This window comes from Sus scrofa, chromosome 4 (genome assembly GCF_000003025.6).
Source record: "Sus scrofa isolate TJ Tabasco breed Duroc chromosome 4, Sscrofa11.1, whole genome shotgun sequence".
Lineage (NCBI taxonomy): Eukaryota > Metazoa > Chordata > Mammalia > Artiodactyla > Suidae > Sus > Sus scrofa.
The window spans coordinates 61,092,154-61,164,242 of NC_010446.5; the positions used below are offsets into that span (position 1 = coordinate 61,092,154).

The 72,089-nt window shown below is 36.3% G+C and overlaps 1 protein-coding gene across 1 annotated transcript; it reads right to left on the minus strand.

The window, feature by feature from the left end:
* On the minus strand, nt 22,337-50,716 carry PI15 (peptidase inhibitor 15). Its single transcript, XM_001926809.5, has 6 exons — nt 50,516-50,716; nt 49,630-49,942; nt 34,078-34,196; nt 32,968-33,100; nt 32,731-32,846; nt 22,337-28,118 (listed from the first exon to the last, which is right to left on the minus strand). Exons 2-6 carry the CDS (start codon nt 49,900-49,902, stop codon nt 27,983-27,985), a joined length of 777 nt encoding a protein of 258 aa, XP_001926844.1. The 5' UTR covers nt 49,903-49,942; nt 50,516-50,716; the 3' UTR covers nt 22,337-27,982.

Sequence of the window (72,089 nt, forward strand, 5' to 3'; positions counted from 1 at the left end):
CCAATGTCTCTATATTAAATAACTGCAATAAGTGGTAGTTAATATTTTTTCACTGTTCCTTCTTTGCTTTTGCATAATAGTGGAATTACCATAGTATATTTGGTATGCCTTTTAGTTATCTTTTTAGAGTATTAAACATCTGCTATACTCTCTCCTTGCAAAGGGCGAGGACAGACTGCGTCTGATTCACCTGTATCCTTGACAGCTAAGTGTGTTATGTCTGCTACTAGGCACTTAATAAGTACCAGCTGGATTTAGTTCATTTGAAATTTATGAAGAGTTAGGAGATATTCCATGACTCTTAGGGATCATCATCTTTGTAGAATATAAGCTATCAGATCACTTCCCCTAGGTTTTTTCCTTTTGTTACAAGCAGGTAACTGACCCAAGTACAAGAGTATTAAGAAGGTGATATATTTGAACACTTAGGGAAGAACTTGCATCAGTTGTAGTCTGGCTCCATCAATCCCGAATTTTCCTGGGTCAGGAATGGAAGTTAATTTGTTGGTGGATCATATTTTACATACTGACTGAGGTCCACTGCAATATGACATTGAGTTTCAATTAAAGCTCAAGTATAACAGAGTTAGAGTTTGAATTTCAAAAAGATCAACAAGACTGTCAAATATTGAATCAGTGTTGGGCTATTTGAGAAAAAGCGGGTAAACATTGTTCTGAGGTCTTTCTGAATATCTGCATTTCTCCAATTTCTTATGGCCTTGGAAGATTTTAACAACCATTCAATATTTATTAATATCCATCTCTAAAAATTAGTCTCCATTCTTTTTTTTTTTTTTGTCTTTTTTTTAGCTATTTCTTGGGCCGCTCCCACGGCATATGGAGGTTCCCAGGCTAGGGGTCCAATCGGAGCTGTAGCCACCAGCCTACGCCAGAGCCACAGCAACGTGGGATCCGAGCCGCGTCTGCAACCTACACCACAGTTCACAGCAACGCCGGGTCCTTAACCCACTGAGCAAGGGCAGGGACCGAACCCGCAACCTCATGGTTCCTAGTTGGATTCGTTAACCACTGCGCCACGATGGGAACTCCTCCATTCTGATTAATTTTGCCATCTGGTGGAGGAAATAGACAAGAAAGTTAACTAGTAAATTACCAAGATAGTAATAAATAGTGCAATGAGAAAAAAAAAATGATGAAGTGTGGAAAATAGGCAGAGACATGCTTTAGAAAGCATGGCTAGGGAGGGTCTAGTTGAAGAAGTACTATTTAAAATGGAGTTCTGAGGGATGGCAGGTAATTTATGCAAAAATGTAGTGAAAAGATTTCCAGGCTGATGATGAGAGCAGGTCCAGACCTGAGGAAGAAAAGTCCTATAACAACCTTCTGGACTATTGTTAGCTTAGAGTATGCTATGAAATGGGCAGATCTATCCAAGAAATTGCTATCGTTTCTTTGAGAACAAAGACCACATGGAACTGACAATACTTCTTGAGGGGAGATTTCTATGGGTCAGACACTGTTTGAAATCCTTTATACATAACTGTCTTAATCATCCCAGCAGTCCTATGTCATTGCTATGACCTCCATTTTATAGATGAGGAAATGGAGACACAATGAGGATAGATAATTTTCTGAAGCTTCAAGTCTCGTTTCAAACAAGGTTTTAATCTTCAGAGTCCATATCACTTTGCTATTTTGCATCCTCTATGTTTTGGAGCCTTCAGAAAGCTAGTATGAAAATATCATAATCAAGCTGGCTTGGAGAATAATGGGATGAGCCAGAAGAGGATATGATGGGATGAACTGAAAAGTCCACAGAGGCCTCTCTCCCACATACTCCCCTCCCTTACGTATCCCTCCTAGGACTGAGGGTAAAAGTAATTGGAGCATCAGAATTAGTCCATTAGTCCAGTAGATATAAAGCTGAAGGGAGACATAAAGCTAGGATACCAATTAAACGAAGAAAATACATGTGTATACAGAAATGGTTAATAAGGCATTTCACATTCTGGTGCCCAGAAGTTCATCTATCTAGCAGTGATGGCTGATGCCAAAACAGTAGACAATAAACCTTAGGGTTCAATTTGAATTGTATATGTGTGATTTCACATAATTTTTCCAATTTATAATAGCTGCATAGTCATAGGATGGCTGGAATTCAGAGATGGAACCTTTCTCAGCGGGAGAATTGCAAGAACAAATTAGGAACCTAGTCAGTGGAGAACTAAGAGCAAAAGGGAAATCCATGAGAAAAGATGAGCTTGAGGAATTTCCATTGTGGCACAGCAGAAATGAATCCAACTAGTATCCATGAGGATGCAGGTTTGATCCCTGGCCTTGCTAGTGGGTTAAGGATGAGGCATTGCCATGAGCTGTGGTGTAGGTTGCAGAAGCAGCTCAGATCCTGTATTGCTCTGGCTATGGTATAGGCCAGCAGCTGTAGCTTTGATTTGACCACTAGCCCAGGAACTTCCATATGCTGCAAGTGTGGCCATAAAAAGAAAAAAAAAAAAGAAGGAAAAGAAAAGATGAGCTTGAATGCTAGAGAACCGGAATATTAAGGTCCTACACTGATCACTAGTATTATGGAAGTTAAGCTATTACTGGCCTAGGTTTCTTCATTGTCTTCTTTCTTAGGTAGAAGGCCCCCAGACCCTGAGTATTAATCTATGTGTTATCTGACCCAGTTTGAGAGTCATGACACTTAAAGACTAAAGAACAGTTGATATGATAGGGTACCAAAGCAGAGGTTACCCAATCCATAAACATGTCTTGACACCCATCATGTGCCAAGGTAATAGGATGCTTCCTTTGCATCTGTCTCCTCAGATAAGCCAGTGGAAAGACAGAATACCCTTAGACTCTTTCTTGACTGTTCCTCTCCAGGCTAGGTCCTTATAATTAGGAAGAAATGTAGGCACAGTAAATGCTTTAATTAAAAATAAACTGCAGTAATCATTGTACATAACATGTGCTTTCTGCCTGTTAGATATTCCTGAGTGGGTCTAAGCCAAAAATTTGAGAGTATATAACAATAAAAGGACCAAGATGTGTGAGAGCATTAGAGATTGCCAGGCCAAGAGGACATCACGGTCTCATAAAGTTTTTTTCTTAATTCATCCCAACTCACATTCCAGAAATCTCCAGTTTATTCTTCCATCACCTTGTCCTGCCATAGGCATTAAATCTATATGGAGAATGGCAAAGCCTTCAAGAAGATAGCTTTTCCTGTCTATTCTCATGAAGAAAATAAGTGTGACTGACCCCAGTGGAGAGACTTCTCTGATTCTCTCCTTTATTCTCAACACCCAAAGAGGCTATTTTTTGGTGCTGCTGTAAACTGAGAACACAGAAAATGCCACAAAATGTGTAGTTGAAATAGTTGTATGTGCAAAAAGACAGAATACGAGGACAGGGTATTATCTGTAATCTCATGTATGTATTCCTTAAAAACAGTGTGCCACACTGATAATTATACCAAATGAGAAATGGAGATTAGGATGATCAAAGCAGTATTCCACTCAGGGGCAGAGTGAAGGTCTCAGCATCCTGTTTAAACTTAGAAACAGAGCAAATCATTTAGGCACCGAAACACTTTTCCAATCACTGTTTCAGTAAAGTAAATGGCTCCTTAAAGAACATGAGGAGCTAATGGAACTTCAGAGAGTAGAAGCGATCCAGTTTTCCATTCTATGTGGTGGAGAGAGTGGGTAAAGGGGGCTAATATATTAAAATCAGGTGAGCTCACAGACACAGCAGCCGTAGGAGGCTGACGGAGAGTCCCTTGCTTCTTAAGTTCTCAAAGAATTAATGAGCAAGTATCCTGAATGCAGACGTGCATTATGCTCAGGTCAAAGAGAGTATAGTCCCCTGCCCCCACTGCCAAGTTCCCTCTAAGCCAGAAGCTAGTTTTCTACCTTTTGGAAAAGTATTGAGTACAAGCAGGCACTAAGACCTCTGCTCAGGAACCAGCCAAACTGCTGGCCGTGGTTAGTGGAAATGCTTATTTGTTCTGGGAAGCAAAACTAGTGGGAGGAAAAAGGCAACTTTTGAACAGAATACTAAAAAGAAACAGATCTTAGGAATCTGGTGAAACTGAAACTTTTAATCCAAAGAAGATAATAATGACTGAATGGAAAATAATCTTCATCCTCTCGTATTTTGATTTCAAACTTTGGAAATTTTTTATGGTCTAGAATTGCTGCCATTGCAGTGTGTAATGGTGCCTCATTGGCTGTTATCGGAGTTATTTCTTCTTTTAACCTCAGGTTAACTGATCACAGCAGAAGCATTAATTTGGGAAATAACTTCAAAGAGAACTGTTGCAAATGAGAGCCAGTCAGCTAATACTGGGCTCCTTTGGCTTCCATGGAAGAATGTCCCCATTATTAAACAAGGGAGAGAACTATACATAGGTAGGGCTAGTTTCTAAACTTAGCTGTTGACTGTCAGAGGATCTCTTCTGGGTACTGATGGGATCTTACTAATGAACAGGCTGGTTTTAGGGGAAATATCAGTGTAGTTGTGTGCTCATTCATAATCCAGGTCCAAAAGTGCCATATTGCTCGCCATTTGGCAAATCCAATTGAGAAAAAAAAAATACTACAAATTAGAACCAGGAAGATAGACAAGGTGCTGCATGTATTTCTAGTTTAATAGGCTCCTCTTCCCTACAGTGGGTACAGTCTCTAAGTTATATGTTTTAAAGCAGGAATTTAAATTTTTATCTAAAGTTCTCTCAATTCTCCATGGAAACATCTTGGACATCTTTTTTCTTTTCTGTTAAAGTGAAAACCGTAAATGAAAATGTAATGAAAATTATATCCAGTTTTTTTTAGTGAGTTTTCGAAACTCACTAACTTGCTGTCACCTCAAGTTATGTTTTATTACTTGAGGTGATAGCAAAAATGGTAACTTTTGTTCTTTCATTGTTTTTCAAACTATTTGTTTTATCAAAGCTTTTATTTGTTCATCAGTTTTAAGTGTAGTGTCTCAGGCAAGCCTCAAATTCAGCTCTTTCTTTAGGTACCTGTGAGCCTGAGACAACCTGTAGAAAAATTCTATTTCATGATGAAACAGCAAAAAAGTATTCTGGAGGAAACGTTAAACTATTTGGTGGAGTAGTAGTTAGCATTAGCTTTTCTATTATAAAAATGTTACCTTATACATGTTTTGACTTCTGTTTAATGTTTCCCAATTCCCAGGCTGCTCTTTACCTAACATCAGACATCCAGTTAGTCTTCTGAAGTAATAAAGTATATATTATTTCAATTTCTATATTCAAATTAGAATTTGGTTAGCTTTATCATCTAGAGTGGTGGATTGGGCAACTGTTTCTACTCTCAAAATTTTAGAATCAAGGCATTCAAAACTACTACAACCAAATTTTAGCTGAGTGCTAAAGTTTTATTAACTGTACATGAATGTGAATGCACTTTCATTAGCATATTAAAATATTATTTTTTATTTGCCTTTTTAGGGCCGTACCTGTGGCATAAAGAGATTCCCAGCCCAGGGGTCAAATCAGAGCTATAGCCACAGCCTATGCCACAGTCACAGCAATGCCAGATCCGAGCCATGTCTGTGATCTACACCACAGCTCACGACCATGCTGGATCTCCAACCCACTGAGCAAGGCCAGGGATCAAACCTGTGTCCCCATGCATACTATTCAGATTTGTTTCTGCTGAGCCACGACGGGAATTCCTAAAATATTACATATTGGAACTTTTTTGTCAACTGTCTATCTGTGAAAGCTCAAATTAAGGGAACATATAGCACTCTTTTAAACTTGTGGAGAAAATCTCTTTCTGACAAGACTATTTGAAATTTGATATGATCTCTAAAATGGAAAAATTTAAATAGTGGAATTACCTACCGATATTTCAGTGGAGAATGTGGGCAAATTATGGTAGTTTCCTAAATGTTTTACAAAATTCAAATTGCGAAAATGAGAGATTTATTTTTATTTAGGAGGAGGAAAGTCAAAATGTAGAAAATATTTTACTTTACAAATAATAAGAGTCATAAGAAGTTATATTACACCCAACAAAATGCCTAACTTCAGGGAAAGATCAAAAACATATTAATGAATAAGTGTTTGATGATTTACCATCAGCTGATAGATCCAAAAGCAAGATCATTTGTCTTGATGCAGTTGCGGGTGAACACAGAGCATATGGAGAATCCATCTAAGACATGGTTCCTTGGCTTTCTTTACTCCAACTACTTTCACTTCTTTAATCACTTGAGTGATTACTTATGATAACAGTGGTTGTTATTGTTATTATTTATAACTGCTTATTCAGTCTTTACGAGGAGCAATGCCATTATTTAATATTTATGAAGTTTTCACTAATTCACTAGTACCCATGCCAAGAAATCTACATACAAAATGAGTAGTGGGTAAGAGTTAATTGGCCTGTGTTCAAATCCTAGCACTGCCACTTACTAGCTGAAGATCTCCTTGCTTACGTTGTAAAAGCTACTGGTTCCAACACTATTCAGTATGACAAAACAAATACTTTGAAAACCCCTCATACCTGGAATTATTAAAATTCAGTCTAGAATATTTAATTGCTTTAATTCATCCTTGAGCTGACACAAAAGGGAGAAATCCAAGAAACATTGTAATAAAAGAGGGACCAGGTGGGCAGTCTCAAGGAGACTTCACCCTAAGCTGGACCCCATCCATCAGTGTAAACCCACCACCCTGGAGGGGATAGCTGGGAAACTCGCCTGACCTGATCTTGGCACTAGATGGTAAGAAAATAAAATTGTCCTTGAGAATTTGTAACCACAAGCTAGCCCTTACATGACAGATGTTTCCAGTCCAAATCCACTCTGTCTTTGCGGTCTGCAAAATCTGAGTCAAGAAAGTTAAAATAGTTCCAGATTGGTAGTGTCCTTAGGACACTAACTAGAGCAAAAGAAGCCTCTCTTAGAGGAATGGGCTTCAACCCAGGCATCAAGTAATGTTCAGATCACCTTCCCGGTTGTGTAGGGTCAGGGAGGGGAAGGGAGCATTCTGTCAGATCACAGCAAAAGCAAACCAGCAAGAAATATTTGAGATAGCAGATATGGAGTATGAAATAATTGCATTTAATTTATTCAAGAAGTAAAAGAAGCTTAGAAATATATAAAGGGAATATGATGCTACACATAATGACTGAGCAGTTTTGAATAAAAAACAATTACCTATTTGAAAACCATAACTCAAATGTGTTGCCATTTTTTTAGAATTATGTCTGTCCTTTTCAAATTGACTTATTCAATAATTCTGGATATAAAAACTTCCAGAAGTACATTATAAACTATTTCTTCCAGTACATGCTTTGCCTTTTTTAATAATTGAAGTTGATTTACAGTATTATATTAGTTTCAGCTGTATGGCATAGTGAGTCAATATTTTACAGATTATACTCCATTTAAAGTTATTACAATATATGGCAATATTTCCCTGTGCTGTACAACACATCCTTGTAGCTTATATATTTTATACCCAGTAGTTTGTACCCCTTTATCCCCTGCCTCTATCTGGCCCCTTCCCCCTTCCCTCTCCCCACTGGTGACCACTAGTTCTCTAGATCTGAGTCTGTTTCTGTTTTGTAATATACATTTATTTGTTTTATTTTTTAAATTTCCATATATAAGTGATAATGTACAGTATTTATCTTCCTCTGTCTGACTTATTTCACTAAGCATAAAACTCTCCAGGTCCTTCCATGTTGTTGCAAGTGGCAAAATTTCATTCTTTTTTATGATGAGTATTATTTCATTTTGTGTGTGTGTGTGTGTAACGATTTCTTTTTCCATTCATCTATTGATGGACACTTAGGTTATTTCCATACCTTGGCTATTGTAAATAATGCTGTTATGAACATTGGGGTACATGTATCTTTTCAAATTAGTGTTTTTTTTTTTCTTCAGAGAAATACCTAAGAGTGGAATTGCTAGGTTATATGGTAGTTTCTATTTTTAGTTTTTGATTTGTACCTCCACACTGTTTCCTTTAGTGGCTGCACTAATTTATGTTCCCATCAATAGTGTACAAGAGTTCCCTTTTCTCCAAATCCTTGTTAATGATTATTTGTAAACTTTTTGATTATAGCCATTCTCTGAGGTGATATCAAGTGGTTTCTTTTTTTTTATATTTTTAATGATTTTTATTTTTTTCCTTTATAGTTGGTTTACAGTGCTCTGTCAATTTCTACTGTACAGCAAAGTGACCCAGAAACATATACATATATGTGTGTGTGTGTATATATATATTCTTTTCCTTACATTATTGTCCATCATTTTCCATCACAAGTGACTAGATATAATTCCCTGTGCTATACAGCAGGATGTCATTGCTTATCCACTCCAAATGCAATAGTTTGCATCTATTAACCCCAAGCTCCCAGTCCATCCCACTCCATCCCCCTTGGCAACCACAGGTCTGTTTTCCAAGTCCATGAGTTTCTTTTCTTTGGAAAGTTTCATTTTTGCCATATGTTAGATTCCAGATATGTTATATCATATGGTATTTGTCTTTCTCTTTCTGACTTTCTTCACTCAGGATGAGAGTCTCTAGTTCCATCCATGTTGCTGCAAATGGCATTATTTTGTTCTTTTTAATGGCTGAGTAGCATTCCATTGTGTATATATACTACATCTTCTTAATCCATTCATCTGTCAATAGACATTTAGGTTGTTTCTATGTCCTCCTGGCTATTGTGAACAGGGCTGCATAGAACATATGGGTGCCTGTATCTTTTTCAAGGAAAGTTTTGTCTGGATATATGCCCAAGAGTGGGATTTCTGGGTCATATGGTAATTCTGTATTTAATTTTATAAGGTACGTAATACTGTTTCTGATTTGCAGTTCTGTAATCTATAGCCTGCCATGATGAGCATATTTGCATGTGCCTGTTAGCCATATCCATATGTCTTTGGAAAAAAGTGTCTCTTCTGCCCATTTTTTAATTGGATTGTTTTTTTTTTTTTTGTTATTGACTTGTATGAATTATTTATTTATTTTGGATATTAATCCCTTTTCCATCATATCATTTGCAAATATTTTTCTCTCATTTGGTAGGTTATCTTTTCATTTGTTGAGGGTTTCTATTGCTGTGGAAAAGGTTTTTAAGTTTAGTTAGGTCCCACTTATTTATTTTTACTTTATTACTTGATTCTATCTTGATATTTTATTTAGGATTTTACTAAGATGACTTTCTAGGCCCAAGATGGAGTAACTATTGATGGGGAGGTACCAAATCAGCAAATTGAAACTTAGATAACGCTTGTTTTTTTTTTTGTTTTTTTGTTTTTCATCTTTTTAGGGCTGCACTCGTGGTATGTGGGAGTACCCAGGCTAGGGGTCTGATCAGAGCTGTAGCTGCTGGCCTATACCACAGCCACAGCAAGGCAGGATCCAAGTCACATTTGCAACCTACACCATAGTTCATGGCAACACAGGATACTTAACCAACTGAGCCATGCCAAGGATCAGACTTGTGTCCTCATGGATGCTCGTTGGATTTGTTTCCGCTGAGTCAGGAGGGGAACTCCAACACTTGTGTTTTGCATATCCCTGTGAATACTTCCCTTGACCAGAAACACAGTATAGTCAGCCAATCCCCAAGCATCAGGCCAACTCTGGGCTGTCTTACCCTAAACAAGGTTGACCAGGTGGCCCCAGCTCTCAGATATTTTTCTATTTGTGTCTTTTTTGTTATTTATTCTTTACCCTATAAAAGCTTCTTTCCCTCTGCCCCATTTTGTAGTTCCCTGAAAGAAGATGGGTCTCTTCATGAAGTGCTAAATAAATTTTATTTGTATCACCTAAACTTTTTTCTGTATTTTATAATAACATGTATTTTTTTGAGAAGTATTGGCCTATAGTTATTCCTTCTTGTAACATCTTTGACAGGGTGATATATCAAGGTTATTCTGGCCACATAAAACAAATTGTAACATATCCTTCATTTTGCTACTTTTTGGAAGAGTCTATGGAATTTTATTGTTACATCTTTTTCAAGTGCTTGGATAATTCACTTGGGAAATCATCTGGTCCTGAAGTGTTCTTTGAAGGAATGTTTTATTTTTATTTTTCTTTAATTGACGTATAGTTGATTTACAGTATTCTGTTAGACTCTGGTGTACAGCAAAGTGATTGAAATATGTTGTATATATAGTCTTTTTCCTACTCTTTTCCATTGTGGCTTATCATAGGATATTGAATATAGTTCCTTGTGCTATTTAGTAATGAAGGAATGTTTTTAATTGCCTTTTCAATTCATTTAGTAGATATGTTGTTATTAAGCTTTTTTATTTTTTCCTTTATAAAGCTTTATTAATTTTTTCAAGTATTTTGCCTATTTTTTCAGAATTTTCAAATGCATTGGCATAAATCTATTTATATTTTTTATATTTTTAGTATTTGCAAGATCATAGAGCATTCCACTTTTTCATTCTTAATATATCTCAAGGGAGTATCACTTTTACTAATTTTTTCAAATAGAACCTTTTCAGTTTGTCTGTGGTTTCTATCATTACCTGATTTATTTAATCAATGTTTGCTCTTACATTTATTCTTTTTCTCTTCTATAATCTTTGATTTTGACTTTGTATTTTCTTTGTGAGATTCTTATGATAGAAGCTTAAATCATTAATTTTAAACTTCTTTTTTACTGTATGCATTAAAGCTATAACTTTATTATTGAGCACTGCTTTAGTTGTATCATGAAATATTTTTGTTATTTTTTCATTATTATCCAGTTAAGATATTTTATAAAATCCAGGTGATTTCATCTTCAACTGATGGATAAATTGCTTAATTTCCAAACACTTGGGTTTGTTTCATTTACTTTTCCTTCTTTCTTTTTCTAGTTTAATTTTATTATGATCAAAGAACATGGTCTATGATTTCAGTCCTTTGCAGTTTACCTAAGTCTTGCATTCTGGCCCAGCATGTGGTCCACTTTGATGGTCTTATGCAGATTCAATCCTTGGTCTTGCTCAGTGGGTTAAGGATCTGGCGTTGCCGTGAGCTGTGGTGTAGGTCACAGGTGTGGCTCAGATCTGGCATTGCTGTGGCTGTGGTGTAGGCCGGCAGCTACAGCTCCAATTCGACCCCTAACCTGGGAACCTCCGTATGCCTCAGGTGCAGCCCTAAAATAAAAGACAAAACCCCCCCAAAAAACCAAACAATTTGATGGTCCATCAAATTGCCCATTATCACACACACAGAACATTATCCTGTTGTATGCACTCTTCTATATGTTTCTACGTGGCTTATTTTTTCTTTTAGTTGTCATCTCGATATTGAAGCTATGTTACTTGATACATAAAATTGATAATTCTTATATCTTTCTATGGAATCAAGACAAAATGAGTCTTTCATGTGTAGCTAATTTAGTCATATTTTAAACTAACATCCAGCTATTTATTTTCCATTTGTTCCACCTCTATTTTTTAATTCCTCCTTTCTTAACTTCTTTAAATTAATCACTTTCTTTTGATTTTCCTGACCCATTAGGCTTTTGTTTTTACATCTTTCTGTTCTAGAGAATATGATTTCTAAAATTATTACTTAAATTGACACTGCTACCACTTCCTAATCAATTCCATGTATCCCCCTTTGCATTATTGTTGTCATATTATTGTTGTCAATTTATTGTGTATAAATTGTAAGGTCCACAAAGTATCATTATTATCATCATTTTAAGCAGTCAGTATTTATTCATACTTACTCACATATTCACCTTTCTGGTGTTCTTAATTACTTCCTGTAATTTATTTTTCCAGCTAGGTAACCCTTCCTTAAACAACTCTTGATAGTACTTCTCAGAGTATGGATATTTGAGCAACAATTCTCTTAACTTTATTCTCTTTTAATCTGCAAGTATGTTTATTTCTTCTTCATTTTTGAAGGATGGTTTCTATAGGTATTGAATTCTAACATGGAGGTTTTCTCCTTTTAATACTTTAAGGACCTTAGTCCCTTGCATTCTGTCTTCCAGAATTTCTGTTGAAAAGTCATCCGTCAGTCTTATTACTGTTCCCTTCATGACAGTTGGCTCTTATTTCTAGTTTTTTAAGATCTTTCACTGTCTTTGACTTTTAGCAGTTTGACTATGATGTGCTTGAGTGTGGCTTTCTTTTTATATGTTATGATTGGGGTGGTAAAGCTTTTTAAAATCTGTTGCCAAATGTCTCATATCACTTTGGGGAAAATCTCAGTAAGTCAGAGGCATGTATAAGGTGGGTTATGACTATGGATTAAGGAAAAGGGATATAGGGAGAGGGGATTTAGTTCAGTTATCGTCTCCTTAGAAAGCCTCTTAAGTGCCCACATCCACTCACAACCCCCAGTTCCCCTTAGGGCATAGCATTACAGCATATTTCTTACTACACTGTAACTATCTTTTTCACTAGCAGAATGCAAATAATACGGACACTTTTCTTTCAGTATTTACAAATGTGTATATGTGTGAAATATATAAAAATGATTTTGTTATGTTAATCATTACTAATAAAATGATTTTAATATAGCATTATGTTTTTATTAGAACACTTCTGTTTATATATTTTTCTTGTTTAAATATTTAAAAACCTAGAAAATAGGATAGTGCTTTAAAATGCCCTAAATGGGAGTCCCTGTTGTGGCACAGTGGTTAACAAATCCGACTAGGAACCATGAGGTTGCAGGTTCGATCCCTAGCCTTGCTCAGTGGTTTAAGGATCCAGCGTTACCATGAGCTGTGGTGTGGGCTGTAGATGTGGCTCGGATCCTGTGTTGCTGTGGCTCTGGCATAGGCCGATTGGACCCCTAGCCTGGGAACCTCCATATGCTGTGGGAGTGGCTCAAGAAAAAGACAAAATAAATAAACAAATAAATAAATTAATTAATAAAATGAAATAAAATGCCCTAAATGGTATTTAAACACCAGAGCTAATTAAGAACTAATTATGTAAATCATAAAATTATATTTTGCCAAAAATCATTAAATTTATTTGAGGATCAACTCTTACATTGTAATTTATTTACAATTTATTTCTAAATTTTTACTAACTACAAATCACCTATAGTTGATTCAGTTTTAAAAATACATTAAGAAAAAATAATTAAAAAAAATACATTTAATTAGGAGTTCCCAATGAGGAGTTCCCATTTGATCCCTGGCCTCACTCAGTGGGTTAAGGATTTGGCGTTGCTATGAGCTGCAGTGTAGGTCACAGGCACGGCTCAGATTTTAAACTAACATCCAGCTGTTTACTTTCTGTCATGCTGTTTACTTTTTACTTTTCTGTCATGGCCGGCAGCTGTAGCTGCAGCTCTGATTCGACCCCTAGCCTGGGAACTTCTGTATGCAGCAGGTGCAGCCTATTAATTAAACGTAAAGTATGGCATTGAACCCTTTTTTAATATTTACAACTTTCTGTCAATTAGTCAAACTCTTACAATTTTTCTCTTCAGCTTTATTCTGAAATATCTTTAAAAAAATCACCGCTTACTTGGCTGTCCCCTCTAGAATGAATAGCACTACTTTGTCAAAGTTTGAGAAACGTAAAATCATCCACATAGTCTCTGGATAGATTTGGTAAACATGCGATGACTGTTGCTTCCATTTTTGATATAAGTAATGCAAACCAAGTATTAAATGTTCAAATGATATAATTCTTCTAAGGTCCTGTTGAGTTTTCAGCACAAGTATGCTGCTACAGATAGTTACGAGAGTGGCATCTGTTGGTCACTCTTGTACCTGCAGATAGGTGACCATAGCAGAAATAATATGGCAGCTTGACCACAGTCTTGCATAAACACATTGATTATTTCAGTGGTGAATACAAAGGTGATGCTAGCACAGACCATATAGTAGAATAAAAAAGGTCTTTGAAACTTTTATAAATATGCAATAAGGGAGAATAGGCAGTAAATGCAACAATAGAGATAAAGACCATGTGCTATGGGTGCTCAAAGGAAAGAAAACAAGGATTTAATTGGGGAAAACCGCAGACTTCCAAATGAGGTGAAATTAAATTAAATGAGGTGGGAGAAGCCTTTGTGATACAGAGGACACGCACACACATTGTCACAATGTAAACCACTTAAGATCAGACAAAGATGTTGGGTGTGTAGATTAGGGTATGAGTGATGCCATGTGGTTCTCATTGTCTGTAGAAAAGGTATGTGAAGCATAGCAGGAAAAAATATATATAAATATAAGCTCTCTCCTCATCAAAGGGGAAGTTAAGTGTAAGGAAAGGTCATTTGCATTTATTCGAAGGGGATAAGAAGTAAAGGATTTTTTTTTTTTTTTTGTCTTTTTAGGACCTTGCCTGCGGCGTATGGAGGTTCCCAGGCCACCAGCCTATGCCACATCCATAGTAATGCCAGATCCAAGCCACATCTATGGTTTACACCACCGCTCACAGCAACGCTGGATCCTTAACCCACTAAGTGAGGCCAGAGATTGAACCTGTGTCCTCATGAATGCTAGTCAGATTTGTTTCCACTGAGCCACGAAGAGAACTCCAGAAATTTTTTGAACAGGGAAGATATATGTCAAAGCTGGCCTCAGAAAGACTGATTTCATAATAAATTTAATTTTACAATTGCAGTTAAGAATGTCATCATTTCTCAACTGGACCACTCAAACTCTCAGGAATAATAGAAGCCAACCAGAGACTAGAACCCAAGAAGAGTGTGAAAAATGGGATGAATTACTGCCTTGGATGCAACAGAAGGATGGAAGAAAATAAGTGGTAGTTGTTTTTAATAACTAGATCACAGAAATCTTCCCCAGGCAGTTTCACCTGATGAAGAACAAACATCATTAAGGTATTTGTATACATTTCACCTCCTTAGTGAGGCCCTTTCTGACCACCATCATCTAAAATAATCTTCATTCTCTCTCTCCTTCCCCTGTTTATATTTCCTCATAACAATTATCTCCACCTGCCTTTTTATTATGTATTTATTGGCTTGCTTATTTTTCCCCTTGCCACCGAGAAGTAAGCTTCTGGTGGGCAGGTACTTTGATTTTAACCTTGAGTAGTACCTGACATGTAAAATGGACTCGATAAATATTTGTGGAGTAAATGAATTGAAAGATACCAAAGATTAAGTGGGTGACCAGAATCTGAAGTCAGTGAATATAGATGATGCACTCGTGGATCTGAGTCTCAAAGGACTAAAAAGCAGATGAGACAATAGCTACTTGTTGTGCTATTCTGGGCTTGGAAGAAGAGAACGAGAGTGAAAATGCAAGAAAAAGAAAGGATGATTGGCAGAGCAGGGTCTTAATGAAGGTGGCCTCCATGACTCTCTAAAGCCCATTTGAACTTAGTGGTCAGACAGATCCTTCTGAATGTGTTGGATTGTGACACTTTTCTACTCAAAACTCTCAGTAACATTCCGTTTCATTCAGAATAAAAGCCAAAGCCCTTACAATGGTCTGCTCCACACAGCCTGGAATTCTGAGACCTCTGTGACCTCATTCCAACACTGTTTATTTCTTCCTTCTGCTGCAAGTCTGTGGACACAGCAGGCTTTTGCCCTCCCTTCTTCCTCTGCCTGGAAACTGTCCCCCCAGAGGTTCACAGGGAATGTGTCTAGGGTTAGATTCCATATGGCTATCTCCTTCAAATCCTTCCTATCTTTGCTGAAATGTTACCATGCTTAGGCCTTTTCTGACCCCTTAGGTAAAACTGTGAACCCTCTGTTGCGCATTCCCCATGTCTCATTCTGCCTGATTTTTCCTCAATAGCACTTACTGACCTCTGATAACATTCCACGTCTTCATATTTGTTCATTGTTGACCTCCTCCCCTCCAGAATGAAAATACTATGAGGCATGGCTTTTGTTATGTCTTGTCCACTGCATTGCTTCAAAACCTTGAAGAGAGTCTGACACATAGTTAGAAATAAAAAAATGCCATAAAAAAAAAGAGCGACTGTGCATATTTAAAACAAAATATAAGAATGAGGAACTCACAGAGGAGTTTAATGCATTAACCAGACAATTTGGTTTGGATAGTTCATTCGTGAATGTCTATCAATGGTTCTTAATCAAGGGTATTTAGTGCACCCCTCCTTCTCCAAGAAGGCACTTAAGTATGTATACAAGTAGTTATGGTTGTCACAATTTGTGGAAACTGGAGAAGGTTCCATAGGCATTTAGTGTTCTGAGGATCTATGGATGTCCCTTTTGTGGCATGGGACATTCCCTCACAATAAAATATTTTCCTATTGAGAATGTCAGTATTATCCCTATTGAGAAACACTGCTAGAAAATCATGTTTCCTTAACTGTTGCAGTATAGTTGATTTACAATGCTGTGTTTGCATCTGCTCTACAGCAGTGGTTCTGTTATGCATATATTTTATATAAAAGAATGTATATATATTCTTTTTTTATATTCTTTTCCATTATGGTTTATCACAGGATATTGAATATAGTTCCCTGTGCTATATAGTAGGACCTTGTTTTTTACCCATTATATGTATAATCGTTTGCATCTGCTAATCCTAAATTCCCAATCCATCCCTCCCCTAGCCCCTCCTCCTGGACAACCACAATTCTCTCTATGTCTGTGAGTCTATTTCTGTTTTGTAGATAAGTTCCTTTGTGTCATATTTCAGATTCTACATGTAAGTGATATCATATGGTATTTTCTTTCTCTTTCTGACTTACTTAGTATGATAATCTCTGGGTCCATACATGTTGCTGCAAATAGCATGATTTCATTTTTTATGGCTAAGTAGTATTCACTTACACACACACACACACACCCACACACACACACACACACACACACACACACCCACCCACACACCCACACACCCCATATCATTATCCATTCATCTGTCAATAGACATTTAGGTTGTTTCCATGTCTTGGCTAATGTAAATAGTGGTACTCTGAAGATATGGGTGCATGAATCATTTTGAATTATAGCTTTGTCCACATTTATGCTCAGGCATGGGAATGCTAGATCATATGACAGCTCTATATGTAGTTTTTTTTTTTTTGAGGAATTCCGTACTGTTTTCCATAGCAGCTGCACCAACTTACAGTCCCACTAACAGTGTAGGAGGGTTCCCTTTTCTCCATACCCTCTCCACCATTTGTTGTTTGTAGACTTTTTGATGATGGGCATTCTGACTGGTGTGAGGTGGCACCTCATTGTAGTTTTTGTTTTCGTTTCTCTAATAAGTAGCAATGTTGGGCATCTTTCTATCAGCCTCTTGGCCATCTGTCTGTCTTCTTTGGAGAAATATCCTAGGTCTTCTGCCTATTTTTGTTGTTGTTGTTGTTGTTGTCATTGAGTTGTATGAGCTGTTTGTATATTTTGGAGATAAGCTCTGTTGTTCACATAATTTGAAAATATTTTCTCCTAGTCTGTAGGTTTTTTTCATTTTTGTTTATGATTTCCTTTGCTGTACAAAAGCTTGTTACTTAATTAGGTCTCATTTGTTTATTTTTGCTTTTATATCTGTTGTCTTTGGAGACTGACCTAAGAAACACTGGTATGATTTATGTCAGAAAATGTTTTGCCAATGTTCCTCCTGGGAGTTTTTTTCTTTAATTAAAAAAAAATTTATTGGGAGTTCCCGTCATGGCTCAGTGGAAACGAATCTTACTAGTTTCCATGAGGATACAGGTTCAATCCTGGGCCTCGCTCAGTGGTTTAAGGATCCACTGTTGTTGTGAGCTGTGGTGTAGGTCACAGGCATGACTCAGATCTGGCCTTGCTGTGGCTGTGGTGTAGACTGGCTGCTACAGTTCCAATTCAACCCCTAGCCTGGGAAACTCCATATGCCATGGGTGCGGCTCTAAAAAGACAAAAAAAAAAATTATTGAAGTATAGTTGACTTATAAAGTTGTATTATTTTCAGGCATACAGCAAAGTGAATCAGCTATACATATGCCTATACCCATTCTCTTTTCCCATGTAGGTTATTACAGAATATTGAGTATTTTTCTACGAAACATATCATGAGTAATTTTATAGGGATCACACTAAGTCTGTAGATTGCTTGGGATATCTTTCATTTCTTTGAATCATCTTCAATTTCCTTTATTACTGTTTTGTAGTCCTCAGCAAAGTCTTTCACCTCCTTGGTCAGGTTTATTCCTAAGTATTTTATTCTTTTGATGCAATTTTATTTTTTTTAATTTTTATTTTTTGGTCTTTTTTCCTTTTCTAGGGCCTCATCCACAGCATATGGAGGTTCCCAGGCTAGGGGTCTAATCGGAGCTGTAGTTGCCGGCCTATACCAGAGCCACAGCAACGCCAGGTCCAAGCCATGTCTGTGACCTACACCACAGCCCACTGCAATGCTGGATCCTTCACCCTGAGTGAGGCCAGGGATCGAACCTGCTGTTCATAGGTGCTAGTCAGATTCATTCCCCCTGAGCCACGACAGGAACTCTGATAGATTTCCATACAAATTTTAGAATTATTTGTCCTAGTTCTGTGAAAAATGTCATTGATAGGGGTGTTTTGATAGGTGTTCCATTGAATCTGTAGACTGCCTTGGGTAGTATGATCATTTTTACAAAATTATTCTTTGAAGCCATGAGTGTAATATATCTTTCCAACTGTGCTGTCTTCAGTTTCTTTCATTGATATTTTATAATTTTCAAATAAAGTCTTTTAGTCGCTTAGTTGGATTTATTCCACAGTATTTTATTCTTTTTGATGCAATTATAAATCTGGTTGTTCTCTTAGTTTCTCTTTTTAATAGTTTGTTATCAGTGTATAGAAATGCGACAAATTCATGTACATTAATTTTGTATCCTAAAATTTTACCAATTCACTGATGAGTTCTAGTAGTTTTTTGTTGGTGTTTTTTAGGATTTTATATATATATAGGATCATGTCATCTGCAAACAACAACAGTTTTACTTCTTCCTTTTCAATTTGAATTCCTTTTATTTTTTTCTTGTGTGATTTCTGTGGCTATGACTTCCAATAGTATGCTGAATAAAAGTGGAAAGGATGATCATGTTTGTCTTCTTCACAAACTTGGAGGAAATGCTTTTAGCTTTTCACCACTGTATATAATGTTATCTGTGGGCTTGTCATATATAGCCTTTATTATGTTGAGGTATGTCCCCTCTATACACACTTTGTTGAGAGGTTTTGTTATAAATGGATGTTGAATTTTGTCAAAAGCTTTCTCTGCGTCTATTGAGATGGTCATGTGATTTTCAATCTTAAATTTGTTAATATGGTCTATCACATTGGTTGATTTACAGGTATTGATCCATTCTTGTACCCCTGGAATATAGTCCACTTGATCATGACATCTGACCCTTTTGATATATTATTGGATTTGAGTTGTTAATATTTTATTGAGAATTTTTGCATCTATGTTCACCAGTGATAGAGGCTTGTAGTTTTCTTTTTTTGTGATATCTTTGTCTGGTTTTGGTATCAGGTGATGCTGGCTTTATCAAATGAAAGCATTCCTTCTTATGCAAATTTTGGAATTGTGTAGAATAGGTGTTAACTCTTCTCTAAATATTTGTTAAAATTCACCTGTAAAGACATCTGGTCCTGGACTTTTGTTTATTGGAAGTTTTAAAATTACTGATTCGATTTCAGGATTTATAATTGGCCTCTTCATAGTTTCTGTTTCTTTCTGGTTCAGTCTTGAGCTATTGTACATTTCTAGGAATTTGTACAAGTCTTCCAGGTTGTCCATTTTTTTAGTGTGTAATTTTTTGTAGTAATCTCTTATGATCCTTTGTATTTCTGTGTTGTCAGTGGGATATCGCTATTTTCATTTCTGATTTCATTTATTTATGCCTTCTCTTTTTTTCTTGTTGAGTCTGGCTAAAGCCTTATCAGTTTTGTTTATCATCCTGATTATTTTTTATTAACTATTATTATTCACTTGAGAAGGGATAGATCATAAATTTGACTCATATTTTTAACAGTCAACAGTATTCATATAAATAGATCTACATAAAGATTTTCACAAAGTAAAACATATCAATGAAGTAATTATATTGGCTGGCATCTTTGGAATAAATCTGGGAAAATGTCATAAATTTCTAAAACCTCATCCAAATCTAAATTTGTATAATTTTATGAGTTAACCATGGGCTACATTATTAATCTCAGCAATTGCCAATGGCCAGCCCTTGTATTACATTGTAAGATTGTATTAGTATTTATGGCTTTTGAACAAAATAAGGCAATAAAAATGAAGTGCCTGTATAGCAATAATTAGTCAATTAAAAAGAGCAGCCAGGTTTCTTATTTACATTATTCTTGCTCCTCCTTCTCCCACTTATGCTTTTATCATCAGGCTGCTGAATAAAGTTTTATATTTCTTTGAAGCCCTGTGTTTGCAATACACTCCATTAAAGATATGCCCTCAAAATACTGAATTTCAAAATCATTTGAAATATTTTTGTCCCTTCCATATGGTTTCCTTCTTATTCCTTGAAGTAACAATTTCATTGTTTTTTAAATTTACCATTCCACTTTTCTTTTTACAAATAAAAACAAATATCTTTTATTTCCTGCGTTATATATGTATTTTTCCCCTAGCCTTTCTTACAAGAGTAGCATACTAGCTACACTTGTATATACCATTCTTTTCACTTGTACTCATATCCTGGGAGACCACTGTACCAGTTTACAGAGATTTTTCTCATTCCATTTTAAATTACATACTCTTCTCTTGTGTAGACATCTCATTTAGCCAGTCCCCTTCTGATGGACTTTTGAATTGTGTCTTGGCTTTTACTAGAACAAATAATTTTATAGTGATTAATGTTGTATACATGTCATTTCACATATTGGTAGTGTATCTCTGAAATGGATTTGTGGAAGAGGATTTGATGGGTCAAAGGGTAAATGCATGTAAATTTTCCGAGAAAATGGCAGATTCTAAGGCTTATAAAATTTTTCACATACCATTTAATTTTTTAGAATTCACTTTTTATGTTAGAAAAATCATTTTTGAAATGATAATTAAGGACATTGTGCAGTTTATCATGTGGAAACTCAGAACAGACTGCTGTCTATACTCAAGTTTGGTAATCTCATATGCCCCTTGATAAGTGGGTACATTGACTTTGATCAGTAGGTTAGCAATATAGGTAACATGCCAAGACCTTACTCCTCATTCATCAGGGGAGAAAACTGAAGCCACAGAGATTCAACTTGTGTTGGTGCCATCTCTCCAATTTGTCAGGACGGAACTAGTCACTCCTGCAGAGTTGGTGCAATGGTACAAACACAGCTTAGGAATAAGTCGGTGCCCCTGGCACCACCATGCCAAGATTCTTGTCTCAGGAAGAACTGGGTCAGAATCACTGACAGTGGGAATAGGCTTTGGTCCCAAGAACGTAGTCAGCTGTTTCTGGAAAAGCTGATGTTCATCTTGTAAGGGTGTGCCTGCTTCTCATAGGATGGTTGGCCACAGCTCTTACTGTTGAGGGAGACAATGGAATCAGGCACCCACAATACCCCCTATTTCTTCACTGTGACAAGTATGTAAGACTTGAGGGACACGATTCCTTTTGCATCCATCAGGCCTAGTCTGAGGGGTCTATAACATGCAACATACACACACAAACATTTACACATATCAATGAATGGAGCCCCACTCCTGCAGAGATAGATGGAGCTTTCCAAACATTTGGATGAGAAACTGGAGGCATAAAAGAGGAGGAAGTGAAGTGAAAACGGAAGACTACTGAGAGAAAGGGAAGCTGAAAGCGAGCTACAGAGTTCTGTGAGATATTCTGAAAAGTCTGAAGTTCATGAGGCTTTCTTGTCTTGAGTAAAATATGGTAAGGAGAAGTTTAAATACATTCCTAGAGTTGAGTCCTTCTCAGCAAACTGGCCTGGAGCCATACTGTCTCACTGGAGAGAGAGGAATTACCCTCTGTAAGGCAGAGCCACCCGGTAAACCCCCAGCCTTGGTCCAACTAGTGATTGGAGGTGGTGCTTCTCCCCCAGAAATGCCTATGGTTTCTCTTCATGCCCTCAATATGAGGAAGCATGTAAATATTTATGTCCCCCTGCTATAATTTTCCTCAGTTGGAACTTCTTGATACAATGTTCTTTTCCTCTATCTCTATGTAAATGTCTTTGATATTGGTACTTCACAATGTTTTTCAGAATTAAATAGAAAAATGACGGAAGAAGGAAGGAGGCAGGAAAGGAAAGAAAGAGAAAAAAAGAAAAACAGATGTTTTGATGTATTTCAGTCAGGCACTAAAGACATAATCATTGCCACTTTGGAAAAGTAGTTCATTTCTTATCAAAACTATCATGACATCTAGTTCAGATTTTATCATAGAATTATCAAAAACAGGAAAACAATTAGATTCATGTTGTTAATTAAACTTTAAAAACAAATCAATTAATTATAACTTTTTATTGAAAGAGAAAACAATGTAGCAGAGCTCAGAAAGCTACACTTGTTATGCTTTATAAAGACAGAGGTTTACACAGGTTTTTTGTATGTACACATTCATGACATTATATCACAACATCAAAGGCACTTTTACTCCCACAGGTAATGAATAAGAATATCAAATTAATATTTTTAAAAATTAAAATGATACAGTCTGTTTTAGGATTATGTACATATTTGAAACATATTTTTAAACATTATTTTCATATGTGCATCACAATTATCTCTAATTGTCAGAATATTATGGTACCAAAATTCTGTCTGTCAAATAACAAAACACAAGATACTGTAATCTATAACCAAGCACCAAAGTCAGTATTTAATGCTCCATCAAACTAAGAGGATTCTAACACATGCAAAGTGAAATGGGTGTTTAAGATAACAACTGAAATACTTTTAGAGTTTAACTTTTTTTGTCTTTAATTAGCTGGTTATTTTAGAGAAAATGGGGAACACTAGATGATTTAGATCAGTTTTTTCTAATGATTTAATATAATCCTAGGGCTCTCAGAAGAAACTTCCAAGGCACCGAGGAAAGTTTGGGGAATAAGTAGGTCCATTTTACGGGTATCATATTTTAGAGCTTTGTATGTGATTGAAGTCATACAAAGGGTTCTGTTGTTTTAAAATAAATTTGAAAACACTAATTTGGAAAACTGCTTCAAAGTGTATACCATTTGGTCATGCAGACACAGTTTAAGAAATATCTTTGTCAAAACAGATCATCACACTTAGTCAATTGCACAACTCAAGTGAAAGTTTACTTAAAAATGTTGCCTTCATTAATTACAGAAGATGTAATTCTCAGTTTTTATGCACATTCTTAAGTTTAGAAGGACTTTTTAATGGCATAATAAAATGTTATTATTAGCTCAATAGTATGACCAAAGAGGATTATCAAATTATAGATCAAGTGGAAATAGATAATTTTTTGATACATGTAATTATTTTAATGTATAAAAATAAATTATCACTTCTGAAGGTGAGACACACTTATAATTTTCTGTTTGATAATTTTAATTCTTATTGTATTAATGATGTAAACAAAATGAAAAATATATAAATATGTAGTTCAAAAAAAGAACACTTTAATAAGCACCTTAGAACTGGAGTATCATTTTTTAACATTATTTAGGAAAGTGGATGTCAAGATACATCATCTCTTATCCCCTTATAAAATTATGTAAATATATTCAAATATTTTTAATGCTATCAGATTTAGTGAGTATCCAAGAATTCTAATATTATGCAACTAAAATTTTTATTGACTCTAAGAAATGGTTTTGTTGCAGGTCAAGTAGCCATCAAGAATTTGTTTTTATAACCACCAGAGGGCGCCAGTGCCTGCAGCATGGTTGGTGTGGGTGTTAACGCTAACCTTTAGGTGATAGTTGAATTTGACATTGCCAAGATAAAAATACCTTTAAAAAAAATCGATAACTTCTAAGAAATATGTTTGCATTTGGTAAAACCTAAATAAAGCTGGACTATTGTATAAAAAATAGAGTTTACTGGCTTATGTCAGTTAAGATTAATTTAACAAGACTTCATTAGTATTTCTAAATCAGGGATTTTTAACAAAGAATAAAAGGAGAGTTCCTAAGCTACTAAAATTAACAATTCATTTAGCACCACATATTTAGCACCAGAATAGATACTTACAGTTTACACTTAATATAAACTTTAATTGCAAAGAAACTTCAAAATTGTAGCAAGTATATGACAGTTGTAATGCATTTTTCAGCACCATGTGAATTGTTAAAGTTTCTAAATTTTTGCTTCACCTCTCATAAGTCAATGTTAGACTATGACATAAACTTTAAAAATCATTATGCATGTGTTTAAATATGTCTTCCCTCACACATGTAATGACAATACAAAAATACATATAATAACAAAGATAATATTAGACATTGATAGAAATCTAACTTTACTCTCCCTAAACACTTCTGTAGGAAAAGGCTTCTATCCAAGTCAAGATTTGTGTCCTATGCTACTGTGTAACATAGGGAATGGTGTTATACAAGGGGGAGAACACAGGTCCTAGTTTAAGCATGACTTTTCAGACATATTTGATGTATCTGTTTAGCTTATGCATTCATTTAATAAGCAGAGTATGAACACAAAACATTTAAAACTGGCCTAAATCTGTTTTAGATTTACTTATGTGGATGTTATAAGTTGACTTAACACAAGCATTTATTAATGGGAAAAATATATATATTGCTTCAATTCACATATTCTCAGTAAATTGTATTGAAGTTTCTCTACTGTTTGGTCAACTCTGTGCTAAAGCTGCATGGAGCTTTCAAATGAATATTTCCACGAAGTTTTCAAATAAACACCACAGCACTGCCCAATTTAATTTGTTAAGGAAGCCCTAATGGACCAGAAAAGTGATGCTGCTTGGACAACTGAACAGAAAAAACAAAACAAAAACAAAAAAAATATGATAATAATAAAAAACATTTCTGCCACATTTTAAAGCAAGCCTATCTATCATAACCAGGAGTGTTAAGACTGTGTCTACACAACTCAGATACACTTCTGTATCAGTTTAACAGCAAAGATTGTTATTTTTCCAGTCTTTTGATGACATGGAAGCAAAAAAAAAAAAAAAAAAATCTATACTGTGACAGAAAGTTTTTACTTTTCTACTGAATAAAGGATGATATGAAAAACTGTGCCAAAGATAAAAATCAATGTTTTAGAATATATATGCCAATTACTATTTCTTTTCAATGAAACTGTTTGAAATAGAAAACCTCAGTACTGACTATTTAAAGCTGCTCTTATGAAATAGCTTATGCCCAGACCCCTTCTGTCTCTGGGAATTACAGTGAGAAATAGCTATCCTAGCACCATTGTTGCATGCTGTGAAAAAAATATGACATGCTTTGTTGACATTAGCAAACTTTCATTTGCTTTAGCCTGGAAAATAAAACATTTCACATGGCTACTTTATATTACTGACTTTCAAAAGTACAGATAGAATAACAAATATACCCGTTATATTTTCAGCTGAGTTGTTAAGTTACAAATAAACTACAGTTCTAGCTGTGATTTGGAAAGGATTGTGGAGTAGAAATTATGAGTGTGTGGACCCTAGTCTTAATCTGATGTTTGATGAGTTATCTGGATTGTTGATGCTTTCAAAGTTTTGTACCTAAGACCTTTTAGTCTTAACAGAACATGGAAAGGTGGGATTCCTCTAAATTCTTGCAATTCTGAATTTTCTAGTTAATTCTAAAAACTTGTTCATATAAGCATTTATTACATTACAGCCACTATGTAAGAAGCTGGGATAAATACAAAGATAAGACAGAATTCTGCCAAAGAGGAGCTCATGAAAGACCTATTTTTTGTCTCAAACAAATGTTTCACAATATTAACGATAATGTTACTATTCATAAACTCCTATTACTATGGTAATTTTACTTTCCCATGAACCTCTGTGAAACATGTGGCAAATATCATTATTCTTTTTGAGTACTAAGAAACCAAGCCATGCAAGTAAACCAGCAACAGAACTGGAATTGCTAATAGCCTTTTTGGGCTTAATGGTACTTTTGCTTCTTTTATTGAACTAGTTTAGCAAAATCAAGGATGAAAATACTTTCTGGATAAATTAATTTCTCACTAATGAGCTTTCTTTCCAATTGCCTAGTTAAAGTTGGATTGGGGCCTGACTCTTACAATTATTTCCGTTCTTCACTTTAGTCTCAGAAAATACCCATTTTAAATAAAGTCTGTATGTGTTCCCACAAAAGCAAAGTAGTATGATATGAAAACACTTGATCAGATTCAGTGCATGAAAGAAATCAGACCAATTGTCATCATGTAAACCTAAACTCCAGATGGTGGATGTTTCCTCTTTGGATTTAATTATCTGTCATCTTTCATCTACCCTAAGAAACTGCAAATGTGTAGGCAATTTTAAACAAGTAGCCTCCTTCTGTTATTTGTACTCTGGAACAACCATGTCTACTTATTCCGTAATTCTATTGAAGCATTACATAGCCTGAACCCAGCCCCCCAGCACACACACTTGAAATGTAATGTGTTCGTGTCTTGACCCAAAGGTTGAATTCTCACTGCAAGTGATTCTCTGATTGGAAATAAGCTTTCCCAAAAATCACATGACTGAAATTTTCATAGTAACTTTGACATCCACCAAACTTAATGGAGAATTGAAAATTATTCTGTTTAGATAGACAAGTAAAATTTGGTAATTAGCCTTTAGAATATCATCAGAAGGCCCCTTTAACAAAATCATAACTGTCTATGATGTGCACATGGGATCTTTAACACGATGTTTAAAGACTATGATGATTGGGTTGATTTGCACCAAATAAGGACAAGCAAAACCATGGAGAGTCGGAGGTGTCCTTGGCACCTCCAATGTTTCTTTCTGGCATTCTGCACCTGCTGACAGGCCTCAAGGTATACTAGACCTTCAGGATATGTCCTTCTGAAGCTCTCCATGTGTGTGTGTGTGTGGGGGGGGGGTGTAACCCTTTTTCTGGGACTTTTTATCTCTGTAACCCGAATCTCACTTTTCTTGGGCCTCACCAATTTGCATGGGTTTAACTTTTCACCTTCCAAAATCACCTATTTACTCTCACCCACCAATTCCTGGTCAGTTGTTAATTCGTCCCTGCCTCATTTAGTTCCAAGCACTCCAGCTACATTTTCATGCTAATCAGATGCTTGACATATTACACAGCATATCACCTTTCCCACCTACCTGTAAACTGTTGCAGTAACTTTCTCAAAATCACAAGAAAAACCAATTTGTTAAAAAAATAATTTTATACCAAGATAATTAGTCTGAATTTCTGAATATTTTTTGTGAGCTTCTTGAAGGCAGGGATCATATCTTATTATCTTTGCATTATCCAAACATAATTAGCATTGTGCCTTGCCCATCATGACCATGCCACACAGGATTACTGATTCAATAAAAGAGAATAAACAAAAGGCATGATTTGAACCTTACATAAGTCAAGTATATCTTTTGGTGAGCCCAAATAATATATCTCTAGGATGAAATCTGTGATTGCTTAATTAAGATATTGTATCCAGATATCACCGAGGGTTCTTTCACAAATTATCAGTTTTTGGCATTACAGAAATGGGTGCTGAAGATGTCCCACAACCTCATGTATATTTTAGAATAGGATTTAAAAAATTTTTCCTCAAGTTAACTATAGATTCATATTATTATCTGTGTATTACATCATCTATGCGTGTATATATACACACATGTATTATAGGCCAAATATCTATTTTATTCTTTAGGGCCATATCATAATTCCTTTGGAAAACAAGTTTTGGAATGGGATGCATCAACGATGTCAATCCTACGTACAATATTTTAATTTATGCTTAGAGGTCAGAAAATAGAAACAGATATTCTGATTACCTCAAAGGATTAAACAAACACACTAGACAAACACTAATTTATACAATGATAATAAAAGGAAAACAAGATTATGATAAAATATGTATAGTATGTGCAAAACTCAATATATATACATGCCTATGATTCCCAGAAACCATTATATTTCCTGGAGGAAAAGATAAGCTTATTTAAACCAGTATAGGTAGTTTGACGTTACTCCTGGAAAACAAAGATTATCAGTACAAGAGCCCCCATAACTTGGAGGGCAGGCTGAACATGGTACCCCAACTTTATATGGTGCTTCTCCAATCCAGTTGCCCCTAGAGAGAAAGAAGAAGTTAGCATTAGTGCTACTTGCCCATTTAAAAAATCTGAGTGTCCTTTAGCACATGATCACATGTTTTGGCATGTGAGGATATTTCTAAAAGTTTGTCATTTTCAAAAAGCACTGAATGTTATATCCATGTCTTATTTCTACAGTAGTTTATCCCATATACCTTACTTAAAAATATTTTCTTTCTAAGTTAATAATATGTTAATTTACAGGTGAGAAATAAGGCGCCACAGTGGATGGTGACATTATTAGTCATCTGAGAGCAGGCTTGACGCTCTATCCACCCACCACATCCACACCTTCCTACAGTAGCCTTCTAGAGCAAGTAGGCTGTGTCCACTTAAACTTCCTTGTTAAAAAACTCATTCTAATGTTATTATAAAGATAGTAATATATATATATATATATATATTGTTTTGATGACAGTAGCTTTGCAATATAGTCTGAGGTCAGGGAGCCTGATTCCTCCAGCTTCATTTTTCTTTCTCAGCATGGCTTTAGCTATTTGGGATCTTTTGTGTTTAAAAATTAAAAAAATTTTTGTTCTAGTTCTGTGAAAATGCTATTGGTAATTTGAAAAGGATTATATTGACTCTGTAGATTGCCTTGGATAGTACAGTCCTTTTGACAATATTGATTCTTCCAATCCAAGAGATGGATTTGTGTCATCTTTGATTTCTTTCATTAGCATCTTATAGTTTTCAGAGCATGGGCCTTTAATCTCTTTAGGTAGGTTTATTCCTAGGTGTTTTATTCTTTTTGCTGTAGTGGCAAATGGGACTGTTTCCCTACTTTCTCTTTCTGATCTTTCATTGCTGGCATATAGAAATGCAATAGATTTCTATGGCATATATATATACAATGGACTATTACTCAGCCATAAAAAGAATGAAATAATGCCGTTTGCAAATACATGGATGGACCCAGATTTTCTCAAACTAAGTGAAGTTGGTCAGTGAAAGACAAGGATCATATGATGATGTCACTTATATGTGGAATCTAAAAAAGAGATACAAAAGAGCTTATTTTCAGAACAGAAATAGACACAGATTTTGAAAACAAACATTTGGTTAACAAAGGGGGAGGGTTGGGGCAAGGGATGGACTGGGGATCTGGGATTGGCATATGTACACTGTGGTATATGGAATAAGTGGCTACTGGGGACCTGCTGTATAACACAGAGAACGCTGCACAATATCTATGATAATCTATATGGGAAAAAAAATCTGAAAAAGAATGGATTGTGTACATGTATAACTGAATCACTTTGTTGTGCAGTAGAAGTCATCACAACATTGTAAATCAACTCTACATCAATAAAACTTTAAAAATGAAAAACGGTAGTAATATATATAAACAAATATTTGTGTATATATAATTCTGGAAGATTAGAAATGATGAAATGAGCAAGAAGTTGTCATAAGAACAAAAATAGGTTTTAAATATTCAAAAGATTTCATTCTAAATTTGAAAAATAGTTTAAATTCTCAGTATTCATAAAATGAGACATGGAAAACTCAATAAGAGAATAATGGCTTGTAGAAGCAGCCTTTAAAGGTGATTCCAAAACATTTTCCCATATGCAAGCTCACAGTTACGGTTTTAGTAATGCTGTTAGTTTTTAAAAAATACTGAACACCATTTGACAGAATTATTATGTGTTGCCAATATTTTTCTTCAGCTGTAATAATGATCATCATTATAATTATATACAAAATTCACCATTTAGGGTGGCTAAGAACACCCACGGTAACTTACTGTTATTAAGCTCTTCTAACTCTGAAGGAGGAGGTAATAAATGGTGGTTAGTAACTACAGTACTAGGAAATAACACTATAGCCAGCAATGTGAAGGAAATTGAATGGTTGAAAATTTGGTTGTCGATAGTAAAAGTCAGGGTTGAAGATAAGACAGAAGTAGGTGAAGTCTAAAATATAAGACAGATGGGTCTCATCTTTAAGATCAAACTAAGACCAAACAGGTGACTCATAAAGTGTATTTACAAGGCATGAAAATAGCCTCTTGTTTTGTTTGTTGAAAACTTACACTTTTATGTATAATGGAAAATTTATGTATAAAATGAAAAACATGCTGATTATTCCCATTATAAAATGAAATGAGATCCCAAGACTATACACATCTATTTAGCTTGTTCTATAGTCTGCCTTCCAGAGAAGCTTCCTCAAGCATAATTCTGATAATGTCACATGTTTGTATATAAACATTCCAGCAGAGTGCAGCTCACTCCTTTAGCCTAATCTCTCTCATTCTATATCCATAATCTCATTTCCCTCTGTATCTTTACCAAAGCCATAAAAACATAGGGACTTCATCCTGTGCTTTTTTTTTTTTTTTTTTTTTTTTTTTTTTGTCTTTTTGCCATTTTTTGGGCCGCTCCTGCGGCATATGGAGGTTCCCAGGCAAGGGGTCTAATCGGAGCTGTAGCCGCTGGCCTATGCCAGAGCCATAGCAATGCGAGATCCGAGCCGCGTCTGCAACCTACACCACAGCTCACGGCAACGCCGGATCCTTAACCCACTGAGCAAGGGCAGGGATCGAACCGCAACCTCATGGTTCCTAGTTGGATTTATTAACCACTGCACCACGATGGGAACTCCCCCTGTGCTGTTTTAATTTCATATTTTTCAACTTACTCTAATACCTTTTGGAAGTTATACCGTACATGGTTTTGGTAATATTAACTTAGAAATACAATTTTATGATATGAAAAATTTATTATATGTTATAAACTTTTACGTGAATGGAGGATGATTATATTCAGTAGGAAACCAGTCAACTGATATATTATTCATCCTTTTCATTTTTATTCTATTTCATCTAATTCAATTAACTCACATTCTTTCTTTCTCTCCCTTTCTCTCTCCCCCACCCCAAACACATCCCTTTCCTTCTCTGTTATTTTCTTCCCTGTAAAAAAATTTAGGCTTGCGATAACGTCGTATTGGGATTGGAAAAAACATATTCAACTATGGGGATTTTAAAGCTTTCTTTATTGCCTAGGTTTCAAAAGAATGGTTCTTTATTACAGCAAATATAGCATACTAACATGGCTTCTTAATCTCTTAGACTTATAAAACAAGCACACATCTCATCAATAATGTTAGAAAATTCTCATCATTGGCCAAAGCCAGAATAATTAAATGAATGTAATAAAAACCTCTCTTGCTATTTGGGAACTACTTGGCCTATTTATGTCAAAAAGAAGGATAAAGTTTTAATAGGAAAATATAAAGCATAAAATGGAAAATCAAACAAATGCACAGTTTTAATGCTTTTCATAATGTAGCCACATTCCACTTTCCAAATCTTACTATTTTGTGAAGAGGGGACCATCGGGAAAATCGCTATTTTTCTAGCTTTACAAAAACACTGCCACTGGCATACTACCATATAAATGAGTAATGCAGTTATTTGTGAAACATTTTCTCATTCCCTCCCCATACTGGCAAAGCAGGAGAAAAATCTTTGTTTGGGACTTACTTTGGACGACACCAAGAGTGTCATAAATCCTCTGCACATTTTAATATTTACTCCGAAGGGGAACAGACTCATGTATAAATACTGGAACATTTTATCTGAAGAGTTATTGTTATCAAAAAGGCATTTTATCAAATGTTAACAAATGCTTATTTATCCTCATAAAAATGTTCATAAATGGGACCATATTTTATAATCGTTGATGAATTTTCACAACACCTTTTTATGTATGGCATAGGATGAAATTACTGAATATTTTTTACACTGACATTTAAATCATGGCCAAGCTTCCATTAAAAGGAAGTCATAGCATTTAAATTTTCCCTTCTGATTTTGAATGCCTTCCTCACCATCTATGGAAAAAGTAAACTATGATTTTAATTTTACACTTAAAGAAAGAAGAAGGACTTGTTTTGCTTTCCTAGTGAAAAAGTTAAGCCAACATTCTAGTACTGATTGACGAGACTATTGCGGTGTTGATAAATTCCCTTAGTAGATCCTATCCTGATGCCTTTTATACACCTATCAAAAGCCTGGAGGTACACTGTTTATTTTACAATTACTGTGTCTAGAGAAAGATGGTCTCACCTCTAAATCTCAAATTGTTTTGCCTGCCATTTTAATCTAGAATCCTTGTGAAAAGAAACCTTTTCACTCACCACTTTTCAGGTAGATGAGAATAACGGATGATTTGAGAATTAGAGGCCCTTCATTGTCTTACTCATCTTATTTACCTGTTAAAAATACCTATTGGGGAATTCCCATTGTGGCGCAGTGGAAACATAGTAACCATGAGGATGTAGGTTCGATCCCTGGCCTCTCTCAGTGGGTCTGTAATCAGGTGTTGCTGTGAGCTGTGGTGTAGGTCACAGACACGACTTGGATACACGTTGCTGGGGCTGTGGCGTAGGCTGGCGGCTATAGCTCTGATTCAACCCCTGGCCTGGGAACTTTCATATACGTGGTTGCGGCCCTAAAAAGCAAAAAAAACAAACAAGCAAACAAACAAACAAAAAAAACCAAAAAACCCTATTGGACTACACTGGAAGATATTTAGCATGATTAAGATTCCAGGAAGGAGAGTCCAGCTGGGTACTTACTTGGGGGCATAGTTGCATACCAAATAAACTGCACGTCGCCATACAGCTCCCCAAACATTCATGTTTTGACAAGTGTGAATTGCACATCCTATTCGATTAGAGGTAGCCCAAACCATCTGCAAAAGTAAGCCGATAGACCATTATTCAAGTCAGAGCTAAGAAAATGCATGTTCACCAAAATACTAAGAGCATTGTTTAAAAGCATGAATCCAAAATGAACAAGACAATTTAAATGACCTGTGTATAATGTGTGCACATGGGGCCAAAACATCGCATAGGACATCTGGGGTTGCAGTCCTGAGGGTATGGAAAGGCATAGTCTTTCACTTCATCATACCATGGCTTGACCAACTGGAGAATAGAGCGATATCTAGATATCAAGGAAACAATGAGAACTTAAGAGTACAGCAGGCACAATAGATGGTGGACTCAATTGTTCTTTTTTGCAGATGATTCATGGTAAATCAATAGCCTACCCTCTCCCCATTACCATTACCACCTAGTAGAATCCTCTTTTCCTTGAAGTAGAGCCAAGCATGAGAATGCCCAGGACTGGAGCCAAGTGATTCTGAATCTAAGTTTGCAACTAGTTGTTTCAAAAAGAAGAATGCCAACCTTTCAGGAATCATCACCTCTGTCCTGTTTTAACCATGTCAAAAATTTCTTATATCAGAAACTTACACACAATTAAGGATTAGATATATATAAGAAGTTGTGATACTAGATTCAGTGTGATTTTGTTTTCCTTAAACTTGAATCATTTTAATTTTAATAATAGCACACCTGATTTTTCCTCCCTTATACAGAAGAAAATGGGTCTTTGGAATGTTGGGTGATGACATTCCACAGTGATAGAAAAATGATCCTATCACTGGGAACACCTTTTTCCTTAGTTGCATGTTCTTATATATGCAGATGTCTACACGTGTACATATGTAGACGTGTATAACATAGATACAGGTATATGCAAATATGGGAAAGTTGCATACACACGATAATGGCTTATGCCATTGCCAAGGGATTTTTCAGAGGTAGAAAAGACAGGATATAGGATACTGTCTGATCCTTTCAAAGACTCTGAGGTAAGTGTAGAATACAGGCTAAGGGAGAGTGTTCCAAGGATGAAAGGGAAAGCTGTTTTTTGGGGGTTTTTTTTAGCCTCTTTTAATAAATTAAATAATCCTTGAGGACATCTAAAACAGTCATAGGACAAGCATCAGTGCCTGACACATAGTAAGTCCTCAATAAATACTTGTAGATACGACTTGAAATCAGTGTCACTAACCCTTGGAGTCCATAAGCAATAAAGTTGTGCGGATAAACGGTATCAGTGAAATTGCTTCCTACCTTCCAGTTCGGACAGATAGATTTTGACCCAAAAATCTCAACAAGTAAGATGGTCCATGGTCCCAAATGCAAGTAGCTGCCCAAGCCTCTGCAGATTTTGCAAGGTTTTCATCCCAAACCTGTGAAAGGGGAGGGAGAAAGCCATCAGCTTTACTAGGTTTGTTAGTAACAAACAAAGAATAAAAGGAAAGAAATGATTTTCAATTCTGGCTCCTCACTAAAAGAAAGCAAATTTAGACCATTTTTATTCAAAGGTCTGCAATACAATTTGGTTATTCCTCAGAAATCTTTATTGTTTTTATAGTGCCATCTACACAAAGTTTAGACATCAGTTTTAGTAAAGGATAGGTTAACAAAGATACCGTATCTAGGCATCACTTGGAGACACTGCTTACTGACCATTGAAGTTTGAACCCACCAAAAGTCTATTGATTTCCCTGGAGTTTATTTACAGCAATTGATCTGCTGAATTTGAGCATCTGTAGTATTTATTTGAAATGATCCAAGTATTATAACCTACAAAAGTAGCAATGGAAGAAGAGGGTCACATGTGCACACTTAACAGTCTATGAAATGAGTAGTAAATATACAATTTATTGTCATTTTTTAGAAAAACTAAACACATAATATTTGTGCAGATTTTATGCAGCCAGCCTATATTTCGAGTTCTTGTCCCTCTGAATGGATAAGATGGTTTCCAATAACTTAGTTGTGTACACTTAAAATCTGATCTTGTCTTCTAAAAAGGAGGAAAAATTTAAGAAAATTTTGGGAGTTCCCATCGTAGCTCAGTGAAACGAATCTGACTAGCATCCATGAAGACACAGGTTTTGAACCCTGGCCTCGGTCAGTGGGTTAAGGATCCAGCATTGCTATGAGCTGTGGTGTAGGTCACAGATGTGGCTTAGATCCCACATTGCTGTAGCTGTGGCATAGGCCTGTGGCTAAAGCTCTGATTTGACCCCTAGCCTGGGAACCTCCATATGCCATGGGTGTGGCCACCCCCCCCAAACAAACAAACAAACAAACAAAAAGAAAAATCTGCATGAAGACAAAAACATTTACAGGATCTAGTAGAAGTTAGATATTATTTATGATTAAACTAGTTGATTCATAAAGATGGTTTAAAACACTGTCAAGCTAGTAGGTTTGCCCTGTTTCCCCACATGGTTTCCTTCCATTCTTTGTTGTTACCAGTCATTTAGTTGGTCAGCTCATAATTGATTGATTTATCTTTGGACTAAAATATTGACCATGAGCTACTCTGCATATAAATTTAGCATCTTTTCTGTGGAAACTACATAGTCTGATTAAGCCATGAGAGAGATCCAGAATTCAAACTGATGTCATTTAAATAGCTACAGGAGTGTGGCTCCAAGAGATAGGAGGGATCTGAAAAGAAGGCAGATCCTTATCATGTTCAGAGACCTTTAGAGCTTGGGCCAAAGAAATACAAAATTGAGTCAAAGGATGTTTTAGCATGGCAGAAAGTCACTGACTTTTGTAAGTAGACAGGAGAATGAGAGAATGATATGATATGTTCCAGCCTGAAGATGAGATTGTTTTCTCAGCCATTTTCTTAAGTTTTGGTACCTGTGACAGTGGCTGCCAGGATCCTGAAGCACACTAACATCCAAGGCCCCCTTTTTTAAACCCCCATCACCATCTCTAGACAATAAGAAGTGAAGTCAGAGTGGAAGGCAACTCTGAAAATTACTTGAAAATATATCACCAACATTGTTTCATAAGACATACTTTTTTTTATAGATAACATCTTTTAATTGGAACCATAAGAATTAAAGGAAAAATTGTTTAAAAGAATCATGTTTGAGGTGTTCAAAAGGATAAACATTTCTGGGTAAGAGAAACTACTATTTGATATTAATAATAGTGGTTAGGAGAATGTGGCAACAGATTATTAAAGCAACAGGTTAGTCTTGTAATTTCAACATAGAATATATCACTGAGTAATTATTTATATTTGTGATTTTATGTTAAAAATTGTAAGAAGCTCTTGTTATAGTTTTAAATAGTACTTCAAAATTTAGAACTTTAAAGAGTCACTATTTCTTAGGCTTTTAAGACATTTATATGTATTGATGTTATTTTCAGTAAACCAACTGAAATACTAAAAATGTCAAATATACTAAATCTATAAATGCAGCTTAAAGTTTAAATTAATTTATAAGTAATAACAAACATTAAACAAATGTGATTGTCAAAACCTGCTATATTAATGAGTAGAACAAAAAAAGTATAAATGAAGCTAAATTAATGGGGAACCTAAAATATTAATTTTGAAAATGAAAATGACCTCTTAAAAATATATTCTGGGAGTTACTGTTGTGGCTCAGCAGGTTAAGAACCCAACATAGTGTCCCTGAGGATGCAGGTTTGATTCCTGGCCTCACTCAGTTAAGGATAAGGCATTACTGAAAGCTACGGTGTAGGTTTCAGATGCGTCTCAGATCTGGTATTGCTGTGGCTGCGGAGTAGGCCGGCATCTGCAGCTCTGATTAGACCCCTAGCCCAGGAACTTCCATATGCTGCAGGTGCAGCTATAAAAAGAAAAAAATAAATATGTTCTGAACATGGAAACCATTTTCAAAGACAAAATACTAAAAAAAAAAAAAAAAATTCACACTTTGAGTTTTTGAAGACACGTTTCTAAATTCATTATCCTCATGGATGCTCTAATAGCAATGGAATTGGAAACAGTATGGCCTGTCCTATAAACACTTATTTTCTTGGACTTTTATGTGGTCACTCCTCACATATTTAGATGAAAAGTAAAGGCAGTTTAGACAAGTTTTTGGTTTTTAAAAATAACTCAGCTGGGGCTTTTTGTTCTTTTTCTGGGTTAGATTAGGAAAGGAGTACTGACTTACAGAAGTGAGAAAGAACCATTAAAAAGATATCAAGTGATGACAAATGAGGATAGCCAAAAGCTTTTTAAAAACACTTCATGGGCATGATTGTGGTTTTTTTTTTTGAAGTTGGTGAGTTAATTCCTATTAGGTGGGAAAGCTTGTGAAATGCCCATTAAAGGACACAGAGCCGAACATCTGAGACCTGGTGTTAAACCAGACAGGAGGAAGCAATGCGTTTTGTTAAGACTGGAGCAGGTGGGGTGGGGCAGAGGAAGAGAAAAGACTTCCACATAGGAAATCTGGGACACTGATTAGATTAATTAATGATCTTAAACTAATTCTACTTTATAAGAGAAGTAGTTAAAGGAATTGATTTTTAAAACTCCCTCAAGCCTCAAAAGTAACTACATAATATGGGACCACATTATATCAGAAAATATTCAAGTAGGATCCTAAGCATTGTTTCAATGTTTAAACAAAGGTAATGAGGACTTCCTTCAAGTAAGATGAGTACTATCTTTTGTGCAGGTGGGAACAGAAAATTTCTATAAAGAGATGATGTAAAGTACACATTTTTTGAGACCCTGAACTGGATCATTGCCAGGAGCATAAATTTCTTCAAAACAAAACAAAACAAAACAGAAAAGGCCCTCCCTTGACCCCTTTTCATCTTCATGCACTATTCATGCACCATTCCTCACCTTTTATAATGAAATATGTCAAGTGTTGTCTTAACGGAGAATTTTCAATTTCTCTCTTACAGTCTCTTTTGAACTCTTCCCCCCCCCCCCATTTCCTGGTCTCGGTCTTACTTGGTCTGTCAGCAGCTTTTAGAATGCCTGACCACTTACTCCTCCTGCACCCACTTCCATTCTTTGATTTCAACACCCTGCTCTTGTCTTGTTTTTCCCTGGTGGATGCCTTTCCATATGTTTGCAGATTCTTTCTCATCACCATTACCTCTACATGCTGGAGGGTTCCCAGGGCCCAGGCCATGTCTCTCTCTTTCTCTTCTCTATTTCATCTATATTCACAGCCTAGGTAATTGCATCCAGTCTCATGGATTGAAATACTGTTTATAAGCTAGGGGTATTATTCTACATTATATCTTTAGCTCTCTCCACCAAATTCCAGTCTAACTTATTCACCTACCCACTTTAAACCTCTACTTGACATGTCCGAAATTTATTTCCAATATTCACAACCCTAGCCCCACTCCCCACCCCCTAGCCAACTACTCCTACATCTTCCTCCCATCACAGAATGGCACTGCCCTTCTTCTTCTGGCTCAGGGATCACCAAGTCTGTCCCATTGCCTACTTATGTCTTATCTATGGCTCTTTCTCTGTTATAGTGGCAACATGGACCAGAAGGCCTGCAAAGCTGAACCTATTTACTATCTGGTCCTTTACAGAAAAAGTTTATCAACTGCCATTGTAGTTACTCAGGCCAAAAATCTAGTAGTCATCTTTACTCTTTCTTTGCTTAATAATCTTTATATGCTCTATCAGCAAATCTTGATCCTCCCATCAAAATCCTGTCTATCCAGAATATAACCACTAATCATCACTGTTATTGCTACCACCTTGACTGAAGACACTTTCCTGTGTTATCTGGATTATTGAAAAGAGATTGCTAGCTGATGGGGTGTTTCACACATAAAAAGCCATAGTATATAAATTAATGAAGACATGGATAAAAGAAAAAAATATTCAGAATTTGAAGTAAGAGCATTTAAACAGGCTTGGTAATTAGGAAATAAAGGAAAGACTATTTCAATACTTACAGAGCAAATTAAACATGATTACTAGATGGACTGGTTGATGGGCCTGTAATTTCTGAACTCTGATGTGAGGTAACGTCATCACCATTACACTTACCTACTTAAGTTATCTTCTCTCTTGATATGCATGGGTGGTGACAGGAAAGATTGACCCTGCAACTACCTTGGCCTCAAATCTTGCAACAAACTTACCAAATAGGGACTGCTGCTTTGTCTTCGATCATGGAAAATGCAAAAAATGCAAATTTCCAGATCAACCAATAGACTTCTAGGCAATTCACTCTCTAGGCAGCCAGTAATTGTTTATTGGGAGGCACTGGGTGGTATGAATTCAACAGTCAGCAAGGCTGCCATGGACTCTGCCTTACAGTTTATGAAAGAACTACCAAACAAATAAGGGAATAATTGCAAATGATAATACATTATATCAATTCATTAGTATGTAACAAATTATACATTATCCTTATATAATGTATGTAATATACAAAGACACTTCCAAAAGAATCATGTGCTACGTAAAAGTATGCTTCTTTAGAAGTATGCTTAGTTGGAGTTTCTGTTGTGGCTCAGTGGGTTAGGAGCCTGAAGTAGTATCCTTGAGGGTGCAGGTTCGATCCCTGGCTTTGCTCAGTGGGCTAAGGATCTGGTGTTAACAAAGGCTGCTGTGTAGGTTGCAGATGCAGCTTGGATCCCTCACTACTGTGGCTGTGGCATCACCTGCAGCTCTGTCTGATTCAACCGCTAGCCCAGGAACTTCCTTATGCGACAGGTGTGACCCTAAAAAGACAAAAAAAAAAAAAAAAAAGTATCCTTAGTTAATTGAGTATATTCCCAAGTTTTCCACCCTGCAGACATCTGCAGCTCATCCACAGTGATCACAAGATGTTTTGTGAAAATGGATGCTGAATTAATATTCAAGTGAAATTTTGTGATAATGTAGACACAATCACTGGAATAATTCTTTTGGTTTAATACATTAATTATTTTAGCATATTGTTGCTTGCTAAATAAGTGTATATTTTAGCCACAAAATTATTTCCTTAGTTCAGTTTGTGTCCTGAATCATTCTCTATGATATTCTTTAGGCAAATGTTAGTTTTCCCCTGAGAAATCATCAGGATTTTCAGGGGAACTTTTTTAAGAAGACAGATGCCCAGCCCAATCCTGGACCTAGTGAATCAAAATGTCATGGTTAGAGACCTTGAATGTGTGCTTACCAAGTGGTTCTGTGCTCTTCTGGTTGGAAATAATTGCCTAAAGCTCATTTGGTGGAGTGTCATTCTGACTGCAGAGGATGTGGGGACTTGCCTCCCTTTTCCCACCCTTACCCACCCCCCTGATGTGTGTGCACGTGCACACACACACACACACACACTCTCTCTCTCTCTCTCTCACACCACATAAAAGGCTTAGGAAGAAGGGAGCATTTCTGAAAGTTAATTTTCACTTATAAGCACTTACATCATTACTTTTCTCTCAGCTCTGGGATTTTGATCCAAGGTTTGATAAAAATGAAAGATAGCATTTCATCAGGAAATCATCTGGCTGTCACAGACCCTGGATGCTAAACTCTCTGAGGATGTTTGTTCTGTGTATTTGTGGAAGACAAAATTATGAGTGAGAGACGTAAGGAAACCATTCTGTATGTTGCTCTGCCAATAAGACAACATCCTTCATTCTGAAAGTGACAGTTCCAGGTAAGGGAACATATAGTCTGTGGCTACATGGATTTGAATACAGAGAGGACAGATGGGGTTCACCACAGGGCATATTCAGGGAACTCTAAGTGGCTTTATTAACTGAGATAGCAGAGGTAACGTGTACCTGACTTTCTGAGAATCCAAACTCTTGAGGAAAGAAAAATAGATAAAAATGTTTTAAAGTAAGGGAATCCCTTTGCATTGTAATAATACTGAATCTGTATTTAAAACGCACATTTGACCTGTGAGAACCTTAGTTTATGAGAATATGACTCCACAGAAGCATGTACGTACCTAATCTGCCAACCTAACCCAAGGATGCAGCCGCAGAAGTAGAACAAATGGAGACAAATCTGTCACCACTATAGTGCACATCAGTTCCAGGTGCCTCACTATTAGAAGAGCTCACTCAAACTGAAATCCAACCAAAGTCAGCAGTCTGGTGAAAGGCATTCCTTGCTCAGAGCCTCTCTGCTTACAGATCCCAAAATGACCTAACTGGCACCTTTTCTGCTCTGTGTATCACATAAGCGACGGCAGAGAAAATAATTTGATTTTCCATTTCCTTAGTGGCATAACTTCCTACCTTTACCAGGATTTTCAGAAAGCAAATATCTTTGTGACACCTTCCTTACATTGGCCACACACTGTGCCAGAGGTGATGTGTACAGGTGTTTAACACCAAAGGGCTGGAGGTGTAGAAAGAAATGGCTGACCGGTGGGGCAAGGGGCTGAGGCATAGATGCTCTCAGCCTTCTAATACTTGAGACACGATCATAAAACAGAGTTTTCCTATGTGGTTGCCAAAGTTATAAAGAGTATAGGAAGCAAGATTTCATTTCACATGAAGAAATACTTTCTAATGTTCAGTGACATTCTCAGATAACATGCATGTAGAGAAATTCCCTGGCCAATGGGCTCCAGCAGGAGACGAACACTGGAAGGGGAGTGTGTATTGCATGGCCTTTCAAAACGTGGACTTTGTTGTCAGAGAGAACTGTACTTTCATCATTTTGATTTACTTGCTCTGTGACCTTGGGGAAGCTACATATGCTTTCCAAACTTCAATTTTCCAGTCCCTAAATAAGGAAAATTATCCCCATCTCACAAGGCTGTTGTGAAGCTTAGGCCAGATAATGACTGAAGAGATTTCACACAGCTGTAGCAGGGCGGGGTGTACTCAGTGGTAGGTGTTATTATTATTATTGAAGGATCAGGCAGTGGGAGAGTGGTGGTATCTGTGAACTGGAAAGCTGCCTGAAATGGGAAGCCATGTGAAGTGCACATTTGGTCACCTTATCTGGCAGCCTGAAGCTTAAGTGACATCAAGCTTTAATCTCAGTTTAGCAAGTGATCAGATAAAGTGAAAACAGATAAACCCTGAAGCAACTAACTAATCAGAAACAGAATTGTGTACAGACAATAAGGACCTTGCTTCCAGGGAAAATAACATCAGACAGTGGGAGATAAAAATTAGACAACATTTCAGAAGTTTTAATAGGTTTTAATTCCCCTCCTTAAATCCCTCTTTGACCTATGTTTTAGCTTTAAATTTGAAGACCATTTGTTGATGGATTCTGGCAATAGTCCTCCTTTCCAGGGAAATTAATTTCCATCAGCTATCATTTAATACTGGAGTTATATGCAAGGAGGACATTTTCACTTGTGGTTAATTTTTTTTCACTGACTTAGTGCTACAAAAATCTAAGAACTGACTTCTTGATTGTTAAACTACTTTGTGATACACGTGCAAACCCCATATCTTGCCATTGTCCACTTAGGAGAATGCAAATGCCTTTCCACCTACCCACTGCTTTGCTGAAAACATGATCTCACTGGAATGCAGAGGCAGATTTAGTAGAATGTTCACATTTAATGAAATTATAAAATATGAATTTGATGCACTTTTGTAAGAGAAAAAAAAAAAAAAAAAACCTGTGCCCTTAAGCAGCATTTTTGGATGATTTCAGTTTGGAGTATGTGATGTGAAATTTTAAGAGTCATGAAAAGTTTAGTCTGTATACACAACTTTTGGTGCATTCTTTCATATTTGTGTCAAAAAAATGCTTGGTACCTGATTTTAAACACTATGGATAACATAAACTGAAAACATTCACATCCCATCTCTCCAAACCTCAGTCCACAATGTATTATATGCCAAACATTTCTCTTGACCACTTTTTAAGCTGTTAGTCTTCATCTTCCCTGCCTTCCTCCCATGCCATTCTTCAGATAGTCTCATAGACAATTAGACATCTCAAGTTTGTAACTATTTCATGGCCATTGACTGACTATTAAATGGTTTTCTGACATACTAAATTCAGGACATCAACCAGACTACTCAACTTCTATTTTCTCTATTTTTTTAATGAGTTTTCAAAAAAACTTAGCCAGAATATGTCAGAAAGATTAGATGGGCCTGGTGCTACCTAGGCCCCTGAAAAAGATTTGGATTATGTTGATTTAAGTCTCAGCACTTATTCTAAAAAAAAAAGAAAGAAACTTTCTTGCAAAAGTTCTTGAGTAGATTCCCAGACATAAAATCATCCATCCATGCTGTCTCCATGACACTGCCCTACCCCTGTTATGCAAAGTGGTCCCTTCTAATCACCGAAGCATATTCCCATCCAAAATTCTTTGTATTGAAAGAATGTTCCCTCCTACACACTAGCTACTTTTTAAAACCTTCATAGATGTGTACCCTGGATAATAAACCTTCAGCTACTTAATGACTACCAGAAACTTGCACTTTATTTTGTGTTCTACAACGCAGAGAAACCCAATTGTCCTTGTCAAAAATGGATGCATTCTCCTTGGCTGCTCCATCATGTAAATCTTCATGCTACTTCCTCATATCAATCACTCACTCCTACTGATTTGATCCCCAAATTCATTTTGCTACATCCGTATGACCCTGAACTTTATTGAGGCTTTAATGATCTCTCACCCAGATGATTATAACTGTCTCTTGACTGTGCTGTTACTTCTGTCTCTCTCTAATCTCTTTCTCAACCTGTAGCCAGAATGACCTTCCTGAAAGGCAAATTAATTACATAACTTCCCTACTTAAAACCTTCAGCCACTTCCCTTGATCTTAGAATAACACTCAGACAAATTTCTGCTTGCCTTCCCAGCCTCGTCAAACATTACGTTTTCTTTTATACACTATATCCAAGCCATGCTGAATTTCATCCATACCTTCAATGTACCATACACCTTAGAACACCCTTCCACACCTACTACACTCTTTCCAACTCCTGCCTGTATGACTTTTATTTATTTTTCACCTTTAATATTTGAATTCACTTTCTTTTTGGAAGCCTTTCCTGCCTGTCTAACCCTAGTCCAAGTCTAGGCTAGGTATGCCACCATGTAACCCCAAGGCACCCTGTATTTATCCTGCATTAACACTCAGCTTAGCTATCCTGCTTTGCCCACTTAATTGTCTGAATACAGTACTTCTGATAAAGAAGTGTCTCTAGGAATTCTCTGGTGACTCAGTGGGTTAAGGATCCAGCCTTGTCACTGCTATGGCTCTGGTTGCTTCTGTGACAGAGGTTTGATCCCAGGCTTGAGAACTTCCATATGCTGCAAGTGTGGCAAAAAAAAAAAAAAAGAAAGAAAGAAATAAAGTCTTTTTCTCCCCACTGAATCCCTTAGCACTGTGCCAGGCACATGCATAAATATTATGGAATGAGTAATTGAATATTGAGTGGCTCCTCCCCCCTAGAGCACCATAGTCACAGGCTCAGCATGGAATTCCCAGTAAAAGTTAAAGGTCTTCATTCAGTTGTTCCTCAGATTTTTACTGAGTGTTCTCTGTGGGATAGGTATGATGCTAGAATCTAGAAACAGTCAGCAGGAGTATAATGAAATTATTTTCTGTGCCATTGCATGTGGTCAAATACCATTTGCCACCAAAAAGGGCAGTATTGAATACGAGGAAATATGGTCATCATACATGTAGCCTCCGTGTGATTCACGGCTCTCCCTTCTACCAGCTCACAGGGAGGTATTGGAGCACATCATGGTAACGTTCTTACATGGGCACTTAGAGTTTGTATTTGCAATGATCACAAACAAAAACTTCCTGCTTTCAGCTGGCTCCACAGTTGTGAGAGCTGAACATTCATATATAAGCAATACTAAGTAAGTACTACTACACAGTGTGCACCTTGGAAGAGAATTTCTATGAAATGTGCCCGGTCTCCATTTGAAGCCAAGACACCAAAAGGTTCTACATTCAGAAAACAGGAATGTGGAGTTCCAAATGTGCTGGAGAAAAACTGTTCCTATCAGCAGTCTTTCTCAGTTCCCTGCTGGCTGGCAGTATTTTCCAGGGCCTTTCTAGTGGCCATTAAAGTATTCATTGAAAACAATTTGGGTTAGACACATCAAATTTCTCATGTTTATAACGAGAAAATTGAGTTATCCTTCTCAAATGAGAAGAAAGTGCCATCTGGGACAATCTATGGTTTCTTTTTTCTTTTTTTTTTTTTTAATGGTAAAGGTAGGCATCATAACTGTTTAGTCAACTATTGAATAAAGAAAATCAATAGTGGTTTACATTATCTACATTCTCTTCCATGCGAAGCCCAAATACATGAAATCCAAGTTTTTCATTATTCTCAAGTCATAAATTATTGTAGGTAATTCTTTATTGTCTATTTCCAAAGGAAGATTAATCATTCTCCATTCATCCAAGTTATGCTTACTACCTGCTGTGACTTAGTAACTAGTATTTTTCTCTTTTCCATAAAAGTATAGGAAGACTTATTCCCTTAGTTTTGCCAATAATATTTGCAGGTACAAACAAATGAATAGGCCCCATGATCAATATAGCAATTTTGGCTTCTTGAAATTATGTTACACTTTTTTTTTTCTGTTTTAAGTCGTTTAGTTCATATCTGTCATTATCTTCATGTTGTCCCTCACATGCCTTTCCACCATTCTCTATCATCTGTGAAGCTGCTGTCACATGTGCTCATGAATAACTTCCATTAGCTGTTCACATCTGTCACAGTGTGAAGGTGTAGGTGTCTGGACACCTCCTGTATCTTTACCCAAAGGAATTGTACTACCGATTCAGTGGTTGCTACTTCTTGGGTCACCTTCACTGCCAGTCTAAACTCCATCAGTTGCCAGTGCCATCTTTCTAAAATGTACCTCTGACCCTGCTCTAAAATCTCCTTGGCTTCCCTAAGTGCTTTTGTATTAAGCGATCCTCAGTCTTTTCTCAGAATCCTCAAAAACATGGCTAACTTGCTGTGCTTTTTCTCTTCTGGTGATTTTGCCCATGCATTGTTTACCTACTGTTACAGTCAGTCCTGCCCCTTCCTGAGCATCTATCTCAAATATCCCTCCTCCAAGGAGTCTTCCATGATTCTTTCAACTGGAGATTTTTGCTTCCTTCTGTGCTATTTATCTGTACTCTTCTTCTTTTTTTTTTTGTTTTGTTTTTTTTTGTTTTTTTGTTTTTGCATCAGTCCTAAGCAGCAGTGTCTTATATTGAATTATGTGGTTTTTTTTCCCCTGCTTGTTTTCCCTGGTTTGTTTACACTTTAGACACAAAGATTTCTGTTGTCTTTGGCTCTCATCCTCTCACAGAAGGGCTTCAAGTTTTTTTTTTTTTTTTAATGAATTTATTCAATTGACTTGAATTCAGGGAATATCCTACAAATTTTACTCCATGTTTGCATCTTTCAATTTCATTCTTTTAGAGATGATTCTTATTCTAAGAAACTAATGCGGTTTGTGGTTTAGAGTCATGGTTGAAGTTGCCCTTAGGAAGAATGAAAAACAGCTGGTGAGCAAGGAGCTTTGGAAATTTGTCAGTAAACTAATTGTAGAACAGAAGCCAAGAGTAAAGAGGTTTGACCTGCAAACACTATAACATGAATGTCAACACTTTGCTGTTCAAAGTGTGTCCACTTAATTTAATCAAGCACACATGAACATCACCAAGTATTTAAAGAAGATAAAATCACTTAAGGGGCTTTTAAAAAGAATTCTGAAAAACTTTTGTATTTTAGGTGCAGCAGATACAATATTATTATAAATAGAAAATTTTAAATATGAATATCAAAATTGATTCAACTTTTAAACATATAGCAATTCATAGGGATTTTAACTAAATTGACCAATAATGGTTGAATATTGTCTACATGAAAGACATTTTCCCAAAAAATAGATATATAAAGGTGACTAAACTGGTATAAAGGTAGGAGGTTTGCAAGAAATGTATCAATAACTATAATTTGAGTCTGATTTTAATGAGAGCAGAATGATAGACTGGTTATAATGCAAAGTTTTTCTGAGTCTGCATGGAGGATGCAATGAATCACTTCAGTGGGTCAGTTTACTCATAGAGACTTAGGATTTCACTAAATTGGGTACATTTCCTCTGATCTCAGGGACTTTGCTCATGCTCTTTCCTCTGTCTGGAATGGTCTTTCCTCATCTATTGTCATGGCTCTCTTCCTCACTCCCTCCAGGACACTCTCAGGGAGCTCTTCCCTGACCACACTATTAAATGTCCCAAACTCAACCTGTTTTATTTTTCTTCATAATATTATCACTTTCTTACCACAATTGATTGATTTATCTTGTTTATTGTCTGATTCCCCTGGGGGAGGCAAGGATTATCTATTTTATTCACAAGTATATCCCGGGTGCTTAGAATTGTGCCCAACATATAGTAAATGCTCAATAAATGTTAAGTGAATAAATACATGTGTGAATGAACTATATGCAGTATTTATGTGATAATTTGAAACAGTATTATTTTACTTTACAGAGATTACTGCTTTGACTCCTTTTCTCATTAACTTTACTAAGTGAAGGAGGATTTATAAAGCCTTTACTATACAACCAGTACTGTATTTGGTTCTTATAAAATAAATAACATGTCCCATATTTGAAAAGCAAATCATAAGAGAGGAATGACAAAAAAAGAATATGAATACTATATGACTTTAGCTGACCCTGTAAAGAAGGAAACAGAGATATCCTGACATCTCTAACAGTTGCCCCCAATGTAATATTTGTTAGATAGAGCAAATGAAAAGATGCTCCCCAATACAAGCTTGGTCTTTGAAATGACACAGACCTAAATTTTAACTCCAGTGATACCATTCATTATCCAGACCACCTTGGCCTCATCGTTAACTTCTCTGGGTCTAAGTGATTTCATTTGTAAAATGAAGATTACAGTCTTAACCTCATAGGGAGTCTGTGAGCTATCAAATGAGATCATCTGTGGAAACAATTAGCCAAGTACTTGGCACACAGAAGCAATTTAATAAATGCATGTGGAATGAATTAATTCTTGATCGGGGGGGAGATATAACCAGAAAAATATGGCTTTTTAAAAACCCACTTCTACTGTATATGATCCCTCTTCCCTCATATTATTAAAATAGTGACTGCACGAGATATTTATTACTTATTATATAAATCATTGTTCCCATTTCACGGAGAAGGAAGTTGAGTCTTATGCATATTAGGTAACTTGCACAAGGCCACAGAGTAAGCAGCAGAGTTAGGATTTCAACCCAGGTGAACGCCTTTCCAAAGCTAGTTCATTGGTCTTGATCCTCACCTTAGTCTACACAGCGATGTGATCGATGTGATCACCACCAAGAAGTATTCCCTAAATCCGAAGTCTTGATAGCACACCCTTTTGAGCTCCCATAGAATCGTAGGCATATTTCTCTCATAATTGATGTTTGAAAACATCTTTCTCGCCTTTCTATATCTGTACATCACCTTCTAAAAACACCTGTTCAGTCTAACAGTTCTTATTTTTAGATCTTGAGTGCATTTTCACTGCGCACCTTTCACAATAAGTTCCCAGAAACTCATAAAAGATAATGTTTATTGAACATTATTTTTCCATAGTCTCTAATTGTTCTATCCTTCCACTCATGCATTCCTCATAACAACTCTCTGTGTCAGATACTAACTTTGTCTCTCATATTAGAGACAATGGAAACAAAACACAGGTAATGAATTCATTCAACTAATGTTCCAGAACTGGGATTTGAACCCAAGCATTTGGATTCCAGAGTCCAAATGCTTAATCATGAGATTATATTGCCCTTCAGACACCAGGGCTGAGGAAATCTTCTCTTCCTCTTTCATTAAAAAAATCCTAGAAAACTGCGTCTTCATAGAGTCTAAACTGACCTTCTGTGAACCATGACTCTCTTACATTTGGCAAGACTTTATTTTTCTTGTAACACTGATATCTACCATTAGTCAAACTTTAAGAGCTTATTTAAATAAATAGATAAATTTAGAACCTGATAGAAACGCCCAAATTTTAGGTCAGCACTTATAAATAGTTGTTGGTGTTACCTCTACCCTCACCCCAACTGAGAAAATACCATGTCGGTGGTCTTCCTCGCCTTAAACAGGCTCCAAGCTGTGCTCTTGGAAGGTGCTGTAAGTTAAACCATGACTTCACATAAATTCAAAACCAAAACCAAAATTTTTAAAGACACCTATCCTTTTAATACCACATTTTCTTTAAACTTTCTAAGTGAAATGATTTAAACACAGAGAACCTATTTTTCATTTTTAAGAGAGAGCAAAGAATGTATTCATGGCAAGTTGGAACAGCTTGCAAATGTGCTGGCTTCACTGTTATCTGAACGACAAAGCATTAAATCACAAGGAGGAGAAAGTCAGCATGTTCTCTGAGAGTACAAATAGATTCAAATAGATTTGTGTCAGGAAGAGCTTTGTCCAAGAAAGAGAAGAGACACCTACCCAGAGAGTAAATTATGTGCATGAAACCTATAATTAAAAAAATATTTTAAAGAAATATTTTAGCTGATAAATATGACTATTAGATAAGCAAAGCACAGAAAAAGTTCCATGTGATTTTTTTTTTTTAAGTTAACTTTCCAAATAGGATCAGTCAACACCCCCCACTATTTATCTGTTTCTTATATAAAGCCTGATTTATCCATGGTTATGGGACTCTGATAAAAAAATTAGAACCCTTCCCTCCGTTTTCATCCTATGATGGAACAATACTTTTTAAGTTTACCAGACAGTTAAGAACCTTCTCATAAGTTAAATGGTGTAAAAAGCCCTATATCCCTTAACATATAAACACTCTTTGGAGTTTTCTAACCTACAATTTAAATAACGCATCCTCACCCAGACGTCAAAGAAAACAAATTTCTCTTACCATATATTCCATGTTTGCTGCTGGTGGGAACACTTTGCCCCGAACTTGATTATGATAATCAAGAATGGCGATCATGTCATTCTGCGAAATGTAGCGCTTCCGCCTCACTTTGGGGATATCCGCAGAATCTAGTTGTGCTCTTAGAGCTGCTTCAATATCAGTGAAATTATTGGTTGGCGGGGATGAGTCAGTGGAATTGAGTAAGACGACGGCACTTGCTTCACAGAGAAGGGAGAACAGGAGTGCACTGCTGACGGCAGAGATTGCTATCATTTTGAGGGGCGGAGGGGAGAGGCCACCGGGTTTACCTTGCCTTAAAGCAGAAAGGTAGAGTTAGGGTCTATGAAGGGGAAAAAAATGAGGGCCAGAGGGTGTGAATGCACAAAATCATTGCTTGATTTGCCTTGCTTAAAAAAAAAAAAAAAAAAAAAAAAAAATCCAAGCGAATGCTGAACTCAAGCCTAGGAGACAATTTGTAGGGGTCTCTCTATATTTTACTTGGCGTTATGAGGTAGATCCCTAAGAGGAACTTCCTGTAATAGCTAGAGAAAAATAAACAGCATGACTACTAACCCTAAAATGAATGTGAGCCATTTACCTCAAATGCCTGAACAGCAGAATGCATTACTGCATATTTATTTTCAGAGGGAAATCTTTAGGAATTGAAATCTATCATGAGAGTGAAAAGAAAAAAAAATGCATCCCAGGTAATAAGAGAGAATGTGCTGATAATGTCCCCCAGACATATATGGACACCAAGTGATAGAACAGATACAAAAACTTATAATCCAATCCCATTTCTAAAAAAAAGAAAAATAAGAATTAAAATGTGAGCTACTTTAAAAGCAATGCATGCAAAATAAACTTGTTGAGCTAAATAGCTTACCTCTGCACAATGCCAAAATGAATATAGTATTCTTCCAAAAATTTAAAGTTCTCTGCTAGGTTGTAGCATGAACACTTGTAAGAGAGGAGTGTGTCTTATTACAAACTCTCAGAGAGCAAAACTCTGCAAGGTTTGAGTGCTGCTGGCTACAGGAACAGCTAACAGCTTTTATATGTCACAGTCTGCAACGTCCAGAAAGGGCAGTCTTTCTTAGGGTCTCTCCTAGCCAAAATCAAAGGGGAGGGGTTTGGATAGAAAAAACAGTGATTGGGTGGCAACCTTTTAATGTGGGTGGTGAGGAAATTGAGTCACACCCACAGCTTACAAAGAACAAACCATAAAAGACAAACCCTTTTTTTTTCCCCCCTCTGGGCTTCCACCTTTCTGTGAGTGGTTAATTTTTCTCATTTAATGCTTTCTAGTTCCTAGTTCCCAAAGGAGGAAAAAAAAAGATACTGTGAGTTCTTGAAAACACAGAAGACTGAGTAACAAGCAGTACATTTTTTTACGACAGCAAATGACATGGGAGCTGAAAAGAGCAAGCTGATATTAAATCAAAAGATCAGCTCACATAGTTAATCTGGGTGGCCACAAATATGATTCAAAAGGGATGCCAGGCAAGTCAGTAGTAGCCAAACTATAGCATATGATATTAGGATAATAGATGCTCAAGTGGTTGTACTTTCTGTCTCCATGTGGCTTTTATTCCTCAAATTTATGTATTTAGTCTCTCTCTTTCTCTTGTTTCACTCTCTCTTTTTCTTTCTCTACAGACTGAAGCAGCAAATTATTTGCCTTTTACCTGCCTTGTATAGATGCAAATAGAGAAGCTTATGACAAATGACAGCAGCCAAGATAACATCTGTTTCAGGTTTAGAAGCATATAGTTGAAATTTTAAGCCGAGAGTAGCTCAGCTTCTTAGGAAGCATATTGGAGGGCACAGCTCAGAGGCCATGAAGAATTTAACAGCAGCGGTAGCTGCTGCCAACAGTCAGAAATGCCTTCTTAGAAAGATGCCATTGGAGCAAAATCTGTGTCTGGCAAGATAGGAGCCAAGAAAGTGAATATTAGGGCAATTTATAATAGAAGGACCCTTAAAAACCCTGTGTCATCATAACATTAGCTGAATGTGGACTGTTCACAGTCCATGGCAACAGGAATCTCAGAAGCTACGCATCATTCAGTTAAGAAACTTGCTTAACATACACTGACTGGTCTGGTTTGCCTATGTGTGTTAAGTTTCCGGCATGTTTCAGCAGGAGGAGTAGGATGTGAATTTATAGTTGTCAGAAATGATAGTCATGTGGTAAGATGTACAACAGATTGGGAGCCAAGTTTCCTGGGCTCTATTCCCAGTTGGGTCTCTAGCAGTATGTGTGGTCTCATACACCCTGTTTAACTCTTTGTTGGTCCCCTTAAAAATGGGAGGGAAAAGATGTGTATTCGATGGTGAGGTGAATATCATCAAATACCATAAGAGAACAGTAGAGTGTTTGAAACTGAAAGTGCCACTCAAGTTCAAAGTACAGTGGTGAGCTGCAGTCTTTGATGTTGCTCACGTGTCAACATTCAGGTTTTGCTATACTTTAGTGAGTATTAAATTCCTAACCACATTCACATTATTTTAGAAAAGCTCAAGGTGCAATACTACAAGCCGTAAATAGGAATTAATATTGAAAATATAAGAACATTTAATATGAGTAGAGGAGGTGCGTAGGGAGAATATAAAACGTTAGTTCATTTTGAGGGAGTGAACACGGCTGCTCACAGCATCAGTTAAACAACTGGAGCTGTCCAGCAAGGGTCACACCCTTTCAGAAAGTACTCATGGCACCTTGAATGAATCTCAAAGATGCCGTGTCAAGGATTCTTGAATCAAATAGGAGCTTAGAAAGCATACTCTCTGTGGGCTGTCCAACTTAAAGATCCCAGGACCTTTTGAGAAATTACTGTCAGCACTGATTAGCCTATACTTTTCAGCATATCTCTTAGAGCTGTCTGGCAGATAGGAGACTAAAGGACTTTTAATGCCTAATCAGTAGACATGAGCCTTTTTTTTTTTTTTTTTTTTCCTCCAGGGTGGCTGAGTTCTTGTTTAGAATCATATAAAAATCAACCATTGTTTTCAAGATTACCTCTTTGTCCTGTGTACAAAGAGATATTGTTCATCTGTTGAGGTGTGACTTGAAGTATTTCCACGGGGATAAAAACGTGTCCCTTGAGAAACCTGTCTGAACCAAAAATGGGTTTCCTCTAAGAGAAAGTGGAGGGATAAAGGAGGAGAAAGAGGAGGAAGGAATTTCTGAGATGGACCTATGCATGCCCAGTTACAGGAGGGCAGAGCTGATAGTTGCCTAATCCTGAGACCCTGAGGCATGTCAATGATTTCAGATGTCTTTCAACACACATGAATTATATTGTGGAATTTCAGACTATTAAGAAAACCCACAAGGCTATGGAATCACAAAAGAAAAGACCTGTGGGAGGAGAGTTAAGAATTCCATTTCCAAGCAGACGTTATTGCCAGAAGAAGTATTTGAAATGCTTTGGAAGTAATTTTAATTTTAAAATACTTTGCAAAATTAAGAGGCATACATCCAAGTTGTCAGTAAAAGAACTACTAATGAACAACTAACAATGAGGTGGTTCTTTATGAGATCTCTTCTTGAAAAAGACCGTTGATGTGTTTAGAAACCTTTAGGGGAATGCTTGCCAACACAGACAGAAATGGAATGCAGCTATGTTACCAAGAAGAAATACATATACAATTGGCAGCAACTATTGTCCACCTTGAAACCTGTGGGAAAATGGTTGCGATTTGAAAATTGAAATCAGATGCATTTTAAGTGTCCCAGAATGGCACAACTGCTTAAGCAAAGGTACTTTGAGTACGTATGAGTACAGATACACATATGGTTTTAGTCTAAATCCTTTCTGGTCGTAATATGTTCCAGGGACTAGTGGTATGGATATTATGGGAGCTTGGTAGAAATTCTGCATTTCTATACAGAATTTCAGGCTCCATCCAAGACCCCCTGAATGAGAATCTGCATTTTTATCAGGGTCCTCAAGATATGTACATGCTCAAAAGTTTCAGAAGTACTGTCTAAATCATTTTTTTTTTTCAGAAACACAGAGGCACAAACCGCTACCCACATACCCATTGAATAAGCTGTAATAAAGATCTATTTATGTTGTAATATCAGGAGGATCAAAGATAATTAGATGTATACAAGTATCTACATTGAAAATGGGAACACAGGTTAACCTCTATAAAGAGAAAAATGTGACCAGGAAAAGCTAAGTAGAACATCTCACAAAGAAATAATTTAGTAGTGGTTAGAGCCTTTTTAAGATTACTGTATAATATCATTAAAATATGATATTATAAATATTATAAATGATATTTAATACATTAATTTATCACAAGGTTGTTGAAATCATTGAATGCAGTATATATGAGTGTTTTGTAGATCGCGATGTGCCGTACAAATAGAAATTATAACCTTATTCTGTCATCCCGAAGACAGAAACCAAAATAATCCTTTGTTCCTTATTCTTTTTCACCTTGCTTCATGCATCCACTAGCTCTGCAAAGCATGTGGATTCTTATCCCTGAAATGTCAATCTACCCTCACTTTTTAAAAATCAGTATTATAACTTTAAAGTTACTTTCATGATCTTTTCCTAGTATCACTCTAGTGTGTCTCCTGTTGTTCATTATCAGTGTTACCCTTTGTTATTTTCCTAAAAAGTGAGCTGGATCATTTCACTCATTTACATGTAACTCTCTATTTGTTCTCCATTGCCCATAGAATCAAGTTCAAGTGCCTTGGCCTGCCTTACAAAGGTCTTGAGAATACAAATCTATTTACTTTTTAAGCTTTATCTACCTCAACCAATGGTTTCTGTTTCTGTACCCTGGCTACACTTTATGCCCCAACTATACTTAATCACTCTTTTTCTGTTAGCTTCAGTACGTTAATAAGCCTGTGTGTTTGTTCATTGGGTAGGGTGGCAGCCTTTTGCCTCTTATAATGTAATTATTACAGGTAATTATGGATGCTATTATAAAAAGAGTTTAGAAAACAGTAAGATAGCACTGCATTAGTTGTGAATCGATCTCTCTTTAATAAATTATTTTCTTATTTACAAGCCTCATGTAGAGTCATCAGCCATTTGTAGGTGTCTAAATGAGCCTTGAAAATATTTCCCTTCCCATTTAGCCATTTATAACCACTTATCAATCTAGAGTATAAGTAGGGGATAATTTGATGAAAGGTGGAGATGTTGCAAGAATGGTAAAATGTGTATTTCCATTTGTAATGTTGTGGAGGATTGTGAACTCATTAAGTTCAGAAAATATGAGGGATAAACTACAAAATACTTCCAAATTTTGAGCCCTCTGTCTCATTAATACTATATATAAATATATACTATGAATAGGTTTTATATAGAGGTTGTATATTATATTTTTATAATATATACATTTATATATTAATAATAAAAATACATATATTTAGGGTATGTAATACCAAAATATCACATTATCAACATGTTTGAGAAATTCTGTAAAATACTTCTCACCTTTGTATAATTATAGTTTCTTTTATTATATTACCTAGTATTGTGAAGCCAGATTCAGAGTATCTGTACTTTAATGAGCCATTATCTCTCCTTTTTCTCTTTCTTACCAAAAGTGATTAGGAACTAAATATCATATGATGATAATTTGTGTGATGATTCCAGCTTCTCTGTGTTTATTTTTCCTCAAGTGAAAACAAAACAAAACACTTAATCGGTTTCCTTCAGTGATAACACACAACAATTAGCAATTTTGTGTGATCAAAATTGAGTTTTCTTATTGCCCTGAAAAGCATGGTTCCAAAGCAGCCTTCTGAGTCCCTGACACAACTTGATTCTAAGCTAAATGAATACAAAATGATAAAAACAATTTTTCAATGGAATATTTAAAAGTAGAATAAATTTGTTTTATAGTTATACAAGGTTTTAAAAACTTACCATTCATGTACCTTTTTGGAAAAGGTATTGAAGAATTTGCTACAACAAAACAAAGAAATAAATCAGAAAGGAGATAGATATGGAATCCAAGAAATAAGTCTACAACTTGAGAATAAGAGATTCCTTCGGAGATGAAAATTCCCATGATAATGATGAAGGGAAACCTCAAGCAAAACTTTGTCATAACCCAGGGAACAGCCAATCTAGACTGGAATAGAAGTACAAAGAACTACAACATAGAGTGTTTCTAAGGGGAGAAAAATGAGATTGGTATATTTCATGATACTCTTTAACATATTGATAATATATTCATAAAACATTGCAGGAAAAAGGAAATATAACCATAGAATACTATGTGGCTCTGCCATTAATATTTATGTGTACATAATGTAATATTATATAATGATATATACATAATATAAACAATGAGTAGAGCTCTAACCCAAAGATATAAAATTATTCTCTCAGAAGGTGAAGAAGGAAGTGTGAACTTGGGTTTTTATAGGGAAGGAGGTGGGGCTCAAAAGAGCTGAATACTTACTTTCTGTTATAGTAAACATATGACATCAACCATTGCAAAACAAATTATTCCAATACTTGAAGATTAAAACAACAATAAATATTTATTAACTCACACAGTTTCTGTGGGTCAGGAATTAGAGAGTAGCTTGGTAAGTGTTCTGGCTCAGTTTCTCATAAAATTGTACTCAAAATGTTGGGACTACATTTAAATGATATCATGTTTGTCTCTCTCTGTCTGACTTATCTATCACTTATAGGTAGAATCGAAACTAATAATACAAACGAACTTATATACAAAACAAAAACAGACTCATAGACTATGTAAACAAACTTATGGTTATCAAAGGGGCAAAGTGGGAGGAGGGATGATTGCGGGTTTGAGTTTGGCGTATGCACACTGTGGTATATAGAAAGGGTGGTCAAGAGGGACTGGCTGTGTAGCACAGGAAACTCTACTCAATATTCTGTGATAACTTATATGAGAAAAGAATCTGAAAAAGAATGTCTGTATGTATATATATAAAACTGAATCACTTGGTTGTACAGCAGAAATTAACACAACATTGTAAATCAACTATAATAACACTTTGATTCAAAAAGTAAAGCCAGCAAAAAAAAAAAAAAATGCTTGGGAATAAATGTAGTCAAATTTAGTCCAATGGCTGGACTTAAAAGGAGTTGGAAGATTAACTTCCAAGATAGCTTTTTCCCTTGGTTGGCAGATTGATGCTATTGGCAGGAGGCCAACATATGTAGACCTCACCACATAGACTTCTCCATAGAAGAAGTCAGCTCACAGCCTTGAAGCTGGCTTCCTCCATAATGGGTGATCCCAAGTGAGCAAGGTAGAAGATCCAGTGTGTCTTATGACCTACCTATGGAACTAATACCAGCATTTCCACAGTATCCTGTTGGTTACATGAACCACTCAGACCTTTTAAAGGAGGGACAAGATGTACAAGACCATGAACCAGAGGTGAGAATTATTGAAGGTTGTCCTGAAGGCTAGCTACCACAGGAAATTTTTGGAAAATAGCTATTTTTTAAAAAAATCAAGAAATCTGCATATTAATTGAAAATATGGAGGAAACTACCAAGACGAAACTATTTAAAGAGGTGTAAGTGATTGCTTCTGGGGAGCAGAAATACAGCAAAAGTAAGGTACATGAGACTACCATATTTTTTTATTTTAACTTTATAGAACTCTGAGTTTTTAAAGTATGTACATTTATAACCTAATTAAAGTAAAATGAATGAATTCCTAAATATTAATTTGGTTAACAGTGCAGATGTGAGTTTGCCTGTGTGCTCTGTCATGGGACTTGGCTATGTTACAGAAGCTTCTTACTGACTGGAGGCTTTTATCTTAATAATTCAATAGCCTCACTCCTAGAATAACTCTCCAATAGGTTCTTGTCTACCTTCCACGTTTGAGTTTGAGGCTATACTTTCATCTTCCTGTGGTTCAGTGGAGAAAATGAGGCCTTGAATGAATATCTATGTAGCAATTGCTACTGTGGGTATTTTATGGCCCTGGATAAAGAGGAGGTAGCCGTAACTCTCATCTCAGGGACTGTGTTGCTAGTTTAAAATGAAATGTTTGAACACCATAGTCTCTGGTTTCTTTAGGGTCAGTATAAAAGGAAGGCACCCCTTCAGTCATCTAATTAATCCTTAAAATATCCTTTGGATATCTTGAGTAATAATCTCAAGATTCTTAAGACCCAAGTGTCTTGTAGATCAAGAAGGATCTCATAGCTTAACTATGTTTCATCAATTTATGGACTTTGCCAGCCCTGAAGGAGGACAAACATGAAGGAACTCTTCAAACAGCTAACGAGTTTGTGTTGGTATTAGAAACATAGCTGATTGGAGGGTTGTATTGTCCTCCACTAAGAGACTTTAATACATCTGGAAGATTGTATAACTGAATTTATGGCCATCTAGCCTCAGAAGGTATAAATACCACACCCATAATTAGTGCACAAGAGATGAAGTTACAGTGGTAAATTCTTTTATTTTCTTTCTTTTTAAATTAAAAAAAATTTTTTCCCCCATACCTGATCCACAGTGTCCTGTCAGTTTTCTACTGTACAGCAAGGTGACCTAGTCACACATACATACATACATTCTATTTTCTTTCTTTTTATGGTTCCACCTGTGGCATTGAAAGTTTCCAGGCTAGGGGTCAACTTGGAGCTGCAGCTGCTGCCCTGTGCCACCTCCACAGCAACACTGAATCTGAACCACATTTGCAACCTACCCAGTGGAAACACTGGATCCTTAACCCACTGAGCGAGGCCAGGGATCAAACCAACATTCTCACAGAGGCTACATCAGGTTCTTAACTGACTGAGCCATAACAGGAACTCCTTCAGTGATAAATTCTGGTATGAGATATTGGTTATATCTGGTGAAACACACAAAGAACGAACTTGTTGGAGTTGGTTGGGATTGGAGTATGAGTATTGATTATTTAATGAATGGAAAAAGACTTGGATATTAGGACCATCCAGAAATTGTATGGTTATCATACAGAGGTAAAAACTTAAACTTCTATTCTAGTTTATAATATATACTTTTCCTCCCTAACATTTAGGATAAAGTCGAGGCTAGAAAAGAATAGCATGGTGACCCCAGGGTAGGATATTTATGTCTATATGCCAAGAATATATCAAAATAAAGCCCAAAAGGTCTGTGCTTTGGTCAAAAAGAGTGAGAGATTTTAATGCACTTTTTCATGGCATCACTTCAGGCTTTGCCTATAGTCGACATTCAAAAGATGTTTGTTAAATTTGATAAATAAACAGATGCTATATCAGCATAGCCTTTTTCTAATCCAGGACCTCAGCACACAGCCAGAAAAAACTTGTGCTCTCCAAAATCCATCTGTACTCTGGCCAGAGTCATTAATTCTGCTTGTTCCTTTCACTGTGAAGAAGTTCTGGATAAACTTTGTGGGAAAGTCTCGTTAGCTGCCCAGTAAAAATGTAGAAATGAACATATGAGATGGTGGTATTAGGATGCCTTGAGCTGTTAGGCAGATTATGTATGACAAAGTCCATCATTTGTCATTCATAATGACCATGATTAGAGATGTGTAATCAGGTAGCCCTTATGAAGGGTGATGGGAAGAGCATTAAAATCTCTTCAATATGTGCCATTCCAGACATTCGATAGTAACCTCAGACTTCTGGTAATCAATAGTTATAAAAAGTTCTACTGAGAAAAATTATGCATAATGGGTTACTATTCTGAAAATAATAAATGGAAATCATTATTATGCTTCCTGTAAATCATGTTCCCACAAAGCCTGACTGCCATTGTGGCCCTAAGGAAGGGAATGGATTAACGACACCTCAAGGATGAAGATGTTATCATATAACACAAGTGTCCCTTCCAGACAGAAGAGAAGGGAAAAGAAAGCCTTTCTTGTTTCAGAGACTGTAATAAGAGAAACAGGAAGATAGCTGCAATAGGTGTAACTCATCATTCCAGGTTGCAGTCCTGGAAGAGGAGGCATGAGTGGCAAAAGAGAGATAATTACTATATATGAAGCAGAATGCCAAAAGTAGAAAGGCTTTGACTTACTTCTAATTGTGGCTTTTAGGATGAGGACAGTTGCAGGGTGCACCAAATTAATATGTCATTCCCACAGGTGAATGGAGTGGTGGCACTGACAACATGGTATATTTGAGCAAAGAGCAGAGGTAGTATATGCCAAATCTCTCCCTGACCCCAGACATCACAGAAAACAATCCTCAGCATCCTCCATTGGTGGAGAGGATTGAGCGACAAAAGAGCAATAATGAAGGATGAGGTAACTTTGAAACAAAGACTAGAGACAGAAGTGGGGAGCAAGAGTGGGAAAGAACAACCTGATTGAAATTTAGAAGCCCTGCCATGCTAGTGAGGGCAAGTCAGCAAGGGAGTGACACTGGATTCTCACTGTCCTAAGTGATAGACTCATGTTTCAGCACTCCAGTTCCAAAAGCAGATATTAACATTATGCCCAGCTACCAGACAGTAGAGAGTTTGGACACTTAAGCAAATTAGCAACCAGGGGAGATAAAGACAGGCACAGAAACTGAAAGCTCTATCGTCATGAAATGATCCAAGATTTTTCTCTATACTCTAGAGTCATCCTAAGTAGGAGGATGAAGCAGAAATCCTGAACTACTGGGTATTTACTGAAGATAGATTGAGTTAACCTGCGAGAGTTCGAGATTCCCTCTTTTGACAAATTTAAGGCTATGTTTAACCCAAAATCCAGCTAGCAGAGTGAGGACTTTGGGGGAAGATTAGGGAAAAGAAAAGAGCTAAAATGTTTTGGGAGAAATCCTGAATTGTGATGTATCAACTTACACTGTAGATATTTATGTAGGATTGTTTGGAGGATCTATCTAGACGGCTTAGGTGTTGTGGCTGCATCAAGCCAAATGTAAACAAGAGAGCCACACTTTTGGATCACTCAGTGCTACAAGAGTACCTTCACTGACTTGTGCATTGGGTACTGAACCTCAGATGTAAAAGAGCTGACTGAAAGGGGAAGAGCACTAGCTCAGTAATTCCAAGGACATTGTTAAGGGTGTGGTCAACCACATCATTCAGCGTGTCCACCAGAATTCTCAGCATGGAAAGTTTATTTCTATAGGTAATAGGAAAAGTTTTATTTCTCTACCAGAATTTATACGTCTTTCCTTCATGACCATTTCAAACCTTGTAATTCATTGTGTTTCCTTTTCTGCTTTGGTTAACAGAACTTGGATAGTCAATTTCAGTGTCTTAACATTGATTTTAGATTTGCATATCTGCATATTCTTTTGCTTTTATGTTCCTGATCTATTTGTGTTTTTGCTGGCCATGAATTTAAAATATTATTTTCCCTTTAGTATTGTTCTGATGCATTTTAAAATGTCACCCAATATTTGTTATTGACAACAAATAATGATAAACATAATAATTGCCATGATATGTTGAGCCTTCTTATGATAGGCTTTTTCTAAGATAAAGTTTAATTCTCACAACAAATCGTAACCTATGAGAAAGTTTCCATACATCTCCATTTTACTGCAAAGAAAATAGGTTTAATTAGATGGGGCAATTTACTCAAGTACAAAGCTAGAATACTGGGATACAAGCATATATTTTTTTGAGGGAAAAGAATGATCGCTTAGTTACTATAATATACCATCGCTTTGGAGCAGAGTGAGGATTATGTAAATACATTATCAATTATTAAATAATTATTAGACGCTGAATAGTCCTCTGTTGAGCACTAAAGATAACAACGGAAATACTAATAAAAAATCAATCATTGTATGCTCTTAAAGGTATATATATTAGTTGTAGAAATGGGACATATGTATTGAATTATTTTATTTTAGAAGATCAGATTTATAATGGAATACATCCATATACAAAGCAGAGAAAGAAAGTCATCTAGAGTTCCCTGGTGGCTCAGCAGGTTAAGGTTCTGGCATTGTCACTGCTCTGTTTCAAGTTGTGCTGTGGCATGGTTTTGATACCTGGCAAAGGAACGTCCGCATGCTGTGGGTGTGGTCAAAAAAGAAAAAAAGTCATTTGGAAATTTTTAAGTGGAGAAAAATCTGCAAATATTAAGTTAATTATGGACTTCTTATCAAGAAATGAAAATTTAGCTGAATATAAAGGATGGCTAAGAATTAATTGATGTAGGTGAAGACAGACTTTGCATTTGAAAAAATAGACATTCTAATGGCACAGGGACAGAAGAAAAAGATAGCACTTTTGTGAGACAGAACAATTAGATGTAAAGGAATGGGGTTTAATAAGTAGATCAAAAAATTTAAAAGTCTCAAAAGTTCTAAACCTAGAAGCTTGGGAAAAAAACTATCTTTGACCAAGAATTTGGGAAGAAAATCCCATCGGGGAAGTAAAATGAAAAGTTTAATTTGCATGTGTTGAGTTTGAAAGGATATTCAACTGGAAATACTGAGCCGTGGCTGTTGGAGACATAGTACAGGCAATTGGGTAATGGTCAGGATTTATTACGCTGGGACAGTGGGAGTAAGACATAGAACCTACTGCAGGTCAGGTTCTATCCAGAAACCAATCAACACTAGATAATTAGTTAATACGTGAATAAGTAACTTAGTATATCGTCTTAGTTTAGGCAAGGAAACAGGTATGAAATCTGAGAAGTCTATGTAAGTGAGAGGAAGAAGTGGAAATAAATCTAGGGGAAAAAAGCAAAACCAGAATATACAATCTCTGGTGGGAGGCCCTGTTATATGTTGCTAGTTATAGACGGGTAGTTAGGGAAGAGTGTATGCATTTGGAATGAGACAAAGACTGATTCCCATGAGACTTGGGAGGCTATGATCAATTTTTTTTTTTTTTAAAACTAGACCTTCAAAAATATTCTTAGAAGATTAGAAATACATATAGTCTTCCAAAAGTCAGATGCAAGTGAAATCTTTGAAAGTATACTATTTCAGGGAGTGATGGTAAAGAGAAAACTCTATCAGAGAATAGTCCTTGGAAAATGACAGGTGTTTGTTAGGAAGTAAAAGGAAGGAAATCAAAGAGAAGAGATGAGGAATGGTGAAGATGAGGAAAAGAAGGAACTATGCTGGCATTCTTTTAACCATGCTTAGACAAGTTATGTTTCTTCCTAAATTATTTGCATTTAAAGAGTATCTAAAGTAAGTACAAATTACATAATCTGATAGAAAATAAAGGCTTTGATTAATTTTAAGCTGTCATTGTATAGGGCTGCTGTTCCATGCACATATATAGTGACTGATTATAATATGTTTTGAAGAAACTTCAAGACCTTCCTTATCATTTAATCTCCCCACTCTATGCTGTATAGAGAGTAGGGACCCTTCTCCTCACCCTTCTTTGACAAGAATGATTTTCTTCCCAAATTCTTGGTCAAAGAAGGGCCAGGAGGAGGGTCCCTACTCTCTACACAGCATAAATAGAGCTGCTAACAAAACAGGCAACAAATGTGTCCATAGGCCAATGGTACCATGCATTTATTATACCTAAAAGCAACTTTTTATCTTTTTTCCACTTGGTACACTCACATGATAAGTTAATTTGGCTATACAAATCTTGAAAGGCATAGATGGTCTGCCCCAAGTTCCTCCCGAACCACAACCCTATTCTACCCCTACCTTGTAGTTCACCTTATCTTCCTAATTCTCTTAAAACTGAGGCTCTGAAATTTTAGCATTACTAGACTCCCCTAGAGGGCAGGTTAAAGCATAGATTGCTGGGCCAGAGTTTCTGACTTCAGAAGACTGGAATAGGTTCAAGAGTTTTCTTTTCTAATGTAATCTCAGGTCATCATTATTCTGCTGGTGGGGAAGTATGAGAACCTTTGACTTATGGTAAGTATTTGTATAGTTAGAATTGCTGCTTAATTTTGCATTGATCTCCCTTACAAGGTGAATTAGGTCAGGAAAAGACCAACTCTGGTTCCTCAGTGACCTCCCACTAGGCTGGTGCATTACTCTGAACAATAACAAGCATGGCCTGAATGGATGTATTTATCCTTTCCATCTGAATGAACTTTGATCACTTCCTTTTAAGCACTCATGATAAGGATGCTCAAATAAATGCTTAACTAACTACTTGATTTCAGTTTTTCCTAACCCCTATATAGCCAGCCCACTATTTACCAGAATTTAATAAACATCCTTATTTATCATTATTATTTATGTCATAAATACCCCATCTCATTAGTCCCATACTTAAAATTCCAAAATTCTCTCCCTTCAGGAATGTAAATCTTCCTTTCTTCATCATACTGCCTATTCCTCTTTACCATTCATATTAGGCCAGTCAAGCCAGTTGTCTTCATAAGAGATGATGCCTGTGTTCACTCCGACTTAGCTCAGAATGGCATGAACTCTATCCTCACTCGTGCAGATCTTCTCTACAGGCTTTATAAAATAATTCTTCAATTTGTCTCAAGTCCTTTGAGTCAAATCCTTTTGGAGACAAGATGAAGAAATGCAAACCAACATCCATCTCATCCATAACTGGTATCATTTTTATTTTGTCCTAGATTATTCCCTCTGTGCCTTAGTAGTAGTGGTAGTCTTCTCACTACCACACAATCATAAATTCCTTGTGGATAGGACTATATTGTCTGAGCCATGCAGTACCTGGAAAAATAATTTATAGTTACTACAGATTCAACAAATACTTTTTGGGTATTGGGTTATTCAGACACATAAAGGTTAAGAAGAACATTTCTTGCCCTAATGAAAAGTACAGATCATAGTATGAGTTAAAAAACTTTATAAAAAGTTTGAAATGTGATAAATATAACCCTTTAAATCTTAAATAAAAGGTATTTTTAAAAAAGTGACTTCCCTTTAATATTTGAAGTGAAATTGTATTGCACAAACCACTACGTGCAACCTTTATCTCTGACTAACAGTTAACTAAAGCAAAGAGAACAATTTCCCAACATTGTGGTGGGAAAATCATCCCATAATACCCATTTTTCTGCAGTTTTCTGTTGTTTATTAAACAGGTTTTTTTGATGTGTACATACTCCCACTACAGTATGACGTCAGCTGTGTAATCTCTTAACTCTTCCAAGTTTGTGTTCTTGGCCCAGAGCCACATCTTCAAGCCAACTTTTCAAAGATCTGTAAAGTAACAAGTGGTACCCAAAGCTGAAAAATGCTCTAACACAGAAAATTATATTTTTCTTTTCCAGAAAATGGTGGGAATTAAGCCATAAGACATGCAATAAGACTTCTTCCTTCTTATTTCTCCCCAGCTCTAAAAACTCTCAAGCTTGTACAAGTCTCACATTTACCACAAGTTTTCCATATATTGTGGGGAGAAAAGTGAGGCAATACAGTAGGGCAGCTGAGAGCATGTCCTGTGGAAACACACAGCCAAACTCCAGAAGGCGTCCTGTTCCACAATGTCCCAGCTCTAGAATGGTCAGCAAATTACTGAGGCTTTCTTAAGCCTGCATGTTTTTCTCTTTAAAGGAGGGATAATAACCTTTCTCAGAGGTTGTTCTGAGAATTGAAAGAAGAAACCTATGGAAAACATTTAATGCAATTTTATTTTATTTTCTATTTGTTTGTCTTTTTAGGGCCACACCCACGGCATATGGAGGTTCCCAGGTAGGGACTGAATCAGAGCTGTAGCTAATGGCCTATGCCACAGCCACAGCAACGCCAGATCTGAGCTGCATCTGTGACCTGTACCACAGCTCATGGCAAAGCCAGAGTGCTGACTCACTGAGGGAGGCCAGGGATTGAATCTGCCCCCTCATGGTTACTACTGAGTCACAATGGGAACTCCATAACACACAATTTATATACATCCACACATACATATTCCATAACATGTTTAAGGTATTTCTGCTTATGCCCAAGAACTCTGAGAAGAAGGTAGAAATCGTGGGAATGGGGAGACACAGATGGCAAGGGAGGAAAAGAAGGAGAATACTCAAATAATTGAAAAAGGAAAAATGAAATTATTTCTTATGATAGCTTAATCTTCAAATGGCATGTAGTTGAGAAGATAACTAAAGAAAGTACTAAAATAAAAATTTGAAATTTACTGTGTGTGAATTTAAAGTGTGAATTTAATGTTATGAAAGAGAAAAGCAAGAGGGTCAAAAGGAAATAAATTTAACTTATAACAGTCTCCCACGGCTGTTCACAAGTGCTATCCTCAGCCTCCGTGAGAGGTGTTCAGACCAGCTGTCCGAGAAGCATGTGCCAAGTCTTGAAGAAGGATGACATGGGAAAAGCGAAGATGGAACTAACAGGGAGAAAGTAAGCAGGAATGGATAGGACACATTTAGTGAAGCAATGAAATGAAGCAGTGAAGCAATTTGTCAGTGAAGCAATTTGTCAGAGTGTCTGGGAAAAGCCTGGAAAGCTGAACACACCAGTGAAATCTTGATGTCACGTTGTCTTAGAACATTGAGTAATCTTTAGAACAGGACAGACTCAAATGTCCTTTGGTCTTTCCACATGTTCCATTTTCCCACCATAGTGATTGTCTCTGTGCTCGCAGAATATCTGTGTATCATCTGAGAGACATGAGTCCATTGAATGATGCACTTGTTCAGCGAGAGAGATCCATGTGACTGTCCAAATGTTTGGGCCAACTTTAGAGGATGCCAAGCAAGATCCACTTCAACAGATCATAATTTATACTGGCAGCTGGACAAACAAAAGCAGAGTGACGCATGAACCAGCTTAAGAAAATTGCCAATCCTCCACCAAATGCTTGTTATATTACTCTTAAATGTTTCTAAATAGGTCAGTTAGAATAATATCATGTAGGCCATAGTAACTCAGAAGAAAATAAATATCACTTTGAGCAAGTTGAATTCTATCTCTAAAGGCCTTCACTTTGGTCCTTTTATTTAACCATCATCTGACAAAGGGTAAAAAAACAAAATTGTCATGGTTTTGTAGTGGTCAGCACTTTCAGTGATTCACATTTCAACGTGGCCCTGTGACAAGTGTGAGTCTTTTCCAGGTGGTTTTTGGCATTACCTACATGGCTGGTCACACGATGTATTTTGCCTTGGAGACTGGAAGAATAATAACAATGACCCCATCTCTCGGAGAACCAGCCTCACTCTGGCAGATGTTCTGAGCCAACAGCTCTGACACTGCGAGCTCTAGGATAGTAAGGAGCTCCAGAGTCTTGGGGTCACCCAGCCTCTCCTTCCTCAAAATTCAAAGAATCCTTGGAAGTATCCCAAAATTAGTCCTCTTGGCTGAGGTTGGATCTTATTTCAGAAGTGATCTCTGATAAGGTTTTAGCCCACGGGAGTTGGGTTGATGATTATGCACATCTGGAAATGCAACCAGAGGAAATCTGTCAGCACTGTTAACAACAAAGGGCAGTGACTTCCTTTTGCTTGTATAGGCTGTTGAGGGGAGGAAATTGCCAGGGTCCATCTTTGAGGTAAGGAAATAACAAAACTGCAAAGGGGGAGGGGGGACCTGAAGTGGCATTTTTTTCCTTTTGAAACGTTGAGATGGTATGTGATAATCATGCCCACTTTTCAAGTGGGAAGACAGTGGTCTCTCACCATTCCAAAAAGCATTACTTCAAAAGTTTTACTAACAATCGTTACGTGCCTATTTTCACTGTGTAAAATTTTTCTATATTCTAAGTTTTGATAAAAACACATGTGTAAGCAAGAGCTAATATAGACCTACAGAATTCATTTAAAACTATGTCATGGGCCTGCTGTTGCCTTATCTACAGTAAAGCAAGCACAATCGATAGCGCAATAGACTGAATACTTGGAAACCTTCAGCAAGGATTCATTGATAGGCTTCCATGATTTAGAAATAAATGCTGGCTACTGGAGATATACTCATGGATAAACCCAATCTATTCCTTCAAGCTGCTCATGCTCTCATAAAGCAAAAGACACATGACCACTGAGTCAGAAGTCAAGCAGAGGTCAGTTTATGAAATAGTGAAATAGTGAAAGTACTAACATAGCGTCACCAAAAATATGAATGATAGTGTCTGACTAGTACAGTAGGGATCGTTCATAGGAAGGAAGAATTGAATCTGAATCTTGAGAGAAAAGTAGAATTTCAACAAGTAGGGGATGTGGATCAATGGCAGAAACAAAGGTGAGAGGCTTTTAAAAAGTTAGAATGTTCTGGGCACAAAAAGTAGAATTATGTAATTAGTATGTAAGATGTATAGAGAAGTAGAAAGTGGTAAGGTAAAACTGGACAGTTATACCAGGTCCGAATCATAGAGGGATTTTCTGTTATCCAACTTTATTCTCTAGTAAATGAGGAACCATTGATGGTTTTGAGTGAGTGATGGCACGATAACAGTCGTGTTAAAAGAAGATAGATAACTCACGTGACAACATGAACAATGGATCAGGAGAGAAAGGCAAGAAAGCATTTTAAGGGGTTATCATAATAGTCCAGGTGACAAATCATGAATGATTGAACCAAGAAAGTAAGAGTATGCAATTCATTAGGACAAATTCCAAAACTTTTGGTTGATGGTAGAGTTGATTTAACAATCGCTTATCTGAATGAATGAAATAAAAAACAAGGGATGAGTTCAAAGAACAGCTGAGCAAAAAGATGGTACTTCTTAGATAAAATTCAGGAGAAGCCAGTTGAGGTAGAGGCATCAGAATTTGGCTTTGACGCTATTTAGTAAGGCTTGAAAACGGACAGTTGTACTTAGAAATAAAAGCTTCTTTTATAAACTTAACATCAGTGAATTAGTGGATAAAAACCCAGGATGCAGTGAGTACAAGGTATGAAGAGTAGAAGTCAAGGCAGAAGATGTAGGCTTCTTTTGAGAGATGTACAACTAACTGGTCTGGTAATACACTCTTGGACCTGCTTGTCAAACATATTTTTGAAATTCTTTTATCTTAAAATTTTGAGGAGTTCCTGACATGGCTCAGTGGTAAGGAACCTGACTAGCATCCATGAGGTTGTGGGTTCAGTCCCTGGCCTCGCTCAGTGGGTTGGGGATCCGGCATTGCCATGAACTGTGGTGTAAGTCACGGATATGGCTCAGATCCGGCGTTGTTGTGGCTGTGGCATAGGCTGGCACCTGCATCTCCAATTTGACTCCTAGCCTAGGAATGTCCACATGCCGTAGGTGTGGCCCTAAAAAGCAAATAAAATAAAATAATTTGAGTGGGGTTGATAGGGAATAAGTAAAATGAAGTATTAGATAAAAAGTATGAGGTTAGACAAAAAGAAACAGACAGAATTAGTGCAGATAGTAATGAGCTTAGGAAGACAGTGATATTAAAACCATAGCTGCTTAGCTAATGCTACAGAGTGTGTTGACGTGAAATTAAGAATGGAAAATTATTGTACTTCCAGAGAAAAGGAAAGGAAACCTACTTTGCATCCCCATTAAACATTTATATGTGAGAGCTGGAAATTACCTTCAAAAGTACTCCATTTCATTTTACTTGGAAAACCTGAAGCAAACAAACATCTCTACCGAATTCAATTTAAGCTTCTCTGCATAACATAAAAGAACTACATATAATGCATGCTCAATAAATGTTAATAAATGAGAAAAATCAGTGACACAGAAGCTGCTAAAGGTTTGTTCCATTTTTATCTATAGATGGGATATAAGAAGACAGACTTGTGCTGTATGATAAGGGGAGAAAAGAAAACCAAAGATGTAACTTACAGTTATGCATGCCAAAAAAAATAGCACCTTCAGACAAAATTGTGACCTGAGAAAATGAGAACTCAAGATGCTGAGTGGAGACTAGAGTAATATAGGTGACCAGAATTTATTTGATCTTATATGATGTGGAAGTGTAGTCTAGGAATATTTTAGGAAGGACATTAACCTACATACAGTTTTGATTAAGAAATTAAGGAAGATTTTAGCAATAGGTTAAGGAGACATTCCATATGGAGAAGATAGAATGTTATGATCCTATATAGAGAAGATGGATAGGTGGATGGAAAAAAAATGATCAATAGTGGGCAGTAATTTCTAATCTTGGTTCTAGCTTAGATAATGGAATAGGATGTTCTCAGATGAAAAATGATTGCTATAGGGTTAGCGTATAGAAAGTCACTAAGCATGTTATTGAGTTAAAGTGGGATATGAAAGTTTCTCATAAATATTCAGGAGAACCATGCTTTTTAACATAAAATCATCTTGATAGGAAAAAAACTACTGAGTGTACAAGGCTACAAAGGAAATCATTATAGGACAAAGGAAAGGGCCTTTTAGAAAGAGACGAAAATAGAAAAGCAGATCGCTCTTAGAGGATTCTGAATAAATACTTTGAATAAATCAATTAATAAAGAAAATATTGAAAGTTGGTGAAAAAGTGTGTTCGATTTCAGGGAATATTTGGCTTCCCCTGACATCACTGTTATGGGCTGACCTCCTAGCAACTCACCCTCACTCACTGAGAAATTGGTCCCTGATTTACTGTCTTTTCTTTCCATTTAAATTTCTGATCTACATCCTAGGAGAGTCTATCCTCTTCAAAGAAAATTTGTGCATTATCTTTGCTCTGTAAAGTATCTTCACTAAATCTAGTATCTTTTCTTCTTGACCTCAGGAACTTTCACCTTCATTCCACATTCTACTACCTACCCTTCCCAGAGACAGATATGGATCTTGTCATCAACAGGAACTGTTAAGTGTCAAAAATCATAATCTCCAATGTGCCACTTCATGACAACTTTTCATGTGGCAAAAACCTCAAAATATGTGAAACAAAAGTGTTGCTAAAAAAAACAAAACTAAAACAATCCTAGATCGCAACATAAATAGCATTATGTCCAGACTAAGAAATATTACCTATTCAGCAACTTAAAATTATCATTTTAATTGTTACTATTATTTATTTTTATTATGGTAGTTATGAAGCTGGATTTTAAAAATTGAAGCAGTTTACTTATTAATTTCAGGTGTATAACAGTATTTCATTAAAAAGTTATACATTATACTTCATAAAAAGTTATTATAAAATACTATATTGTACTTTACCAAAAGTTAGGTTGTACTTCATAAAATTTATTATAAAATACTCACTACTTCCCTGTTCTGTATATTATATCTTTGTAACTTGTTCTGTACCTCGTTGTTTGTACTTCTTAATCCCCTTCACTTATTTTGCCCCATCTTGCAGTCCTCTCCATTCTGGTAATCACGGAGAGGTAGTTTGCTTGTTCTCTATATCTGTGAGTCAGTTTCTATTTTGTTATAACTGTTCACTTGTTTTATTTTTTAGATTCCTCATACAAGTGAAAACACAGTATTTGTATTTTTCTGATTTATTTCATTAAGCATTATACCCTTCAGATCTATCCATTCAGGTTGTCCATATGGTGAAATTTGATTCTTTTTTTCGTGGCTGATATTCATTTTATATATATATATATGTATATATATATATATATATATATATAATGAGTATATCACATCTTCTCTATCCATGCATCTGTTGATGGACACATAGACATATCCTATATTTTAGTTACTGCAAATAATGTTGTTATGAACATTGGAGCGCATGTATCTTTTTAAGTTAGTGTTTTATTTTTATCATTTTATTTATTTATTATATTAATTAATTCATTACATTTATAGTTGTGCAATGATATAGCATTTCCATCCCAAACCCCCAGCATCCCCCCACCCCTCAACCTCTCTCCTTTGGAAACCATAGGTTTTTCAAAGTCTGTGAGTCAGTATATGTTCTGTGAAGAAGTCTGTGTCCTTTTTTCAGATTCCAGATGTAAGTGATAGCATTTGATGTTGTTGTCTCATTGTCTGACTGACTTTACTTAGCATGAAAATTTCTAGGTCCATCCATGTTGCTAAAAATGCTGTTATTTCATTCCTTTTAGTGGCTGAGTAATATTCCATTGTGTATATGTACCACATCTTCTTGATACATTCCTCTGTTGATGGACATTTACATTGTTTCCATGTCTTGGCTATTGAAAATAGTGCTGCAATGAACATCAGAGTGCATGTGTCTTTTCAAGTCATGGTTTTCTCTGGATAGGTGCCTGGGAGTGGGATTGCTGGATCAAATAAATGGTAGTTCTATTTTTAGTTTTCTGAGGAATCTCCATACTGTTTTCCACAGTGGTTGCACCAATGTACAATCCCACCAACAGTGTACTAGGGTTCCTTTTTCTCCACAAGCTGTCCAGTACTTATTGTTTGTAGACTTTTTGAGGATGGCCATTCTGGCTGGTGTAAGGTGGTACCTCATCGTGGTTTTGATTTGCGTTTCTCTAATAATGAGTGATGTTGAACATCTTTTCATGTGTTTTTTGGCCATCCATTTGTCTCCTTTGGAGAATTGTCTGCTTAGATCTTCTGCCCATTTTTTGATGGGGTTGTTTGGGTTTTTTTTGGTATTGAGCGGTAGGAGGTGTTTATAAATTTTGGAGATTAATCCCTTGTCAGCAGATTCATTTGCAAATATTTTCTCCCATTATATGGGTTGTCTTTTTGTTTTGTTTAGGGTTTTCTTTGCTG

What these genes read in the sequence shown, in the direction of transcription:
- PI15 (XM_001926809.5), bottom strand. Translation starts at nt 49,902, where the DNA reads ATGATAGCAATCTCTGCCGTCAGCAGTGCACTCCTGTTCTCCCTTCTC. An exon ending in CTATCTGTCCGAACTGGAAG is followed by an intron (nt 33,101 to 34,077) that starts GTAGGAAGCAAT and finishes CTTGATATCTAG; the next exon opens with ATATCGCTCTATTCTCCAGT. An exon ending in TGTGCACACATTATACACAG is followed by an intron (nt 32,847 to 32,967) that starts GTCATTTAAATT and finishes TTACTTTTGCAG; the next exon opens with ATGGTTTGGGCTACCTCTAA.